The 72,089-nt window shown below is 33.4% G+C and overlaps 1 pseudogene; it reads right to left on the bottom strand.

Moving 5' to 3' along the window:
• Positions 1-48,807: 48,807 nt before the first annotated feature.
• On the bottom strand, positions 48,808-59,452 carry LOC130860885 (cytochrome c oxidase assembly protein COX20, mitochondrial-like; annotated as a pseudogene).
• Positions 59,453-72,089: the final 12,637 nt, after the last annotated feature.

Here is a 72,089-nt window from a genome sequence, read left to right as displayed (position 1 = left end):
CCTAGAGTCTGTCATACAGAGTGAAGTAAGCCAGAAGGAGAAAAACAAATGCTGTATGCTAACTCATGTATACGGAATTTAAAAAAAAAAATAAAAAGGTACTGATGAACGCAGTGACAGGGCAAGAATAAGGATGTAGATGCAGAGAATGGACTGGAGGACATGGGGTTTGGGGGGGGCGGGCAAAGGGGAAGCTGGGAGGAAGTGAGAGAGTAGCATATACATAGATACACTCCCAGCTGTAAAATAGATAGCTAGTGGGAAGTTTCTGTATAACGAAGGGAGATCAACTTGATGATGGGTGATGCCTTGGAGGACCAGGACAGGGAGAGCAGGAGGGAGTCACAGGATGGAGGGGACATGGGGATGTATGTATAAATATAGCTGATTCACTTTTGTGTACCTCAAAAGCTGGTACATGAGTGTAAAGCAATTATTTTCCAACAAAGAGCTTAAAAAAAAAGAAAGAAAAAAATAATAAATAAAGTAAATAAATAAATATTGTTTGTAGTCTAAATAATCTTACATTCAAAATTCTTTTTTAAATGCTGTGTTTTCTCTTCCTACTTTCCAAATGCTTCTCTAGTGGCCATTTAATTGACCAGTGCAGTGGTTTAGAAAAGCATAACCTTTTAGCTAATTCATATTATTATTTTCTTATGCAACCTGTTATTAGTTTAAAGGAGAGACTAATGTAATGTACTGATAACAACACTGAGGTCAAGAAGAATGAAAGGAGAGAAGAGATTTAGCCTTGGGATTGTGGCCAAAAGGAAAGGGTAAATGGTGTTGTTGTTTCAGTTGATTGGGCACCATATATATATATACATATATATATATATGAAATGTGTCAAGGAGAGACTATTAGAGGATGAAGTAAAAAGTAGGTATATGAAGCAAACTTTGAAGAACTAGGAATATACATAGTTATAATTTATATTCACCTACCAAAATTACAAGTGTAATATCTAAGCCGGGAAAAAAATTTAAAGCTACAAAAAGGATGTTTAAATAAGCAGCAAGATATTTTTGTGCTACATAAAATAACTTTATGTTTTTAAAAGTTATTTAAACTGTTTATGTAGAAAAAAATAGGTATACTGGTTTCAGAAGCCAAAAAAAAACATGAGGGAGCCTAGTGAAATTTTTTCAAAGTGTATTTTCCCCTTATAAAAACATATGCTCAATATTAAAATGAGATAAAAGAAGAAAAACATCCATATTTTCAACTATTGAAAAATGTAACATTTTAATTTATATAGCTATATTCCTTTCTGTTAAACTTGTATGAATTTTATTTAAAAATTTTAAACTTGGCAAGAGAGTTTAATGTAAATTTTCTAATTCATTGCTTCTCACCACCTCTTCTGTTATTGCCTAACACCTGCACACATATCCCTCTCTTTTCTTTCCTATTGATTGGATGCTCAGCCATATCTTCATTGTTGTACATCTTCAGTATTAGAAGAGATTCAGGACTTCCTTACTCCCAGGTATTCCCTTTGCTAATCCACCTGTCTTATAACCTCCAGCTCTGTTTTCTTACAATACCAACCATTCACATTGAAAAACACTCACCAGGGACTGTTTGAAAGCCTTAGAATAAGTGGTAATGAAAGAAAGCAGAGATTCACTTAGTGGATGTGTCTCCTTGCCTGTGTATTTTTATTGTCTAAGAAAGCACAACACATTGTATGCTATCTAAATATTGATGACAAGTATTTATTTATTATAACAACTAATGGTGCAACAAATTGTTTTAAACAAATAGAATTAGTGTAAGACCTAAACACAGAGCAGAGATAAATCTCTTAAGTTCCTTCCATAAGTGAAGATAGATATACAGGACAGAGAGTTGGTCAAATTATTTCCAAATCTTATAAGTAGGAAACAGCTGTATTAGTTTCTAGTCTATATCAAATCTCAGTATCAATAAGAAATTTGTAAACCTATTTCATGATACTGATGTCTTCTTTTGTAATTTCTATCTCTTATCCTCTGTCCAAAATAAAAATATTCTCTTTGCCAAGTTTTTTTTCATTTCTATTAAAAGTTTCCTTGACTTTCAAGCTATCAACTTATTTTTAATTTCAGAATATTTTATTAAATAAGTAATATAACTATAATATTAGAGAAGATTCCTAAGAAAAAGTAATCATCTCTAATTAATTTTATGACTAGTATACAGTTTTTATCTACTTGCCTTGATGCCTTTTTTTGCACAGATGCAATCCTTGTGCTACTATAGTTTTGCCTTTTGATTTTTGTAATTGATTTTGTTTCAAATATTTTAAAAAATTGACCTATTTCTTTGTTATCACATATTTGTGTTCAATAATATTTCATATATTTGATGTATCATGATATTTTTAACAATTCCAACTCCTCCATTTAGAAATAACCAACTTAAAAATTAAGTGCTAAAATAGAACAAATTGATAACTTGAGAACTGTGTATATTGCTAGCATTATAGAACTGAAATAGTTGATAATTCATGCTGAACATCACATATCTTCTCTAAGCACGTTGTGTACATCAGGACAGAAGGAGCTATATATCCCAGTAGTTACCTAATGGCTTTTGAATAAAAGGGATTTCTACACCAAGGGTTGACAAACTATGGTCCTTAGGAAAGATGAACAAAGTTTCATTGGAATACAGAAGGCCCATTCATTTACATAATTGTCCACAGCCACTTCCACACTATAATGACAGATTTGAATGGTTGGGACAGAAACAACATGGCCTACAAAGCATAAACTACGTACTATATGGTCAAAATTTCCCCACCAATATTAGGAGTAACCCCTAACACAGTGTTTTATGTTCATAGAATAATGACAAAAAGATACATTTTATCAAATTAGCTGTTGAATAGGAGAAAAGAGAGTGTTTGAATCAGTACAGTCCTTTCTGCTCCTCCCCTCCATAAAGCATTACCCTGACTATAGACTGACTATTGTAACATCGATGTAATAATGTCACTCCACTGCTGAAAAGCTAAATAGTTATACATAGCTTTCAGATAGAGCTTTAATTTCATAGCATGTTTACAAATGAAATGTGAAAAGATATTCTGATATCATCATAAAAGTTTCATTCACAGTAGACAAAAATTTCTATGACTGTCAATCAACAGTTGCATATTATTATTTGATGTTTTATTCATAGCTTCAGATATGTCTAGTTTTCCTTACATGACATATTTTTGTTAAGAATTTATTATTTTATATATGTTAATCCCCTAGTTGAACATTTGAATATTGTCAGTGCTTTATATTTGCATAGTCACAGGTATTACAATAAAAATTCATGAAAGCCTTTTTAAACAAAACCTCAATATAATTCTTCAAACATTGTATTAAACGGAAATATGCCTGCTTTGGGTAAAATCCAGAATCATAAAAACACTAGTCGGTAACATTACTTTGGCTTATATTCAGCTCTAAAATCAACTTTGTATTGAAGTACAGTTGCTTTAATAAAAACAAAAATTAAGTGCAATTTTGTGATTGATAGTCTTCAAAATGTGAATAATCCCCAAAATGCTGAAACCAGAATGTAGATTTAAGTGTTCCAAAATTCAAGCTGCTTAGAATTCTAATATATATATAACACAGGACATAAGTATTCTTTGTTTTCCCATTCCCACTCACAATGTCACGTACATCTCTGGAGCATCTGGCATATCCAAAGTGAACGAATTAATGCCAGACTTCTATGTATATGAGAAGGTTAGTCTTTGAGACTTCAGTTCTGCCTAAACAGTTCAGTGAAAAAGTATTGTCAACTTAGATATAAGTTCAGTTGAGTTAAAGTTAGTATACCTGGATCCTCTTTACATAATGAAAATGCAAGATGAACAGCCAATTTAACGTGTTTATCTTGAATGCTATCCAAAGTAGTTACCAGTAGAATCAAAAGTATCCTTATTATGCTATGATTCTAACCTATATCTATTACTACAGAAAAGACCTTTCATGGTGGCGCAGGGAAGCTTCAGTGCGGGCTCTAATTATTACCATACAATAATTAAATAATAATTTTCCCTGCTCAGGAAGTTGTAGAAAAACAAGCAGAATTGTCTGAGAATGATTCTTGGAGCTCTTTTGAATTGCCCAAACACACTTGCAGAGGAAGATGAATCTTTTCTTCTTAGCAGCAGGAAATTCTGTAACCAAACTCTATTGCCCTGAGACTTGGGGTCCCCATTCCCACTCACAAGCCTACCAAAGCAGATGGCACTGCAAAGCTCCATGGGCCCTAAGGTCTCTAGATGCTTGGTAGCTGAAATTTCTAGATAACTCTCACAGGCACCTGCCCTGTAAAATCCAGACTGACAACAAACTGTATTACATTATTGACAAATCTGCACTATCATGTTAGACCTACAACAAAAGAGCAAAGCAAAGAGCAAACTTCCTCTATTCAAATGCAGACCCAAACTTCTGGCCCAGCAATACTAGGTGCAGACCCCTGTTTTGTGAAATAATGGGAGAGTGTGGACCTGTGCTTTTTTTTTTTTTTTTTGGCACACGGGCTTAGTTGCTCCGTGACATGTGGGATCTTCCTGGAGCTGGGATCGAACCCGTGACCTCTGCATTGGCAGGCGGATTCTTAACCACTGCGCCACCTAGGAAGCCCGGACCTGTGCTTTTGAATCTCTTCATGTTCTCTGTGCCATTAAGGATTTTCTATTTCTCTAGTATGCCTATTTTTATGCTCTGAGACATTGTGAACTTCATCCTAAACCCAGAAGAGAAAACTCTTGGCATAAAAGCTAAGCAATAATTTACAAATAAATATTTTTGAATATCTATGAAATGATGAAACAGCTATCTAATAGTATAGGTGTGTAAAGAGGGCTATTTGAGTGTGTCTATGTGGGTGTGAATGATAAGTCTGAAAAAAAAATATGAACTTAATACCATGCTTTGAAGAAAAGGAACTAAGGCCTCCTCAAATCAGGAAAGATTAGTTATTCCAAAGACCTTGATCTGAATTATCAAGCCAACTGGCCTGAAAGTCTCAGCCACATAATAAAGTTAACTTGCAGGAAAATGAAGGTCATGGAGATTTCAAAATCTCAAGTGCCAAATGGCTTGGACGATACTGACCTATATTATTCCCCATAGAAACTGACCATCAAGTTCACTCTTATTTGAATTTGTATTATGTAAAGAGGCTTCAAGTGCATTAATTCAGTAGCATTGCTATTGCTTCACTTGCTAGAATGAGATAACTAATCAGGACATATTTTTTTGAAATAAGGATGAGACAAATGCAATGGCAAGAACAGAGCTAACCAAATAAAGTTCAGATATGAGACTATTATTTTCTTCGCGGGACAGTTTCCACCATGATGGACCATAAGCCTGGCTTTCCAATGAAGGTAGGGATTTCCTGCTTAGAAGAGTATACATGTCATACTGAGCTCCTAGGCAGTTTAAATTACAAACAAAACATGAGCAAGCATAGCTGAGAGCATATAATCAAGTCTATGTACAAAAGAATTGTTCTAGGCACAGATCCCATAGGGTAGTAGAGGAAGAGGAATTAGGAGGTAGGAAAGTAATGTTACAAAGATCAAAGGAAACCTGTGAGTCAGGGACAGCCAGTAAGTAAGGACACTGAACTGGTGGCATCAACTTAAAAACAAAACCAAGAAGAAAAACCATGAACCTTGAAGTTAACCTTTTTGATAAGGAAAAAGTCAATTTTAAGGTGTGGTCTTTAGATGAGGCAGGGAAATTATGCTATAATGAGAGTAAATTAATCTCTGTAGACAGCAGTCAAAGATTAGGGCAGCTCCTAAATTTACTTTACTCCCTAGAATACCAAGTAAAATGTATGATTACTCCTAAGGTGAAATTGCCCTTCTAATTGCTTTTTTGCAGAATGAGAGAGGCAATAGTGAGTGGATGTCCCAGAAGACACTGAGAACACTTCCTGGCAAATGCTGAAGCAAACTACATGTGTGAAATATAGTAGAGGAAGTCTCCTGGTTTTGTGCTTGAAACTAATATATCCCAAACTGAGTCAGTAGAAGAGTGGTGGATAATAAAATCATGGATCCTTGAGTAGAGGTTTAGAATCACCTGAAGTGTATCTCAGGGATATAGTTGTCCATAGAGTGAATACTCTATATGTAATTTTTTTCTGGAGTCAACATGATCTCAGAGGGGATTGTTTGTATGGGGCCATGATAAGAGCTTGAGGATATGCCCCTGCCTCCACAACCCTCCCCCCTCAAAATTTACTGGCTGTAACATTTATACAGTGTATCAGTTTTTCTTTATTTCTTTTAGTTTTCTATTTCTTCTCCCACTGAAATTTCTCTGGTCTGAAATTATGTTCTTGGTGTTGTTTAAAATATATTTTTCTCTCTAGGGAACTGATGATTAGTTCAGATTCCATGGAATTCCTACTGGTTTCTATGAACACTTGGAAATTATATGGGATATGTTTTATTTATATGCATGTACACATTTATTTTTTGGTTTTCTTAATTGTTTTTCTTCCCTTTTATTGAGATATCATTGACATACAGCACTGTATAAGCTTAAGGTGTACAGCATAATGATTTGACCTAAATACATCAAGAAATAACTATCACAATAAGTTCAGGAATATCCGTCATCTCCTATACACACAAAAATCAAAAATAGAAAAATATTTTCTTGTGAATAAATATCTTAGGATTTACTCTCCTAACAACTTTTACATACAACATACAGCAGGGTCAATTGTATTCATCATTTCCTAAACTACATCCCCAGTACTTAATTATCTTACAACTGGAAGTTTTCACCATTTGACTGCCTTCGTTCAATTTCCCCTCCTCCATCCCCTGCATGTGGTAACCACAAATCTGCTCTTTTCTATGATATTGTTTATTTGTTTTTGAAATATAATTGACCTTCAATACTAAGTTAATTCATGTCACAGAACATAGTGATTTGATAATTCTATATGTTTCAAAATGATCACTATGAGAAATCTAGCTAAATGTCACCATATGAAAATACTACAGTTATTGAGTATATCCCCTGGAGTATACATTTCATAACTGTGACTCATTTATTTTCCAGTGGAAAGTTTTTACCTTTTAATCTTTTCACCCCATCCACCACCTCTCAGGCAACCATGTTTCTTCTCTGTATCCATAGCTCTGTTTCTCTTATGTTATGTTTGTTCAATTGTTTTGTTTTTTAAATTCCACATTTAAACAAAATCATATGGTATTTATCTTTCTCTGTCTGACTTATTTCACTTAGCATAATACCCTCTAGTTCATCCAAGTTTTTGCAAATGGCAAGATTTTATTTTTTATATGTCTTAGCAATATTACACTACATGTATATACCATTTCTTCTTTATCTTTTCATCTACTGATGGGCACTTGATTTGTTTCCTTGGTTGCTTCCATATCTTAGCTACTGTAAATAAAGATGTAATGAACATAGGGGTGCCAATATCTTCTCTAATTAGTGTTTTTGTATTCTTTGGATTAATACCCAGGACTGGAACTGCTGGACCATATGGTAGTTCTATTTTTAATTTTTTGAGGAATCTCGATATACTGTTTTCCATAGCAGTGCACCAATTTACATTACCACCAACTGTGCACAAGAGTTTGCTTTTCTCCATATCCTCACCAACACTTGTTGTCTCTTGTCTTTTTGAAAATAGCCAGTCTAATAGGTGTGAAGTGACATGGCTTTGTGATTCTGATTTGCAGTTCCCTGATGATTAGTGACGCTGAGAATATTTCCATGTGCCTGTTGCCCATCTGTATATCTTCTTTGGGAAAATGTTTGTTCAGATCCTCTGCCTATTTTTTAATCTGGCTTTTTTTTTTTTTTTTTTTTTTTTTTTTTTTTGATGTGGAGTTGTATGAGTTTTTAAATTTTGGACATTAACCCTTATCAGATACAGCATTTGCAAATATTTTCTCTCATCCAGTAGGTGACCTTTTCTTTTTTTGATAGTTTCCTTTAGTATTTAAGAACTTTTTTAGTTTGATATAGTCATTTTTGTTTACTTTTGCTTTTGTTTCTTTGGCCTGAGGAGACATATCCCAAAAAAATATTACTAAGACCAATGTCTAAGAGCTTACTGCCTGTGTTTTCTTTTAGAATTTCTATGGTTTTGGGTCTATAAAGTAAAGAATTTACATTAAAGCCTTTAATTCATTTTTAATATATTTTGTTCATTGTGTAAGATAATAGTCCAGTTTCATTATCTTGCATGTAGCTGTCCAGTTTTCCCAACACCATTTATTGAAGAAGTTGTCTTTCCTTATTGTATCTATATGCCTCCCTTGTCATGGATTAATTGCCCATATAAGTGTGAGTTCATTTCTGGGCTCTCTATTCTGTTCTACTGGTATATATGTCTTTGTAATACCAGTACCATACTGTTTTGATGACTGTAGCTTTGTAGTAAAGTTTGAAATCAGGAGGCAAATGCCTTCAGCTTTATTCTTCTTTCTCAAGATTGCTTTGCCTATTCTGGGTATTTTGTGTTTCCATATAAAATTTAGAAGTCTTTTTTCAGGTTCTTTGAAAAGTGCCACTGGTGTTTTGATAGGAATTAGTAGATTGCCTCTGTATTATGATCATTTTAACAACATTAATTCTCCCTATGCTTGAACACATTATATCTTTCCATCTGTTTTTGTCATTTTCAATTATATTCATCAGTGTCTTATAATTTTCCAAGTACAGGACTATTACCTCTTTAGTTAGATTTATTCCTAGATATTTTACTGTTTTTGAAGTGATTGTAAATGGAGTTGTTTTCTTAAATTCTATTTCTTCTAGTTTGTTGTAAGTCTATAGAAATGCAATAGATTTCTCTATATTAATTTTGTATCCTGCAACTTTACCAAATTTATTGATGAGCTCTACTAATTTTTTGGTTGCATCTTGAGGATCTTCTATGTATAGTATCATGCCACCTGCAGAAAGTAATAGTTTAATTTTTTATTTCCAATTTGGATTTTTTTTTCTTGTCTGATAGTTGAAGCTAGGATTTCCAGTAATGTGTTGAATAAAAGTGATGAGAGTGGGCATCTTTTTCTTGTTTCTGATCTTGGAGGAAATACTTTCAGCTTTTCACTGTTTAGTAAGATGTTAGCTGTGGGTTTAACATATATGGTCTTTATTATGTTGAGGTATATTCCCTCTACTCCCACTTTCTGGAGTTTTTATCACAAATGGACATTGAATTTTGTCAAAAGCTTTTTCTTTAATGATTGAGATGATAATATGGTTTTTATTCTTCAGTTTGTTAATGTGGCCCATCACATTTTTTTGATTTACAGATATTGAACCATCCTTGCATCCTTGGGGTAAATCCCATTTGCTCATGGTGTATGATCATTTATATTGTTGAATTTGGTTTGCTAATATTTTGGTAAGGATTTTTGGATCCATGTTCATCAGTGATATTGACATGTAATTTTTTTTGGCATGTGATATTTTTGTCTGATTTTAGTATCAGGGTGACGCTGACCTCATAGAATGAGATTGGAAGCATTATGTCTCTGCAAACTTGGGGAATAGTCTGAGAAAAATAGGTGTTAACTCTTTTTTTAAATGTTTGGGAGAATTCACCTGTGAATGCATCTTGTTCTGGACTTTTGTTTTGAGGGAGTTATCTGTCATATCTACCATTATTGGTAACTTCTGTTTCTATTTTTTATTTCTTTCTGGTTCAGTTGGAAGAGTGTACATTTGTAGGAAGTTGTCCATTTCTTCTGAGTTGTCTGTTTTATTGGCATATAGTGTTCATAGCAATCTCTTATGATCCTTTGTAATTCTGTGGTGTTGGTTGTTACTTTTTCTTTTTCATTTCTGATTTTATAGTTTTAGGTCCTCTCTTTTTTTTGTGATGATTCTGTCTAAAGGCTTATTACTTTTGTTTATTTTTTCAGAGAACCAGATTAGTTTCACTGATCTTTTTCTATTGCTTTTTATGTCTCTATTTCATTTATGTCTGCCCTGATGTTTATGAACTCTTTCTTTCTACTAAATTTGGATTTTGTTTGTCCTTATTTTTCTAGTTCCCATATGTATTTAGTTTGTTTTTTGAGATTTTCATTTTTCCCTGAGGTAGGTTTATATTGTGATAAATCTCTCTCTTGTTACTTCCTTTCTGTGTCACTTAGATTTTTGGATTTGTGTTTTCATTTTCATTTGTTTCCAGGTATTTTTGATTTATTCTTTTGTTTTTTCAGTGATCTTTTGGTTGTTTGATAGCATATTGTTAATAAGTTGTTAAGGGATACACAAAACAATAAGACACAAAATTGAAATAAAAACAGTAAATGCAGGTGGAGGAAGTTAAATGCAGTTTTTAATATGCATTTGACTTTAAAAGATCAATAACTTAAGAAACACATATATGTATATATGGCTATAAATAAACCTCATGGTAAACAAAAACTAATAATTTATAGTTGATGCACACACAGAAAAAAGATAAGAATCCAGAAATAACTCTAAAGCTAGTCATCAAATTACAAGGAAAGAGAATAAAATAAGAAGAAAGGAAAAAAAAAATGAACTACGAAAACAACCCCCAAAGAATTAACAATATGGCAATAAGTACCAACCTATAAATAATTACTTTAAGTGTAAATGGACTAAATGCTACAATTAAAAGACAGAGTGGCTAAATGGATACAAATATTAGACACATATATATCCTATCTACAAGAGACCCACTTCAGATCTAAAAACACACTCAGATTGTAATTGAGGGGATGGAAAAAGGTACTCCATGGGAATGGGAATGAAAAGAAAACCAGGCTAGCAATGCTTATGTCACACAAAATGGACTGTAACACAAAGAACTGCAATAAGAAACAAAGAAAGACATTACAGTATGATAAAAAGATCAATCCAAGAAGATACATTTGTATACATAGATGCACCAAACATAGGAGCATCTAAATACAAAAAGCACACATTACCAGACACAAAGGAAGAAACTAACAGTAACACAATAATAGTAGGGGACTTTAACATTCTACTTACATCAATAGCCAAATTATCCAGGCAGAAAATTGATAAGGAAGCACTAGGCTTAATCAACACACTAGACCAAAACAACAGAATACATATTCTTCTCAAATAACATGGAACATTCTCCAGGATAGATAATGTGCTAGGCCATGGAACAAGTCTCTATAAATTTAAGAAAACTGAAATCACATCAAGCATCTTTTCTGATCACAATGCTATGAGAAAAGAAATCAACTATACTAAAAAGAACACAAACGCGTAGATGCATATACACATTGTTTTAAGCACTTTATTGGAATATAATTGCTTTACACTGCTGTGCCAGTTTCTGCTGTACAACAAAGTGAATCAGCTGTATTTACACATATATCCCCATATCTCCTCCCTCCCATGATCCCTCCCACCCTCCCTATTCCACCCCTCTTAGTCATCATCCATCATCGAGTTGATCTCCCTGTGTTATGCAGCAGCTTCCCACTAGCTATCTATTTTACATTTGGTAGTGTATATATGTCATTGCTACTCTCTCACTTCATCCCAGCTTCCCCTGAAAACCATAATCCGAAAAGAAACATGTACCACAATGTTCATTGCAGCACTATTTAAAATAACCAGGACATGGAAGCAATCTAAATGCCCATCAACAGATGAATGGATAAAGAAGATGTGACACATATATACAATGGAATATTACTCAGCCACAGAAAGGAATGAAATTGAGATATTTGTAGGGGTGAAGGGGAAGCATATACACATTTTTAAGCATTTCTAATATTTTAAAACATTTTCTCATTTAGGGCCTATTATACATTAAAAGTTATAAACCATCGTTCCAATTCTTAGGAATATAGATTGATGTTTTGGGATCTCTACTATGCTAAGATACTTTGGTTCAAACAACAGGAATACAAATCTTAGCTTGAGTGAAATAGAAAATTTATTGACTTGCATCCTAATTAAAGAGTCCAACACCTCAAGTATGGCTAAATCCAAAAGGTCAATGAAAATAGTCTTTTCCCTTTTCTTGGCTCAGATATCATCTCTCTTATCTTTATTCTTGAGTATATTTTCTCTCTGTGAATGCAAGACTACATTATCCTCCAAGTCATCAATCATTTAGAAAAGGAAACAATTTTTTTTTAAACTTTTTTTCTGATTGCTCCAGAAAATTTCTTGTGGAGGATGTTGGTTGACTCAGCTTTGGTCTATGTTCACTCCTGTGGAAGTTGGATCCAAGTCTATGTGACTGATAGTCTCATAAATGGAGGAGGGAAATCTAAAGGAAAGACAGAAAATGTTTACAAGAAAAAAGTATGACCACTATATTTCACCACAGAGCACATTCCATTCAAATTCTCAATATGATTTATCTTCTCCAAATTTAAAAAATTAGTTGGCTCAGAACCATCTAAACTGCTTTTGATTTCATTCAAATATACTGTAAGGTCACATGCTTGTCTTACTTGTCCATAGTCTCATGAATAGAAATCTCTATTCTTCTATCTGTTTTTAGACTGACCATAAATGCTTTAGTAAAATGAATTATTAAAACAATCAATAAGAGATCTTGCATATACAAAGTAGTTCAAGAGATCATCTAGATGAGTCCTTTGATTTTCAAATGATAAAATAACCATAGATCATGACCTATATTTTTGACCAGTCAGCTTTTGCTGGATGGATACTGAAAACAGATGATTTCAAGACAGTATAACAAACTATTGTTTAGAAAATTTTGGAAGTTTGCTGGGGGTTAGACAGTCAAAAATGTTGTTACAGATAGCAAATAGTAAGCATGTGTACCACCATTCCTTCCTCCCATATCTATGGCAAACATGTCTTTGATCCTGGATGGTTTCATAACTGTTACTATGTCTAAATCTACTATTGAAGAAATAGTACTGGCTATACAGTTAAATACTCATTGCCATTCTGTTTATAGATTGGAGTGAATTTAGCTGATTGCAATGAACTATCCTTATTATCATAGTTTCATAGACATGCTGAGGGTGTTCCATAATAAAATTTAACTATACTCCATCATTTATCAAAAGAATTCATGTACTCAAGATGAAAAGGAAGAAAAAAACATACTGAAAGAAATGAGCACACTGACTGGGAAATATATATATATATATATATATATATATATATATAACATACATATATCAAATCATGACCCTTCCATGAAGGATTTTATTATCAGTCAAGACAGAAAGACTGCTACTATTCAGATGTCACTTCTTAGCATACTGCCTTATATTATCATGACTTATTATACATTGTATCTTTACTACCAGAGCAGAGTTAAGGATCTCATGTGCCCATAAGGGAAAATAAAAGCCACTTAGGTCAGTGCTTGCCAGGCTACCTGTGATGAAATACCAGTTAGTTTGGTTGTTTCTCAATCTATTGCAGCCTGATACATTTGCAAAATACACATATTTTGTATAAAAGTATTGCCCTTAGAAAAACAAAATGCAAAAAGATGGATAAAATACAAGCTTTCAAATTTTCAAAGTATTATTATTAAAATAAATATACATTATACTCCTTCAACATGGACCAGGTAACAGTTCATGGACTTTTGTCACTTTTCACAGAACAAATTTGAGTTAGGTTGTGTAGGTAATTGAAGTATCTTATTATCTTACAAATATCTTATAAGTATTTTATCTTAGTATCTTATTTATCTTTTAAGTATCTATCTATGTATCATCTATCTATCATCTCTCTATCTATCTATAAATTTGAACATGCTCAATTGTATGAGCTTATTAACTAATCTTTACAAGGCCACTATCTTCAGACCTCATACTGGATTTTGAAGTCCACAGGGCAAGAAATAAGAAAGGTTAAAATTAATGTAAAGTGGGGAGAGTAAGAGCAAGCAGGAACCCATAAATATAAGCTGGAGCTCACAAAGATGAATGGGAACTTGTGTAAGGTATCACTGCCTCTGACCTTGGTGATACAGGTAGGTATCCTGCAGAAGCTGGGACCCTTTGTCACAAAGTTAAACACAGTCCTGACCCAGGATTTGGAGAAGTTAAAGAGGATGCAGCTGATTCACACCAAATGAGTCAACAAGTGAGCTACAAAATGGCCGTTGCTTCATTTCTGCTCTCTAAATCTCCCTCAGAAAAATCTCTCTTGTAGCCTGTCCTAACTGGAAAATATAGGGAAGAGAATTCTAGGAAGTAAAGCTCAACCTAGACAAGTTGAAACATTAAAGATACATTACAGATGCAGTTGCATTCCAATTATTCTTATAGGTAACAGTAACTATCCTCACAGATGAGAGTATGCACAAAATATCAGTGCACATTTGATAAATCAACAGTAACTTACAGTAAGCCTCAGTGTCTAGGATATTTTGATTTATCAAGAGAAGTCATAATTCTAAATTATTATGTGAAAATTGTCAACGGCTAATTTATGAAAAAAATCATAATGCATGTTTAAAAAACAAAGAAGACACTGTGAAGGTAAAACAAACAGGTTTGTGGGTTGTATTTAACTCACAAATGAACATTCAGAATTTCTGCACTAGAATTTAGGCAACTGGAGTGCCATATGTCAAACATTTATGAAGCTTCTGTAGTATTTTATACATATGTGTGTGTGTGTGTGTGTATATACACATACATACTTATACACATATTTTTAAGAGCAAAATGAACACCTATACTGCTTAATGAATAAATTGGAATCTTTAGAGTCTTAAATATTGGAACAATAGTCTAAATATGCCCAGAAAACATAATGCAGCCTTGCTATATTGATGATTCTCTGGTAAATGCCTTTTTTGTTAAAAGCAATTCAGAGGAATACCAGTACATTGATTGCTCTGACTCATAGTCAAAAAATTAAATGGAAATACACTAAATTCTTTAAATATTCATTCATTCATTCCTTAGAATGATGAAAGAAATTTTGAGGGAAAAGCAAATGATAAATCTAAAGTGGTTGGAATTCAGTTTTCAGGTCTTGGTAAGCAGGCATATTCTTTTATGAATTATTTATAAACTAATTAAAATAGCATAAATCACACATTTCTGCTGGATACAGATGGGACTCTGTATTGACAGTCCACCAGGAAGGACAGTTTTGATATGACCTTAAAGTGTTCAATAATTGCTATTTAGTAGAGCAGTTGAGAATTGTAATATTGCCTATTTTGTAGCCCAAATTGAACCAGCACCATGTCTATTAGCATATGTTAAAGCCTCCTCTTTTTTATTCTCTTGCTGGTGGAGCAGCTATGCTAAAGAACTGACTGGATCTTTGAAAAGCAGAATATCATAACAATAAAATTAAAGCAGGCATACTGTGAAAACTGTTTTTCCGAATGTTCGAGGGCATATATGTATATGTATATATATGTATAGTTTTGCTGGTTGGTTGTTTTTTAACAAACTACTCAGCCTGTAAAAGTCTGCATGCAGATTTGTTTTCATGCTTGGGCAGAGACAGAAAGCACAAGAGTTACCCAGTGCTAGTGCCAGCTCTTTGAGATAGAAAGCCCTGTGTGTGTTTAGCATGGGAGAGGAAAAAAGAAAGACAATTCATGCATAATCTTATTGTTGGAAGAGTAGTGGCAGAGCAAATAGTATAAGCAGGCCAGGAGGTCAAAGTGGAAAGGGGAATCAACCAAAAAGTTACAAAAAGTCATAACAAGTGACAATGGAAAGAATGCAAAGAACTAGGAGGTCTTTTAGGAACCAGATAATGACTAGTGAAAGCATTGTCTGATTTCAATGGGATTCAAAAATATTGTTGAGAATTTCTGCATGTAACAAACTACCTGATAAAATAAAATAGTGGTTAAACACTTTAAACTTCTCATGCATGTGTTTTTACCTCTACTATGATATATTAATTTTCTAGGGCTGCTGTAACTAATTACCAAAAACTTGGTGGCTTAACAGAACAGAAACTTATTCTCTCACAGTTCAGTAGACCAGAAATCCAAAATCAAGGTGTTGACAGGGTTGATTCTTCTGGAAGCTCTGAGAGAAAAACTGCCCATTGCCTTTCTCCTGAATTTTGATGATTGTGTCAATCCTTGGCCTCTCTTGGCCTGTAGACACTCTAAACCCTGTATCCATTGCCCTCTTCTCGACATCTGTGTTCTTTTATGCCTCTTATATGAGCATTTTCATTGGATTCAGGGTCCTGCCTAATTTAGTATGATTTCATTTCAATTCTTAGTTATATTTGCAAAGATCCTGTTTAAGTATGGTTACATTCTCAGATTTAGGGTAGGCATGAATTTTGGGGAAACACTATTTGACCCACTATTCTGATTTCTTTTAGAGTCTAGACACAGATTGGTTAGTTATTTCCTAAGATTTATTAAAGAAAAAAAATCTTTGTATAGATATTTAATAATCGAGTTATATAACATAAACTCAAATCATTATTTTTATCAAGTGATACATGAATGGTTATATAACTACCTGTAGTAATACTATAAAGTACTATTTGATGTGACCCAATTTAGATAAACTAAATATATTTACCTAATCTATTTTTGTTTTATTCTTAATGAAAGTGGTTACTGAAGCCTGTGTGTTGAGTTACTTTTCCTATGAGATAGAAGGGTATCAGTTAAAGTTGTTGGCTGTCTTTATGTTGATGCAATGTTTGAAGGCACTGCTTTCACAAGTTCTCCTGCCCATCCTGGTGCTCAGTAAAGTCTGAGAAGCACTGTGTTGGAGTAACAAGAGCTTTCACTTGCATTACCCATTTATTTCTTGAGACAAGTCAATCATTTAGGCATAATTACAAATCCAAAATAGAAGACTCCAGGTGAAATGACTTGTGTGAGACAATTCACTGACTTGATGGCAGAATTGAACCAAATATCTATTTGTGTCATTCAATGCAATATTTACTCAGTTTCATGAACTGAAATAAAGGTGGGGAGAATACAAAACTAAATAAAATGTAGTCCCCCAACTTCATCTACCTGCAGTATATTTCACTTACATTTTCTATTCCCTTTCTTTCCAGTCTGCATGCAGCAGGGAAAGCCAATATCCAGTCCCAGACACCAACGCTGTCAGCTGCGAAGGCATTCTGTCTCCCTTTATGTTCTTCTGCTTAACTGTGTGCTCCAGTGAACACAGGAACTTGGAGGACCTAGTATGCTGCAGCACTGGCCTGACCTCCAGAGTCAGATCACTTTCCATCCTACAGGGAAATTCTCCAAAGAAAGTGGCAGGGAAATTTAGAATTGAATATAGATTTATGGTGCTTGCCAGATATGTCTCTCCTATAAAAATGGGTGCTTTGCATTCACTGGTTAGCCACACATGGGGAAAGTTATTCTTATCCTAAATGTAGCAAACACACATCAAAACAGTCAACCTTTAAAATATTGCTTTTTGCTAATCAGGAGGAACTGTGAATTACAACTCATGGAATAAACAAAATCTTAATTGCTCCCTTTCTTCTTGCCTGCCAAGTTTTGTTTTTCATCTAGAAAATGTAAAAGGAAATAGTAAGTTGAAAATAATATGACTAATGTATGAATCAAAGTATATGGACAGAAAAAGAGACCATATAAGTATGTAAAAGAGACCACTCAGATCTCTTCCAGGTCCATTTTTAACATATGATGTTTTTACCAACTTGGTATCTTCAGTTCTGTTAATTTAAGGTAGTGTGATAAATGTTATTATCTTTCTTATATATCTATCAGAACCCATGAAATATATGTGAAATTTAAGCATGCTGTCAAAAATATTTGGCCAAATATTTTCATGTCCAGAAGAATTCTAAGTTTGTGCAATATGATAGATCTACAAATCACCATATTGTTAAAGGTCTGTTAAAGGCACTATTTCACTACCTTGTTTAGGGGAAGTAACCTAAAGAGAACTAACAATGCTTAAAATTGCATTGCCCCTAAGACCAACTACACAGGTATAAAAAGTTATGCAAAACCTCTGGACTATGAACAATAAGATCACTTAGAAAGTGTTGCAGGGGTGACTTTAACCACATTTAGATATCATCAATAGTTCAAAGAGGATTAGAGCACAGCCTTGATTTCTTTTTTTTTTATTTCTCATGGTTGGTCAGCCTCTTAGAGTATGTGAGATTGTAAAATGTGACATTACAGAAAAGAATGCCAGTAAAGCAGGTCCCAGTAAAAGTGTTTCTCACATTAACACTGAATGTTGCATACAGAAGGTCTCAGTACTTGCCCTGATCTAGGTAAAAATAACATCTTCAGATTACAAGGAATACTTTACCATCTTAAATAGAAAATACTTCTCTTTAACCTCAGTTTTCTTGCCTTTAAAAGAGAATATTAATAACAGCATCAGGATGTTACAAGGATTTTAAAATAAAATTTAAGGCCTTTGGAGTTTATCTCAGAATGCCTGTGCTATTCAAAATGTTAATCACTGGCTACATGTAGTATTTACATTAAATTAAAAGTAATATATTAAATAAAATTAAATTTTCATTTTCTGTTATTACAGTAAGCTCTATATGACAGTGCTTGTATAGGTTCTTTAAATTTGGAAAAAAATACTTGGTGTTAGGCATGGGGATGACCTCCAGTTTGCATTTTAGATTATTTGTTTAGAATGCAGTGCGAAGAATGGGTTCATTGGTGGACAGACAGACTCTAGAGACAGGAAGAGCCAGGTGGTTCCTGTACTGGATTTCTGACTCCCACTGCTGGAAGACTTCCTTCACTTCTCTAGTCTGAAATAGGTCCTCCTTTTCTATGTATCTGTGGATGATTGCATTTTCCAAATGCAATGCCCTTGTTGATGTTTTTTTGTTTGTTAGTTTTTGTTTTGTTTTAGAAAAGTTACAAATGTATGGTTTATTTTGAAAAGCATTTTCAGAATTTTTATAATTCCAAACACTCTGCTCTTGGTTACTTATTTTCTTTAATTTTTATTATAGTTGCTTTACAATGTTGCTTTAGTTTCTACCGTACAGCAAATTGAATTAGTTACATGTATACATATATCCACTCTTTGTTAGATTTCCTTCCCACTTAGTTCACCAAAGAACATTGAGTAGAGTTCCCTGTGCTATCCAGTAGGTTCTCATTAGTTACCCATTTTACATACAGCAGTATATATATGTCAATCCCAATCTCCCAGTTCATCCCACCCTCCCTTCCCCGCTTGGTAACCCTAAGTTTGTTTCCTACATCTGTGACTTTATTTCTGCTTGACAAATAAGTTCATCTGTACCATTTTTCTAGATTCTGCATATATTATATGATGTAACACTAACACTCACCCATTGTGAGGTGAGGTCTGTAATCCTGTATAACCAGGGAGATAATTATGGTGAAGTGACACTGGATGACTTCTGAGGCAGGGTCATAAAGGGTAATCAGTTATTACTTGGCTTTCATTGGTGACATGTATCTTAGGATTCCTGAACCTATACAAAAGAAGTGTGCCATTGCTTAAGTGGCCATGCTGGACATATTATGTACAGAGACCACACAGAGATAAAGAAAGATTACTGAGAACCCCCGACTGTTCCAGGCCCTGGCTGCTTGAGTGCTCCTGGACCAGACACCTGTATAATGCATCCAGCCACTATATAATTCTGAGTGGAGCCAGAGAGCTGTCATTAACAATCCCTGTCCAGATTGTACATTCATCAGCAAAATAATTGTTTTAGCCACTAAGTTTTGGAGTGGTTTGTTATGCAGCTCTAGTAACTGTAACAGCACTCATACTATATTGTGCTATTCAATTACTAATTAAGCTTCATTTGATTACTATAATCAGTCTTTACTATAATCATTTCCTGCATAGCCAACTCCCATACATTATTCTTGAAATCAGCAGTTAATTTTGTATCTCCCATGCCCTGATAAATGCCTAGTATTTAGTAAAGGATAATCACAGACCTCATTTAAGAGCATCCTTATATAGAGTCAATATGAGGCAGTTCTGCCTTGGCTATCATTATGTGGTCTCAGTAACTAAAGAAGAGCAAGCTATAACAATTTATCTTCTAAGGTGGGTGTATCCTTAAGGGAGATAAAAGAAACTTGTAACAGCAAAAGTTTGGAATTGTTATTCCTTTTTGTCTTCCGTAAGTCTCTTCCTATATTTAGGTTTCTGTATTTCTAATACATAGGATTTTATCTCTTACAACATGAACATAGAGGTGTCATGAATTTTGTCATTAAGAAGCATGTAGTAGAAGAAAATACTAATATATACCATGATTATTCAATAAATTAGATTAAATTGGATAAAAAGCAAGAAATAATGGACCTTTCATAGCTCTGAGTTTCATTTTGTAATTCAACTGTCTGATTATTTGGTGACTAAAACAACAAAACTAGCCCTCTAGTAACATTTCCTTTTTTTCTCTGATTCAAAACCTACTTTCTTCTAACTAAGGTCTCAGTCATATTGAAAATCAGCAAGACAATGCTGCCTTTGGTTCTTGCACAATTGCAGGAGTGGGCCTTTAGGAATTAAGGAAAGCAATTCTTACTTGACTCTAAATATGATTTAGTGCTGGTGTCCTCTGAATGTGTTAGATGTTTGAATGCTTGCCCTTTTACCCATTGCCTGCTTTAGGGTTTCCTGAGAGATCTCTCTCACCTGAAGAATGTCAAGCCCACTCCATGTCCCATCCTTTGTCCAGTCAGTATCAGCATCCAGCAGTAAACCTTTATCTCTGCTTACTGAGTGTGCTTGTTAATTTTATGTGTCAGCTTGACTGGGCTGTGGGGTGACTAGCTCTTTGGTCACACATTATTCTGAATGTTTTTGTGAGGGTGATTTTGATTGAGACTAACGTTTGATTCAGTAAACTGAATAAAGCAGATTACCCTCCCTGGTGTGGGTGGGCCACTTCCAGTCACTTCAAGGCTTCAGTATCACAAAAGGGCTGACTTTTCCCCAAGCAAGAGATAATTATTCCTGCATAATGGTTTTTGAACTAGGATTTTGACTTTGTCCCACCTTCAAACTGGAACTAAAACATTGACACTTCTTGGGTCTTGAATCTGTCAGCTTTTAGACTGGAACTACACCATCAACTCTTCTGAGTCACAGGTCTTTGGACATAGATTTTCAGATTGGTACTGCAGCATTGGGTCCCCTGGGTCTCTAGATTATTGATGCACCTCACTCAGCAAATACTGGAACTTGCTCAGCCTCCATATTCATAAGAACCAATGCCTTATAACCAGTCACATTATCTATCTATCTATCTATCTATCTATCTATCTATCTATCTATCTATCATCTATCTATCTATCTATCTATCATCTATCTATCTACCCATCTCTATATCTATCTACCTATCTGTATCTATATATAGATATATATCTCCTATCAGTTATGTTTTAGTGGGATACACTGAGGATGTCTCTCTTCTTAAAGGAAGATCTCTTGAGTGAGGTCCTTTTGAAGACCACTTGAACCTGGCTATCTTCTTTCTGAAATCTCACTTGATTCAGGAGAAAGAATTCATCTTCGTCTGTCAACAGTGCTAAATAGAACTTCTTTCTGTTGTAGCCCTCTCCATTCATCCTTCCATCAGAGCGGATGCAGTCAGCCTCTCTCCTCCATATCTCTTTAGTCTGGAGTTAGGATTAAGTGCTCAGAAGCCAAAAAATGCAAGGTATATATGTAAGGTTCTCTCAATAGTTCTTTGTGTATAATTCTAGTCACTTAGCACCAGAACTAACAAAATTCTTCAAACATAAAACTAGGAGTGAGACCTGGCAAGGATCTCCCTGCACTTTATGATTCTCACCACTTTAGTTAGAGGAGACATTATGAATAAATGCTTAAGAACTCTCAAGAAAATTTACCACTTCCAAGTTCTCTGATCATATTCTTGAGATTAGTGATGGGCAAAAAGGAGACAGACAAATTTGGTAGTCACCTCATAGAAATTTATGCATAGGTATGCATAAATTATGCATAGATGATCTAGTATTTCTATTTGATTTCAACTATAGAGTCTTTGCTAAGCCTGGATAATAGAAAGGCTTCAACTTTAACATCACCTTACACATACAAAGAAATAAAATTAAAGATACAACCCAGGAATTGCTCTCTGAGGCAGAGATAAAAGGCTGTGAGAATTCAGAGGAAAGAAAGATAACTCACATGTTAGAGAAAATTGGGGAAATGTGCAGGCTTTTAAGCTGGAATAAAAATAACAAGTGAAAATTTCACACATAGAATTGAGACATAGTTATTTCATGACATAGGACAGGGTGATTGAGACCACAGTTAGAGAAGAGTAAGGGTATTAGGAGAATGGCTAGCCATTCTTTTAACTGGGAGTACATGAAAAGGGGTACAAAATGTAAAAATGGAAAACCATTAGATCAATCATTATTATAGATCACCTTATTAATCAAGGTAAGTAGCTGGATGTTTTGTGTGTGAGGGGTGTGTGTGTGTGTGTGTGCATGTGTGTATAGAATAGAATCTGATTAAGGTTTGGGAGGCTGAACAATACAATAATTAGAATTAATTTAAGGAGACTAATCTGACAACAAATGCAAAATTGAGTGCCTGAAAGACTGGCTTGTATTAGTGTTCACTCAACTGTTCATAATACATTATTTAGTCTATTATAAAGAGTTACATAGTAATTAAAAAGACAATTTCAGTATTACCAAAAGAACATTTTCTAAACGGTAATTCATAAATTAGCTATTTGTAAATTAGTTTTTCTTATATGTTAACATTGTATTAATGAATGAGAGAAGCCCAAAAATGCCTCTTCCTTCTCATGTCCACCCCCAACAATGAAAAAAGAAATCCTATTCAACAGGGATGACCAGGTGCATCATTCTAATGATGTCCAAGAGTGAGTCTGTTGAAGTGACTCATGTCTCTTCTTTATCACTATACCTGTCCATCACTTAGGAAAGTGTCTGCTTGACACAGCAGAATAAATTTCCCAGATATGTTTTATGTGTGTATCAGTGAGTAAGGAAAATTTAAATCCCATAGATATTTTGAGTAAGAAGAGACTTAATATGGGTAAAAAGAAACTTAAATAATCAATGGGAAGGCTGAGAGAACGAAGGAGGACAAAGAAGTTTTCTGGAAGTTGATAATGTGGAAAGTCAGGGATTCTCAACCACCACAAGGATTCCACATGTCTGAAGTTCAAAAGAGCTGATTTTCAAATTGTTTTGGGGCTGCTAAAATTCAGCAATGATTTCAGCTACCTGCCTAGAGTAGCTTCCAGTAAATATTGTTTTCTCCAGTTCTCCAGTTCTGCCTGTCTTAGTCTGCTTGGACTGTTATAACAAAATTCTATAGATTGGGTGCCTTAAACAATAGACATTTATTTCTAGTAGTTCTTGGGGCTGTGAAGTTCAGGATAAAGGTGCTGATCATTTCAGTTCCTCCTGAGACCCCTCTTCTGGCTTGCCTTGTCTATGTGTCCTCACATTCAGAGAGAGAGAGAGAAAGAAAGAAATCTCTCTTCACCTTCTTATATATCCACCAATCCCATAATGAGGGCTATACCCTCATGACCTTAGCAACCCTAATTATCTCAGAAGGTTCCCATCTCCACATTTGGGCTTAGGGCCTTATTATACGAAGTTTCAGAGGATACAAATCAATAACACTGCCTTTCCAGTTTTGTATAATGTCCCTCACCAGTGAAATCTAACCAGATTTTCTACTGATTAGAAAGCCTGGAAAATCCTTTTATCTAGCTTTTTACTCCTGAGGTATCAAGAAAAGCTTAGAATTTCTGAGATGGTCCCAAGTTTCAACTAATGATACCTGATACCATCTACTGATTTGGATACTTCAAATTCATGTGTTTTATTTTATTCATATATAAATATCTCCCAAAAAAGGACCAATAAAAATAACCATAGGAGGAGGTCTGCTTCTAACATATTTATCTCATGCTGGTTTTACGACATGTATTCTACATTGTTCTGGAGGTCTTTGCCATTTTAATAAGGCAAGATACAAATAACGGTTGTGCAGAGTGCAAAAAATAAAGTAATTATTTCTATTTCAGACAGCATGCTCATCTGAGAAGAAAATCTTCAGGAACATACAAAGCCATTTCTCTAATTAATACATGAATATAGTAAGGTCACAGGATACATGTTAATATAAAAATATTAATTGTATTTTGCAGAGTCACAGTAAGCAATAGGAGAAAGAATTAAAAAAACCTTTGAAACAAAATAACTTTGTAAAATGAATAAAATATTTATAAACAAATTTAACAAACCACATGCCAAATCTTCTTACTAAAAACTGCAGAATGTTGCTGAGAGAAATTTAAAAATACTTAAATAAATGGAGATATATACTTTGTTTATGGAATAGAAGAACTTAGTATTATAAAGATGTCACTGATTTTCAAATTGATATGGAAATTCAATGCAATCTCGGACAAAATTTCAGTGTGTATTTTTCTTAAATACTACCTGACAAGTTGATTCTAAATTTATATGGAAATGTATATGGTCAAGAATATCCAAAGTGACCTGTAAAAGAAGAACATAGTTGGAACACTTAACCTACCTGATTTGATTAAATATTTTAAAATTCAAACAATCAAGAGAGTGTGGTAAGGGCAAAAATATTCATCACTGAAACACAATAGAGAACCCAGATGTGGATTCTCACATATTAGTCAATCATGTTTTTTTTTTTTTTATTGGAATATAACTGCATTACACTTGTACCAGTATTTGAGGTACACCAAGGTCAGTCAACTGTATTTATACATATATCCCCATATTCCCTCCCTCCCTCGACTCCCCCCCACCCTCTCCATCCCAGTCCTCTAAGGCATCATCCATCACCAAGTTGAACTCCTTTTGTTATACAGCAAATTCCCACTGGCTATCTATTTTACAGTTGGTAGTATATATATGTCTATGCTACTCTTTCACTTTGTCTCAGCTTCCCCTTCACCCCCCGCCCCCCCCAAACCTCTAGTTCTCCAGTCCATTCTCTGCATCTGCGTCCTTATTCTTGTACTGTCACTGAGTACATCAGTACCATTTTTAGATTCCGTATATATGAGTTAGCATACAATATTTGTCTTTATCTTTCTGACGTACTTCACTCTATATGACAGACTCTAGGTCTATCCACCTCATTACATATGGCTCCATCTCATTCCTTTTTATAGCTGAGTAATATTCCATTGTATATAAATGCCACATCTTCTTTATCCATTCATTTGTTGATGGGCATTTACATTGCTTCCATGTCCCGGCTATGGTAAATAGTGTTGCAATGAACATTACAGTACATGTTTCTTTTGGGATTATGGTTTTCTCTGAGTATATGCCCAGTAGTGGGATTACTGGATCATATGGTAGTTCTATTTGTAGTTTTTTAAGGAACCTCCAAACTGTTTTCCATAGTGACTGTACCAACTTACATTCCCACCAACAGTGCAGGAGAGTTCCCTTTTCTCCACACCCTCTCCAACATTTGTTGTTTCCAGATTTTGTGATGATGGACATTCTGACCGGTGTGAGGTGGTACATCATTGTGGCTTTGACTTGCACTTCTCTGATAATTAGTGATGTTGAACATCTTTTCATGTGTTCGTTGGCCATCTGTATGTTTTCTTTGGAGAAATGTCTATTTAGGTCTTCTGCTCATTTTTGGATTGGGTTATTTGCTTGGTATTAAGCTGCATGAGCTGCTTGTATATTTTGGAGGTTAATCTTTTGTCTATTGCTTCATTGGAAAGGATTTTCTCCCATTCTGAGGGTTGCCTTCATGTCTTGTTTATGGTTTCTTTCACTGTGCAAAAACTTTTAAATTTCATTAGGTCCCATTTGTTTATTCTTGATTTTATTTCCATGATTCTAGGAGGTGGGTCAAAAAGGATCTTGCTTTGATGGATGTCATAGAGTGTTCTGCCTATGTTTTCCTCTAGGAGTTTTATAGTGTCTGGTCTTCCATTTAGGTCTTTAATCCATTTGGAGTTTATTTTTGTGTATGGTGTTAGGAAGTGTTCTAATTTAATTCTTTTACATGTAGCTGTCCAATTTTCCCAGCACCACTTATTGAAGAGGCTGTCTTTTTTTCCATTGTATATTCGTGCCTCCTTTGTCAAAGATAAGGTGCCCTTATGTGTTTGGGTTTACCTCCGAGTTCTCTATTCTATTCCATTGATCTTCCTTTCTATGTTTGTGCCAGTACCATACTGTCTTGATCACTATGGCCTTGTAGTATAGTCTGAAGTCAGGAAGCCTGATTCCACCAACTCCATTTTTCCTTCTCAAGATTGCTTTGGCTATTTAGGGTCTTTTGCCTTTCCATACAAATTGTAAGATTTCTTGTTCTAGTTCTGTGAAAAATGCCATTAGAAATTTGATCGGGATTGCATTGAATTTGTAAATTGCTTTGGGTAGTACAGTCATTTTCACGATGTTGATTCTTCCAATCCAAGAACATGGTATGTCCATCCATCTGTTTGTGTCATCTTTGATTTCTTTCATCAGTGTCTTAAAGTTTTCTGCATACAGATCTTTTGCCTCCTTAGGCAGGTTTATTCCTAGGTATTTTATTCTTTTTGTTGCAGTGGTGAATGGGAGAGTTTCCTTAATTTCTCTTTCTGGTCTTCCATTGTTATTGTATACAAATGCAAGAGATTTCTGTACATTAATTTTGTATTCTGCTACTTTACTAAACTCATCAATTAGTGCTAGCAGTTTTCTGGTAGAGTCTTTAGGGTTTTCTATGTATAATATCATGTCATCTGCAAAGAGTGACAATTTTACTTCTTCTTTTCCAATTTGGGTTCCTTTTATTTCATTTTCTTCTCTGATGGCTGTGGCTAAAACTTCCAAAACTATGTTGAATAATAATGGTGAGAGTGGGCACCCTTGTCTTGTTCCTGTTCTAAGAGGGAATTCTTTCATTTTTTCCCCATTTAGAATGATGTTGGCTTTATGGTTTCTCATATGTCTTTTATTATGTTGAGGTCATTTCCTTCTATGCCCATTTTCTGGAGAGCTTTTATCATCAATGGATGTTGAATTTTGTCAAATGCTTTTTCTGCATCTATTGAGATTATCATATGCTTTTTATCCTTCAATTTGTTGATATGAGGTATGATGTTGATTGATTTGCATATATTGAAGAATCCTTGCATCCCAGGGATAAACCCCACTTGATCATGGTATATGTTTTTTTTTTAATGTGCTGTTGGATTCTGTTAGCTAGTATTTTCTTGAGGATGTTTGCATCTGTATTCATCAGTGATATTGGTCTGTAAGTTTCTATTTTTGTGACATCTTTGCCTGGTTTTGTTATCAGGGTGATGGTTGCCTCATAGAATGAGTTTGGGAGTGTTCCCCCTTCTGCTATATTTTGGAGGAGTTTGAGAAGGATGGGTGTTAGCTCTTCTCTAAATGTTTGATAGAATTTGCCTGTGAATCCATCTGGTCTTGGGCTTTTCTTTGTTGGGAAATTTTTAATCACTGCCTCAATTTCCGTACTTGTGGTTTGTCTGTTCATAGTTTCTATTTCTTCCTGGTTGAGTCTTGGAAGACTGTACTTTTCTAAGAATTTATCCATTTCTTCCAGGTTATCCAATTTACTGGCATATAGTTGCTTGTAGTAGTCTCTCAGGATCTTTTGTATTTCTGTGGTGTCTGTTATTGCTTCTCCTTTTTCATTTCTAATTCTGTTGATATGCATCTTCTCCCTTTTTTTCTTGATGAGTCTGACTAATGGTTTATCAATTTTGTTAATCTTCTCAAAGAACAAGCTTTTAGTTTTATTAATTTTTGCTATAGCTTCCTTCCTTTTTTTTTTTTTTTCATTTATTTCTTCTCTGATCTTTATGATTTTTTTCCTTCTGCTCACTTTGGGGTTTCTTTGTTCTTCCTTTCCTAATTGTTTTAGGTGTAAGATTAGGTTGTTTATTCGATATTTTTCTTGTTTCTTAAGGTAGGACTGTATTGCTATAAACTTCCTTCTTAGAACTTCTTTTGCTGCATCCCATAGGTTTTGGGTTGTTGTGTTTTCATTGTCATTTGTGTCTAGGTATTTTTTGATTTCCTCTTTGATTTCTTTAATGATTTTTTGGTTGTCTAATAGTGAATTGTTTAGCCTCCATGTGTTTGTATTTTTTGCAGTTTTTTTTCCTGTAATTGATATCTAGTCTCATGGTGTTGTGGTCAGAGAAGATGCTTGATATGATTTCAAATTTCTTGAATTTGCCGAGGTTTGATTTGTGACCCAAGATGTGATCTATTCTGGAAAATATTCCATGTGCACTTGAGGAGAAAGTGTATTCTGTAGTTTTGGGATGGAATGTCCTATAAATATCAATTAAGTTGAGATGGTCTAATGTGTCATTTAAAGCTTGTGTGTCTTTATTTATTTTCTGTTTGGGTGATCTGTCCATTGATGTAAGTGGGGTGTTCAAGTCTCCTACTATTATTGTGTTACTGTTGATGTCCCCTTTAATGGCTGTTAGCATTTGCCTTATGTATTGAGATGCTCCTATGTTGGGGGCATAGATATTTACCACTGTGAATTGGTCTTCTTGGATGGATCCCTTGATCATTATGTAGTGTCCTTCCTTGTCTCTTTTAATAGTCTTTACTTTCAAGTCTAATGTGTCTGATATGAGTATTGCTACTCCAGCTTTCTTTTGACTTCCATTTGCATGGAATATCTTTTTCTATCCCTTTCCTTTCAGTCTATATGTATCCCTTGGTCTGAAGTGGGTTTCTTGTAGGCAGCATATAGAAGGGTCTTGTTTTTGGATCCATTCAGCCAGTCTGTGTCTTTTGGTTGGAGCATTTAATTCATTTACATTTAAGGTGATTATTGACATGTGTGTTCCAATTACCATTTTCTTCATTGTTTTGGGTTTGTATTTGTAGGTGTTTTCCTTTTCTTGTGTGTCCTACTTAGAGAAGTTCCTTTAGCACTTGTTGTAAGGCTGGTTTGGTGGTGCTGAATTCTTTTAACTTTTGCTTGTCTGTAAAGCTGTTGATTTCTCCATTGAATCTGAATGAGTTTCTTTCTGGGTAGAGCATTCTTGGCTGTAGGTTTTTCTCTCTCAGGACTTTCAGGATATCCTGCCATTCCCTTCTGGCCTGCAGAATTTCTGTAGAAAGGTCAGCTGTTATGCTTGTGGGTTTTCCCTTATATGTTATTTGTTGCTTTTCTCTTGCTGCTTTTAATATTTTTTCTGTGTGTTTAATTGTTGTTAGTTTGATTAATATGTGCCTTGGTGTATTTCTCCTTGGGTTTATTCTGTATGGGACTTTCTGTGCTTCTTGGACTTGGTTAATTATTTCCTTTCCCATGTTGGGAAAGTTTTCCACTATAACCTCTTCAAATATTTTCTCAGACCCTTTCTTGTTTTCTTCTTCTCCTGGGATGCCTATGATTGGAATGTTGGTACAATTAATGTTATCACTGAGGTCTCTGAAACTGTCTTCTATTCTTTTTATGCTTTTTTCTTTTTCCTGCTCTCTGGTAGTTGTTTCTCCAATTCTATCTTCCAACTCACTTATTCATTCTTCTGCCTCAGTCATTCTGCTGGTTATAGTATCTAGAGTATTTTTAATTTCAGTTATTTTGTTATCCATTGCTGTTTCTTTGTTCTTTAGTTCTGAGTTCTTAAGAACTGTTTCTTGTACTTTATTTTGTTATCAAGGTTTTGTATCATCTTTACTATCATTACTCTGAATTCTTTTTCAGGCTTTTTTTTCTTTTTCCTCTTATTTGTTCTTGTGGGATTTTTTTCCTGCTCCTTTGACTGCATGGTGTTTCTTTGTTTCCTCATGGTAGTCCAAACTTCTGGGGTTGCTTGTCCTGGTGATAGAGGGGTTTATAGAAGACTGTCCAAGCCCCAGACTAATGTTCGAGTATTGGGTTAAACAAATGCTAAGTCTAGGAAACACATATATGTATAAGACACACAATTACTGAATCCATTAGGACATAAGGCTATGGAAAGACCTGACAGAAGAACCCCAGTATGCTATCAGATATTCAAAGAGAAAACCAACAGAAATTGAAAATCAAAACAGAACAAAACAGAAACAAAAGCAAAAACAAACAAACAAGCAAATAACACCTTACACCATACAAACACTAATCCAGGAAGATATTGTAAGCTAGGATCAAATATAAAAAAGAGCTAGAGTACCACCAGACAGAATGGAGATTCTCAGAATGAAATTAGACAATTGTACTAAGAACTAAGATAAAGAGAAAAACCTAATATTAAATACCAAGGCAGTTTGTCATCTGGAGAATAGAGCAGGGAGTCTGAGCAGATTCATAGTGTTGCTTATAAGTATGCTAAGATAAAATAAACTAAAAATGGATGGAAGACAGGAACAGAGGAGTATAGTGTGACTGGAAATATGCAGATAAAAAGAAGGGAATAGAAATGTATAAAAGACAGAGATGAAAGGAAGGTAGGAGAGATATATAGTTTGTATTACCAAAAACTTAGCTAAAAATAGAAGCATATAAAAAGGCTAAAAATAAAAATTGAATAAAAAATAGAATAAAAAAATGTGTTATAAAACTTGTAGATCCCTTATGACTAAGATCATAATTAATAAAGAAAAGAAAAAAAAATAAACTAGAACTGATCCCAGCAGGGACCAGTTCAATAGAATTGATACCAATATTTCTGTTTCCTTAGAGTCTCAACTGTAAGTGTCCTTCTACTCACCTTGGGTTTTTTTGTATTATTCTGTGACCAGCAGAGCTTCCTTTTTTGTTCGTCTGTAAGCATTAGTGTGTGGGGACAGAGAGGGTACAATAGTGTCTCCTTCCCCTGGGAGTGAGTGAGCAGTGGCGCACTGTTGTTTCAGTCAGGCTTGGAGGTGCCTGTTGCAGAGGGATGCCAGTGGCTCAGGTGCAAACTGAATGTTTCAGAGTTGGGCCTTTCTCTGTTTTTTTTTTTTTTTTTTTTTTTTTTTTCTTGGCAGCCTTCTTGCTGCCAGCATTCCAAGCCTGCTCTCTGCTGCCTGCTGGGTCTTTAAGCTAGCCCCACCTGAGGGCCTGAGGGTCTTTGTTATCCCTGAGTGCCTTACGTGGCCCACAGGGGTTACTCCACTGCCCATTGCAGGCTCTGAAAGAGAGAGAGGCTATGCCTGTGGCTCCTCCCCCCCGCCTGTGAGCCTGCAGCATCCAGCTGCCACCATGGCTGGGCAGCTCTCAGGGGCAGGAACTCCTCACTATGGACCTCTTCCCTCCTGTCCTCTCGGTCCGTCACCTTACTGGCAACAATTTTTCTCACCCTGAACCAGCTCTCTGGTTCCCACGCTCCTGCTCCTGGACCCTCTGTTCAGCTGTGCATCGACGTCTCAGTACAGGAATGCTGAGCTGTGGTGCAGACCCTCCATGTGTTTCTCACTCCCTCCCATCTGTCACAGCTCAGCTGCTTCACCCTCTTTCAGCTATCGTAGATGCCTCCTTACCAGTTATGTCAGGATCCTTGTGGTCCTTTCCAGTGTCCAAGGTCATCTGCTGGTGTTCAGTTGATTCTCTGTGGGAATTATTGTGTCTTTTGGTACATTCCCAATGCATCTGTGGAGAGGGATGCATTCCACATCCCTCTACTTCACTGCCATCTTTTCTCTCCTCAATTATGTTTTTAACAAAGATTTCAAAGCAATTCAATGAGGAAAGGAAGTTTTTTCTACAAGTTAGCTAGAAACGTTAGAAACCATATGAAAATAGACATGAAGATCCAACTATACTTCACACCATATACAAAATATAATTCAAAATATATCAACCTAAAGGTCAAAGATAAAACTATTAACCATCTAAAGGAAAACAGAAAACATTTCAGCAGTCTTGAAATAGGCACTAAGCATTAAAAAAAATTGGTAAAATTAGACTTCAAGAAAGTTAAAGTCCTTTGTTTTCAAAGACACCTTTAAGGAAACAGAGAAGCCACAGAAAGGAAGAAAATGTTCACAATATACATGTGTGACAGAGAACTAATATCTTGAATATATAAAGAACACTATCAGTCCATAATAAGAACAAAAATACCCTGATACCAAAATGGGCACAGGATTTGAATAAATACTTCATCACAATAGATACAGAAATGGTTAATAGCATATGAAAAAAATGAGTGTCACTAGAAAAATAGGGATTGGAATCATAAAAGCACAATGAGATATGATTTCACATGCATTAAAATAACAAAATAGAAGAAGAAAAAGAAAAGAAATGAGGAAGAGAAGAGACAAAAAAATACAAAAAGAAAACCTGAATGCTCCAATTGATGATTACATGGAATAACGAGAACACACATTCAGTACTTGTGGGGATGTAAAATGAGACAATCACTTTGGAAAACTGGCTGACAGATTATGCAGAAATTTAACATAAATCTACCATATAAAAGAGACATTTTACTCCTGGGTACTGAACAAGAGAAATAAAAACAAATGTCTTTATAAAGAATCATATGAATATATTGATAGCTTTATTCACAGTAGCTGAAAAATGGCAACCAACCTAAATGTCTATCAACAGGTCAATAGATAAACAAATTGTATTCTATCCAGACAATGGAATGCTACTTAGAAATAAAAACTACAAACTACCCATATTGTAACATGGATAAATCTAAAAACTATGTTGAGTAAAAGAAACTAGACACACAAATTACATGTTAAATGGTTATGTATATAAGATTCTAGAAAATGCAAACTAAAGTGTACCAACCAAAAGCCTACCAATGGTTGTCTCCAGATGTGGGCAGAAGGAAAGATGGATTGCAAATGGGCATCAAAATTACTTTTGTTGTGATTAAACTTTAAAAAAAAATATTTGTTAGTGGGTATATGATTATAGCTTCATGGGTGTATACAACCGCCAAATTGGATCAAATTGTACACTTTAAATGGATACAAGTGGTTTTATATATATTAGTCCTTAAGGTTCATTTCCAGAAAAAGCAACATTATATCTTTGCCTAACATAATGCTACGAACCTTTGAAAAAGTGAATATACTTGCATTTCTTCCCATAAAGCGGAACTCCAATGGTCCATAAGTCAATGCATATTTCTTAGGGATATTCATTTCTTGAATAGATTACTCACAATTACACTTGAGATCCTTTAATTAAAAACCAAATTACAGGAGTTAATCAACAATAGAACTTCTTCTATTAACTAGTAAGGATAGAAGATGAGAGAGGAATTAGTTGACATATTTAAATATAGACAACAAATCAAGGAAAAAAAATTACACAGCTATTGAAGCAGTCACACCTGCATGTGGATAAAGGGCTGTAGTTAAAACCTTTCTGTTACTACACAACCCAATATACCCTTTGCTCTCTGCCAGCTCTTCTGCTATTTGGGGTACTTTTCCTAGTGGAGTGTCCCTTTCATTCTGAAAAGATCTCAGGGTCTGAGCCATTACTAATCCTGTCTTATTAATTTGCTATAGGATATCTTTATATCTTACCCTGGAATAGTTTTAAGACAGGTGCTCTGAGGATTTTCTAAGCCTAGGCTGAATCCTCTTTGTTCCATAGGTTAACCATCAATTCTATTTTCCCCTCATAATCAGGTTCAATCCCTCCAGTCAATAAAGTAACACTCTTCTTTGCATACTTGTTAAATGATAAGATAAACCCAAAGAAGTTAGGTGGTATCATTAGCTTAGAGTCCTTGGGACCATTTTTCTACTAGGAACTAATACTTATTAACTAGAACATCTACATAGTATGATAAGTCAAGAAAAGGAAAAAGTGAAGAAAACATAGAGTAATTAAAATAATTCAAAAATTTAACCAAAAAAGTAGGAAATAACTAAGGACTTTAAGAAGGAATATAGTAGAAAGGGCCAAAACTAGGAGTATTTAGCATTACAAAAGCCAATGGATAAATGTATTTCAAGAAGGAACAAGAATCTAATTTGTGGAACAGTGCTCAGAGATTTGCTCAAATAAAAAGAATGGAAAACTGGTGATTTGACATGTGGAAAGTAAAGTAGGCTGAAAGTGGAAGGAAGCTATGGATGTGGAGAGAGCAAGTGGTGATTCTCTTAGGAAGTAAGGTTGTGAAAGGGATCAGGGAAATACCTGGAGAGCTTGGAAGAAAGGGATTTTAAAATAGTCAATAAATGTATACAGCTGATTATCATACACTAGAGAGAAAGAAACAAATGATTAGGACAGAATGGAAATAAAAATCTTGCCAAATTAAACTGGACTCTGTAACTCTCTCTATATTATATCTGCAAACATATAGGGCATTTAACTTCAGTCATCATTTGAGCAGTCTCCTTCCTCCTTCCCATTCCTGTGATCAATGATAATCAGATTAAGCAGCTAAAAATCATTTGTTTTGGTCCTCCTGATCCCTTCAATTCCACCTCCTCTTTTGCCTCCATGTGGTAATTGAGGCATCAAATTTTTGGTGGTGCTGGGAACCTTAAAGTCCTAGAGTTCTGGACTTCTCTGGTGATGCAGTGGTTAAGAATCCACACACCAGTGCAGGGGACATGGGTTCAATCCCTGGTCTGGGAAGATCCCACATGCCGCAGAGCAACTAAGCCCACAAGCCACAACTACTGAGCCCACGTGTTGCAATTACTGAAGCCCACATGCTTAGAGCCTGTGCTCTGCAACAAGAGATATGCCCCTGCAATAAGAAGCCTGCACACTGCAATGAAGAGTAGCCCCTCCTTGCCACAACTAGAGAAAAGCCCATGTGCAGCAACGAAGACCCAAACACATCCAAGAATTTAAAAATAAAATAAAATACTATATAAAAGTCCTAGAGTCCTATCCCTACCTCCCTCTCCTGAAATATTTTATCTTTACTCCATAAGAATATTTTTTAATCTGATATAAATTACTCTTTAAAAATTTTTTTATAGTCATTTTGTTCTCTGTTTCTCAAAATCAATTTTCCTAGGCTTTTGGGTACAAATCAAATCATAATCTCCTCAATGACTTTAAACATTTGTAAACAAAAGCCAGAAGGACAAGTGCCTACAGGCACCTCTGCTTTATGCCAAGATATAAATCTTCCCTAAGGCACAAAAATGACACTTGCCTAAATATGGAAGAAAGAAACTGAAAAATATTTGGGTGGAAACAAAGCAAAACAACTCTTTCACATCTCACAGTGTGTTCTAATAAAAATAGTTATAGATACAGATATAGATATAGATATATAGATATAGATATATAGATATACCTTCAGAACCACAAGCCAGGTCAGCTTCAAGATCTGCCCTTGAAGCTATAAACCTAATAGTCTTCTGCCATCTACTAATATTTCTCCTTCACTTCTATTGTGTCTCTATAACTCCAAATTATATTCACAATAGCTCCTTTATTAACATGTGAGAAAACCCCAGAACTAGGAATAGTACAGTTTGAATGGTTCAATTGGGTCTTTTTGTTGAAGACTATAATGAAAAACCTTTAAAATTAAATGGTATTTTCTAGCAAATGATCAGACATAAACTAAAGAAAAAACATTTTAAAGAAAATAATACAAAAGTATTTCATCATTTATTCATTTGATTTTTAAGTGCCTATACTGTACAGGAAATGCAGTGTGCTAGAAGCATAGTCATTTCTGAATTAAATTACTATTAAAAAGCCCAGTTACTGGCTGTTCCACTTCATGCCAGAACCCCTAGTGGTGCAAACTTCTACATTCATTTTGTGGAGCTCTGCTTGGCTAACTTACCCTCAAACATTTAAAGCAGACTTTACTAAACACAGGTCATTTAGTTAAATTAAAATAAAACATTTAATTAAATGCCATTAATCCATACTTGCACTCTGTGGTGATTTTTTTTACAAAGCAAACATTATTCTAAGTACAAAAGTTAGTAAATATATAAGTAATATAAATAAAAGACAGACCTATCCCCCTTGGAATTTGTGCTGAGCATTTGGCTATAATCTATGCCAATGTATAGCTTCAAGTCTAGATCTTTCCCCTTAAAGATAAACTAAAATTCTGGCACTTCAATTTTGCCTGTGTAGTTTAAGTTTACAATAGTACAGAGCAAGATGGAGGGTAACACAAGAACAGTGGTAAATCCTTCAGTCACTGGTCAACTTTTCTTCCTTTTTTATATTATGTTGGAATTTATCCTTAGGTTTCCTCTTCACCAATCCTTATGAAAAAGGACATGTACTTTTTTTTCATATCCACACTTTTGCAGTAAAGCATCTAGCACAGAAGAACAAAGCATCTTTTATAAGTATTACTAACAATTTCTGGTTTCTTACTCTGAATGCATCTCTATGACAGAAGGTTTGGATACACACACACGTACACACATTCAGAAAGAGGTACACACATTAGATTGGGGTTTTTTTTTCACCAGAAGAAAAATGATTAAAGAAATTAAAAATACATTTGCATGGGGAATTCCCTGGTTGTGCAGTGGTTAAGAATCCACCTGCCAGTGCAGGGGACCAGGGTTTGAGCCCTGGTCTGGGAAAATCCCACGTGCTGCAGAGCAACTAAGCCCATGTGCCACAGCTACTGAAGCCTGCATGAGTAGAGCACATGCTCCACAGAAAGATAAGCCACTGCAATGAGAAGCCTGTGTACCACAACAAAGAGTAACCCCATACTCTGCAACTAGAAAAAGCCTGTGCACAGCAACAAAGACCCAGAGCATCCAAGAAAGAAAGAAAGAAAGAAAGAAAGAAAGAAAGAAAGAAAGAAAGAAAGAAAGAAAGAAAGAAAGAAAGAGGGGGAGAGAGAGAGAGAGAGAGAGAGAGAGAGAGAGAGAGAGAGAAAGAGAGAGAGAGAGAGAGAGAGAGAGAAAGAAAGAAAGAAAGAAAGAAAGAAAGAAAGAAAGAAAGAAAGAAAAGAAAAACATTAAAAAATAAATTTTCATGAAAGTATTTTTATGTTACTTTTGTTTTAATCATGAAAATAATTTTGACTAACAAATAGTCCAGGTAGAAGGATCAATAGCCACTTGTGTCAAACTGCCTTTTTAAATACAGAATACGATGTATGTTCACTATCTAAGCAAAAACAGCAGTAGCTGCACTGCTTTATAATCATCATTAAAGACAAACCTTTGACCTATATTCTGTCACATAAATACCCTGCTCCTCATAAATGATTTGACTAACTGGAATCAAAGACAAAGAGGTCCAATGTCAATGCTTGATCAACTGCATTTCCAATGACAGACTTTCACTTTTTTATAGTAAGTTACAAAGTTACCTGTACAATGTATCTTACAGTGTCCTTGTGCTCACTGACCACCCCCACCCCAGACACTGCACCAAGTGTTTTCTGCTCTACAATGCATTTCATAATAATATTTTAAAGGAAGAGGTGAAAGCAAGGATATTTTGAACAGCATATTTTCTTAATATCAATTACAGGCTATTTGGATTTTCTTAATGCAATCATAGTTGTCATAATTGAATCTCCTATGCATCATCTTGATATCTCAATGATATCTTAATTCTAATCAAAAATACAGGAGAATGTGAGCTTCACAAAAAAAGATATAACTTTCTAATTACAATGGGGCTTTACCTGGATTATCAGTTCCCCATGATCGCAGACACTGGCTTAATTTAAAGATTTAAAAAATGTTGGATTGAATAACAAAAATTAAGCTAATTCCATTCAATTTCATGAGGGAAGAGTTAGAAAAGCAGGGAAAAGAGTGATGAAGGAAACTTAAATAACTGATAACCTTCCAAACTGTAAATATATGTTGCATCTCAATTAAAAAAACTATCCTATAAACTGTTTTTCATATGAAATTTTAACATAATTTGTAGCAGACACTGTTAGTGCCCTGTCTCATATCCTCTAGTCCTTACCACTTCAATGCAACTTAACTCTGAACTTCTAGCTCTAGAATTTGTTTGTCTGATTACTTTAAATTGAAGTATAGTTGATTTACAATACTGTGCTGTTTCAAGTGTACAGTAAAGTGATTCAGTTATGCATATATATATAAATATACATGTATATTATTTTTAAGATTCTTTTTTAAGTTATTACAAGATATTGAACATAGTTCCATATGCTATACAGTAGGTCCTTATTGATTATCTATTTTATATATAGTATTGTGTGTCCATTAATCCCAATCTCCTAATTTATCCCTCCACCCCTTTCCCATTTGGTAACCATAAGCTTGGTTTCTATGTCTATGAATCTGTTTCTGTTTTGTAAATAAGTTCATTTGTGTTAATTTTTAGATTCAACATGTAGGTGATATCACAATATTTGTCTTTCTCTGTCTGTCTTTCTTCACTCAGTATGATAGTATCTAGGTCCATCCATGTTGCTGCAAATCACAATATTTTATATCTTTCTATGATAGAGTAAAATTCCATTGTGTGTGTGTATATATATACCACATATTCTTTTCTTATTTATCCATTATCTGTTGATGGACACTTAGGTTGCTTCCATGTCTTGGCTATTGTAACAGTGCTGCAATGAACATTGGGGTGCATGTATCTTTTTGGATTATATTTTTCATCTCTTCCATATATATGTCCAGGAGTGGGATTGCTGGATCATATGGTAATTCTATTTTTAGATTTTTTTAAGGAAACTCTACACAGTTCTCTGCAGTGGCTGCACCAATTACATTCCTACCAATGGTGCCAGAGGGCTACCTTTTCTCCACACCCTCTCCAACATTTATTATTTGTAGACTTTTTGATGATGGCAAATCTGACTGGTGTGAGGTAATACCTCATTGTGGTTTTGATTTGCATTTCTCTAATAATTAGTAATGTTGAGCAATTTTTCATGTGCCTGTTGGCCATCTGTATGACAAAGACTACTTTCTCTTGATGCTGGACTCTGCTTTGACACATGCTCAAGATACCAATCATAATCTCTCTAATGGTTTTAAGCTTTGGTAAAAAAAAAAAAAAAAAAAAAAAAAAAAAAAATTCATAAAGGCAATTGTCTGCAAGAACCTCTTCCTTCTGCAGAACAAATCTCTAAGGAAAGAAGGCTGGCAAACTCCAGCCAATGATGGATGAAAGTTGGTTTATAAACTTCACAGTTCTCTCTTGTTTCAGGTGTGATAAATTCAGCCAAGTATTCTATGCTTTGCTCCTGGAGGTTTCCCAGTGAGATTAAGCTCCTGGTGCCCAAAGTGGTAGGTGACTTGGTAACAAACAGTTTTATTGGCTGCCTTTCCTTGTTTCAGTTTCTACTCCCCTATCAGAGTTTTCCTTCATCTCCCAAAAAAACCCTTCACTTGAATCTTTCTTCTGAAGATGCCCAAACAAAAACATTGTTTTTTCATCTTATAACTTATTTTCTCATAGTTTTTGCACCAACACTAAATAAGGGCACATTTAAGGAGAATTACTCTACCTCTTTCCACAAAAACAGAAGGAAAGAGAGCAGATAGTTGAAGACCAAAAACAAAAAAAAAATTTTTTTCTTAGCCCAAAGAAATCACCACAGCTGTCAAATACAGGCAAATGATGAGTCAGAACAAAACATTCTACTAAGATGATTTATTTTGTATGACTTGGAGTATTTTAATTCCTCACTGTGTTGTTGTTGTTCGTTTGTTTTAATGACTTATGGACTGATAACTAAGAACCTAAACTTTCAGTCCACGATGTCAGAGAATTTACCAGGAGACTGTTCTTTCTTCCATCTCACTATGAAATCTCTATATCTGTTAGTTTTTGTGTTTTAGCCTTCATGTCTTGAGATAGAGTCTTAGTATTATATGTAACTTTCTTAGGGCCACTGTAGCCATATGTGGTTATTATTTATTTTTTATCAAAAATCATTGTTTTTTTTTTGGTTATCAGCCTTGGCTATTTAACCTAGGCACTAGGCTAGCCTATGTTTGTTAATTACAGCTTAAAAATGACTAAAATCCTCCTGCTTTGTATATATGCACATGCACATTGTACACAAATCTACACAAAAATATGTTAGTTATTATAAACAGACTAAGCTAATAGTGATCCTTGTCATGTGCAGCAAAAGACTATGGTATTGCATTTCTACCTGTAAAGTCATCCCACAAGGCCATGCTGGACTGAGTTTTATACCACATTCAATCAGAAACAGTAAGCAACAGGGGTAAGAGCTCAAGTTCAATCTTATGACAAATTTACCTGTGCTTGGTATTAGCTGTGTAACTTGGGCAAATTATGTACCATATTTTTTCTTCACTTCCTTCATCAATAAAACAAAGGTATTAAATTTTGTACAAAAAGAATTGAATTAAATACTACAATGAAATAGCACAGTGGCCAGGATTAGCATTGTCCAATAGGGTAAGTTATCAGCACCACTACTGAAACTAATAATAATAGAATGACAATTATAAGCATTTACTTGTTAACAACTAAAGCATATGCAATGACCAAATGTACGTGCTTTGCCACTAGAATCCCACATAGCAAGCACATACTTTTCCAAATTCTTCATTGAGTGTTGAGATACTCAATGGATTGCAGGGGAAATAAAATCTCATTTTTAAGCAGTTTAGTTTCCCTGGCCTCATCTATATGAAAATATCGTGTGTAATTAATTCAGCCAAACTTTCAATTAACTTCTATGAAGATCCCAAATCATTTTTTCTCAAGTTTGAATGACATTACATATGTTTGCTAATTTAAGTCTGGGTGGCAAATGTTCAAAACAATGGAGTCTTTGCCATTATTTTGATAACAGATACAAAGAGCCTTACTACAAAAGCCTTCCTTTCCTTCTTCTTCTACAAGCATCAACTCAGGAAAACATTTTTTATACATCAATTTGATGCTTTCTAGACACGGTGAAGGTAGAAAATGAAAATCCTTTTAATTATTTCCACCCTCAATGCCCAAACACAATAAAAATGTGGTGGCAGAGGGAATCAAGCACCAGAAAAATGATTACCTGAAGATAACATCGACTTTTATTTGTTTATTCCCAAATCGTCTGTATTGAGCAAAAAACTCAATAGCATAAAGCATTCACTGGAACCTTTCATAAAAGACTCACGTGCATAGGGGATTGTTGGCCTCATTAACAAGTGACAATCAGACATACTTTTATGTTGTAGCTACCTTTCTGAGAATTACCTTGCTCTCAGGATATGTGTGTTGAATTACTTATAAGGATTTAATCACACATCAAGGAATGCAACATGGGGTCCACTAGATTTGTAGTAAACTGCTGAAGGTGATTTCTTCAACATTTGTCAGCATTTAAAAAAATTGAGCCCCTTTTAATATTTTGTTTTTCAATAATATGTGAATTGCAGCATCTCTTACTTCTTCCACCCTTGTAATGAGAGGAAATTACAGGTTCATTTGGGTGTACTGTTATGAACCAGGAGCCACAGTGTGGAATTATGAGTTATACAAGTGATGAATTGGGTTGAATGATTGTTTGTTTGATGTTTCAGTGACTAGAAACAATGTATATTTTTAGTTTATTTGAATAAGCTTCTTCACCATTTAAAAATAGAATAAAAAGCCATCACTTCACTTTGCTTTCTGCTCTGCATATTACGTTACTTAAAGTTTTTCTTCATGATAAAATTTGTGGAAAAAGAATCCACATTTATTGTTTCAGCTTTTCCATAATCTTGCTCCTCAGTCTTCAGCTTTCTCTTTTTTACTGGTATTTCACTAATACTGTTTGTGATAAGATTACCAACCCTTGATGGATTGTAAATCTGTTAGAAACATTTCAGACCTTGTGTTATTTGACCTCTATGCAGAATTAACCCTACTATTTTCTCCTTGATCTCTTTCCCTATTCTTCATGATTTTATTTTCTTGATATTCTTTTTGACCTTTATATCACACCTGCTTATTTGTTCTTTTCTTCTATTGCCCAATTAAATCAATGGATCTCAAGTTTTATTATCCATTATATCACTTATAATGTTTATTTAAAAAATTTTTAAAAGTACATTCTTGAGGCCCATCATCAAAGTAAATCTGAGGAATATTTCAGGAGCTGAAATATTCAGAAATATAAAGCAAATGCCTCTGGCTCATTGCTTTCATTGTTAAGGTCACCTAGCCTTCATTCATCAGTGTTCTTATTTAACTTTATTGTATTGGCTCATTTTATTTGCTCTCAGTCACCATGTTTTCTATTGTATTTAAAATTTCAGACTGATATTTCCAACAGTTAACAGACACCTTTATATGACTATTCCATAGGTACTGCAAACAAATATGTCCAAAGTATGTATATCTTTTTTTTTTACTCTTCAGATCATGTTGGATTTATTTTTGTTGACTCATCATTCACCATTTGAGCAAAATATCTTAAGGATAATCCCAGTTTCTTCATTCTTTTCCTAAACCCCACACTTCATCCAATATCACTCCCCTCACCAATTCCCTAGTTATTTATAAATCTTTACTCAGGGAAAGCAGGGAAAATTAAAATAGAATTAAAAAGTAGTACATATTGTCTCAACTTGGGGTCAAAATTCTGAATTTCTTTTTATTAAAAGACCCAGTCTGTAGGAATTTTTGTCCAATTAATTCAATGATCAGGGTATTGTATTTTCTATTCTTAAGCCAAGTCAATATTTTCTTTACTAAAATAATTTTTAAACACTTAAATAAGATATATGTCTCAATATTCTTCATTTATGTGAAATAAGGTCCATAGAAGGCTTAACTGTGTCTCTCACTCTTGGGATGGAGTAGAAATTATCTTGGGCATCATGTTACTTTATTAGAGAGAAAATATTTTAAATAACTGATTTTTTATCCGTGAAAATAATTATTTGTCAAAGAAACTGATTTTCCTATAATTTATTGTACAATTGTCTTTCATAATTTGCACAAATGTAATTTTTCTGTGCTCATATCTTGATTTTGATAATGAAATTTATTATGTAATTTAAAGAAAATATATGAAATATTTTGCCTTCAGAGACTCTATTACATGATTTGGTACAAAAAAAAAAAAACTAGTTATTTTTTCAATAAGTCTTTAACAACCAAAGAAATGAAATAACAAATATTTTTATGTCTTTACACTTGAATTGCAATGGAGTAGAAAAGTTCAGCATAGAAATAACTACATATATCATATTTAATTTCATAACAAATTTTAATTTAATTTAATAATTTTCCTCATTGATACCATAAAATTGCCTTCTATTCTGGTAAGCATTAATCATTTCCTGATGCTGAGTTAAACAATCATTTGCAGTGAAGATTATTTATTCAGAACTAGGTTCTTTTTCAAAAAAATTCTTTATAGAGAACACTTTTTTTTTTCTTCATTTGAAAAATGTAGAAACATGATCAAGGGCAATTCGTATTTCCTATAGCCGACTTTATCTCTTATACCATGATTAAGTGTATAATTTATGAAAATGTTTTCCAGTGTTTATCAAAATTACCTTATACATTATAAGTGCCAGAAAAAATAAAATGATAAGGGGATCATTTTAGTGTTACTGGGGTAGCCACTATGCCATCAGCTGCCCCTGTCTGACATGAATATAATACATGTGCTGCCCTCTCGAGTCCCAACACTGCGTCCATTCTCCTGTCAGAAAAAAAGAAGTAATTCATGTATAGCTTTTTTTTTCACAACGTCAGTCAATTTTGTTAACCTTCACTATTTAATTTTCCAAAATATTCATCTTAGTCTGATTTAGGGATGAAATGAATATAAATATTTATATGTCTTTTGTCAATGCCACTTTAAAATGCTAAAGAGTTAATTCATTATTTTGCCTCGATTAAAAGATATTTAAGGCCAGGGTCTTAAATCTACAATTATTAAGTTAGGTCATTTCAGCCAGTATTTGTTCCTATGTTCTCTTTTCTGTTATGACATCTGCTTTTTTTTTTATTATTATTATAAGTGTAGCTTTCATTTTTGGCACTGATGCTCATGACCTCATGTTAGCCTAAACCAGTATTTTGCTTAATGGATTGAGTCTTCAGTTTACACCATGTTTATTTGGTTGTATAGCATTGGTTTCTGATATTCGTTTTTCTGTATATCTCACAGAGAGATCCATAGATAAATTCTTCAGGACTAATGAATTGTTAGTGTGAATATGTGTATGAGTGTGTGTATAATTTTGTATTTTTTAGTGAAAATTTTTAAAAAATTGAGTGTATTCTCTTTCCATGACCAGTGCTATAACAAAGTATAGGTATGAGATTTTAGTGCCAACATTTGCCTTTGTGTCTGTAATTATAACATCATCAGATGAAACCAAAGGCTGTCTAGCATAATATGTCAGTAGATGATTAACAGTAATTTGAGTGTAGGAAAAGAATGGTAGAATTGAATGATAACATGATATATTGTAATATATTTAAATTGAATTCAAAAGACTGTGCAAGGTATCAAGGTCCAAATATGATCCATTATGCCTAGATAAAAATAACCATGTAAAAATAAGAAATTATAAAAACACACAAATTCCTATTTCTAATACATCTGATATTTATGATATATTTTCCATAAAACAGTGTTGTTTGTCAAAATATTAATTTGTTAACTTGAATTTTATTGTCTTTTTTACCTTTTGAAGTTTTATTCATTGATTAAAAGAATATACATCTAATGTAAACCATATCACATCACTCATCAGGTTAAACATTCTGTTAGTTGCCTTAGTTTCTATCAGGGATTATTTTATCTGATCACATTTATAAGATAAAACCTCACCATATCTAGCATTTACACACACTACCAGTGGACTCACATAACTGATATACATATAAAATCCATATGATGTGCTGACCAAAGACAAAAGAGGACACATCTATCAAAAGGTCTTTTTAATGTAAGATAGTACAGCCATTTGTAAAACACATATAATTTTTTTTCTTAAGTAGAATCACATCTAGAAATCTGTTGTATAAATTGCGTCTCCAAAACTCACAACAGAGCAGTCAGGTCTCAGCTCTCCTGGGCAATTACATTGGTTACTTACTTCATTATTGCAGACTGTCCTTTCACATTAAATGTATGACAACACTAGCACTTAAAACAGGGCTCAGATAGGTGTCACAGAAACTACATCTACACCATGATTGTCCTGAAACATTAATTCTCTCTGATAGTAACAACGTTTTGAAACACACTTCATGGAATGTTCTTCATGTATCATAGCAGCTCACACGTATGATAGAACAAGCTTTCAGTTTTTCCTTTCTTTCTTTTACATTTCAGTATGCACAGAGAAATGGGTGCATTTTGTTTTTTTCTTTCTTTTCCTTTTTTCCTTCTTCAGGGTTCTCAGATTGCTGACTGAACCACAGCATAACTGAGTACCACAAGTCAACATCTACCTTAAACATTGCAATCTAGCAGTATATGGCTAATAAGAGTGAGATATTCCCTGCCACCATATGGGCACTTCTTTATTTCAGTCTATTTTTTGGCAGCTGAGAAATGCATTGACAAAAAAGAAAAAGAAAAAAATTCACTATCTTGTTACTAGAGATTATGTGTTCACAGTCTGTAATTTGATTTTCTTTTAAGAAGTTTTACCATGGAATGTAAGTTCTTTCTTCCTCCACTATTTCAACTCTAAAAAGTAACTTCAATGTATAATGTAATTAATTAATAAACTTATATGGCATCATTTTTATTTTAATTTTTCTTCTTCCAGATTTATTGATATATAATTAACATACAACACTGCATAACATTAAGGTGTATTATAGCATAATTATCTGACTTAAGACATCATGAAATGATTATCACAGTAAGTTAAGTGAACATTTATCATTTCACTTAGATACAGTAGACAGATACAGAATTAAAGAAATAGAAAAACATTTCCTTGTTATGAGAACTCTTAGGATTTACTTTCTTAACAGCTTTCATACATAACAAACAACAGTGCTAATTATATTTTCATGTTGTTAATTACATCCCTAATATTTATTTGCCTTATAACTGGAAGTATATACCATTTTCCAAAAGACTACATGGAAGTTTTAGACAGATAAATGACAATTTCCCACTGCAGTGAGTAAAGACATATTTTCTTAACAAGAATCACTAAAGGGACAAGAAGTAGAAGATGGGGAATTGACTACCTTCAAAGTGCCTAAAATCTGGTTGACCTCCAAAGAAAGAAAGTTCATATTTAATTGATCATTTGCTATTTTAGATGAAAAATGTTAAAATGAGAAAATGAAAGAAGCTGGATAGAGTAGTAAAAGTTATTTATTTCTTATTTACAGATTCAGAAACAAGTTATACTACAATATATGTCCAGAAAAGAAAATGTACAGACATCAGAGTCCATCCACTACTCTTAAGCCAAACTCAAAACTCGAGAAAACCACATCTTCATTTAGAGGAAAAATGAAGAGTTAATGTCCAGCAATCTCCAAGCATTACTGTCCACAGATATCCAACGTAAGGTCCTTATCCCACAATTCATCCCTGAAATGATTTAACTGCTTTATCAGAATGGTCTGTGGATTACAATAAAAATCTATTTGCCCACAGTAACAAAATAAGAACAAATGCAAAAATTATTATTATCAAGAAATTTAATTAATACATTAAAAAGTAAAGGAAAGTTTAGTGGATTAGGAACTGAAATATCTTATTTCACTGTTAACCAGAAACATTCCTAAAGGAGATTAAAATAAAACATTTAATAAAAGATTAAATACAACAAATATAAATGATAATGACAAGAAAGGATGATCTTTAATACAAAAAATAAAAAATAAAAGAAACCCTTATATGTGCAAATGGACTGTGGGACAATATTTCATTTCTAGCTTACATGTTATTGAAGTCTGAGAAATAGAGGTGAGAGAATGTGGCAGATAGAATAGTAGAAAAATTATAGCTCTTTTTTTTTTTTTTTCTGTCTTGCATATAAGGAGCTTAGACATCACCACTCCACCCTAAAAAGTGAAAAGGTAAATCAACTGAAAATGAGCAATTCTTCTTAGATCTGGCAGACAAATGATTTTTCAGGGAAAACTACCAACCCCCAAACTGGCAGAGAAATGAAGGAGGATACAGATAATCATAACTTATGATAGTTGAGAAGCAGGGAGCAGAGGAAACTTCTTTGGGAACTAGTGCCAGAGTTGGGAAACCTAATCTGTAACTAGCAAATGACAAAAGAGAAAGGACACAAATTACTAATATCAGAAATGACAAAAGGGGACATCACTACAGATGCTACATACTTAAAAAGATAGTAAGGAAATAATATGAGCAACTTTATTCCTATAAATTTAATATCTTAGAAAAAATAGACCAATTCCTTAAAAGACAAAATCTGCCAAAACTCACTCAAGAAGAAAGAGACATGGGCCTATATCTCAAAAATTTGAATCAATAATTAATAATCTGTTAGGGTATGTATTATAGGCAGAATATATCTGTATTATTTACATATTTTACTAATTTTTTAGTTAAATATCCATACTTTCACAGTAAAGTTAATAAGATTTATTTAATTTCTCTACTCTTCAGGAATCACTATCAATAGCCAAAAGAAGTTCAAAATGTCACAAATATTAAAATATTGACATGTGTATAGATTGCAAAATACAAGTAAAAATATATTTATTTCCCCAAACTGCATTATGTTAACTGAAACCTATCCATTCTGGCACATTGGTTTATCTGAATACATATTCTTCATATGAGTAAATTGACCTAATCTGTTGAGCACTTCATTCTATTGTACCACTTCTTTTATTTAGTCATTTGCAATGCCAGAAGTTGTAGCAATATAAAGTAATATCCAGAAGTAACAAACAGCAAAAACAACAAAAAAATTAATAATCTTCCAAAACAGAAAGCATCAGGCCTAGATGGGCTCATTGGCGATTTCTACTAAGTATTTAAGGAACTAATTATACCAATTCTCTACAAACTCAGAAAACAAAATCAGAGAGAATACTTCCTGACACACTCTATGAGGCCAACAGTACCCTAATACAAAAAGCAGATGAAAACATTACAAGAAAGGAAAACTACAGACCAAGAGCTCTCATGAACATAGATGCAAAAGTCTTCAACAAAATATTAGCAAAATCCAACAGTGATAAAAAGAATTATACAAACCAACTGGAATTTACCCCAGGTATGCAAAGTTCATTCAACATTCAAAAATTAATTAATGTAGGACTTCCTAGGTAGTGCAGTGGTTAAGGATCTGCCTGCCAGTGCAGGGGACATGGTTTCAATCCCTGCCCCAGTAAGATACCACATACTGCAGAGCAACTAAGCCCATGTGCCACAACTATTGAGCCTGCACTCTAGAGCCCGTGAGCCACAACTATTGAGCCCATGTGCTGCAACTACTGTAGCCTATGAGCCTAGAGCCCATGCTCAAGAGAAACCATAATGAGGAGCCTGCACACCACAATGAAGAGTAGCCCCCACTCGCCACAAATAGAGAAAGCCCATGTGCAGCAAGGAAGACCCAACACAGCCAATAAATAAATAAATAAATATATAAAAATTAATTAATGTAATCCCTCACCTCAACTAAAGAAAAAAGAAAGACTTGATTATATCAATAGATGAAGAAAAAGCATTTGACAAATCAAACATTTGTTTATGATAAAAACTGAGTAAATTAGGAATAGGGGAGACATTTCACAGTTGATAAAGAACAACATAAAATCTACAGCAAATATTCCTTTTTCTTTTTTTACAACTTATACATGCTTTATTTACTTGATTGAAAGCTGCCTTACAGTACATACAATGTTTTCCATAGTTATCTCAGCTTTGTTCACATTGAAGGTTAGTTGTATCTGGGTTTCCTATGCTCAGGACTGCTCAATTGCTGCTGCTGTTACCATTGGTTTGTTTTCTTTCAGGATCAAGGTGGGTACTTTCATATAAAATCTTGCTTTTTAATTCCTTCTCTGGTAAGTCTTTCCAGGATTCTTAGCTTTGTATAATTATACCTACAATGGAACCAGCATCCTAAAGTCAGCAAGATAAATCCTCCTACTCCAACATCACACGATCTTCTAATTCTAGTAATTAACAAAAAAATCCAAGGCCAGCCACAGCAGAACCTAATGAACCATATTATATTGAATCTTGAGCACAGGGAATGTTTTCAACATCTAAAATTCCTAAGAGCTTAAAGGGCTTCCCCTTCCCTGGCTCCCTGGGTTCTGGCACAGCGGCCTACAGTAAATATTCTTAATGGTTAGATATTCAAAGCTGTCTTTCTAAGGCCAGGAACAGAGCAAAAATGTTCCCTCTTACCACTGTTTTTCAACATTGTGCTCAACTCCTAGTTAATACAGTAAGAAAAGAAAAAGAAATAAAAACTGTACAGATTGAAAAGAGAGAAATAGGTTATGGTGGGGAAGCAGGGGAAGGGATAAATTAGGAGGTTGGGACTGACCTATACACACTACTATATATAAAATAGATAACTAATAAGAACCTATTGAAGAGCACAGGGAACTCTTCTCAATACTCTGTAATAACCTATATGGGAAAATAATTGAAAAAAGAGTAGATATATGTATATGTATAACTGATTCACTTTGCTGTTGTGTTAGAAACTAATGCAACATTCTAAATGAACTATACTTCAATAAAAAGTATAAAAAAAAGAAAGGGGAAACAATACCAAAATGGAAGAAAGAAAAGAAAGAAAGAGAGAGAAAGGAAACTGTTTTTGCAGATGACATGATTGTCTATGTAAAACGTCCAAAAAATTTGACAAAGAAGCTCCTGGAATTAATAGGTGATTATATCAAGTATGTAGTATACAAGGTTAACATACAAAAGTCTATCAATTTCTTATACATTAACAGTGAACAAGAGCAACCTGATATTTAAAACACATTCCTGTTTACATTAGAATTCCCAGAAATGAGATAGTAGGTTTAATGTAACATAATGTATGAGATGTACATGAAGAAAACTGTAAAACTTTGATGAAGGATATCAAAGAAGAACCAAATAAATGGAGAGACATTGAATGCAGTAGGTAGGAAGAATTAACATTACTAAGGTGTCAGTTCTTCTCAAGTTGGTTATAAGTTCAATACAATCCCAATTAAAATCTGAGCAAGTTATTTTGTGGATGTTGACAAACTAACTCTGAAATTTTTATGGAAAAGTAAAAGACAGAATTGCCAATCAATATCGAAGAATAACAAAGTTAGAAGATGATATACCCAATTTATTTCAGCACTTACTATAGAACTACAGTTAATAAAGACAGCGTGGTATTCATAAAATAATAGACAAATAGATCAATGGAACAAAATAGAGAGTACAGAAATAGACCCACTTAAATATAGTCAAATAATTTTTGTAAAGGGGCAAAGGCAATACAAGGGAGCAAAGATAATCTTTTCAATTATAAATAGTACTGGGACAAGAGGGCATTTACATACCAAAAAATATATAGACACAGACCTTACAGTATTCTCAAAATTAACTCAAAATAGTTCATAAACCTACATGTAAAAAACAAAACTACAAAATTCCTAGAAGATAACACAGGAGAAAATCTAGCTTACCTTGGGTATGGTGATGTCTTTTCAGATATGGTACAAAAGGCACAGTCTGTGAAAGAAAGAACCAATAACCTGGACTTCATTAAAATTTAAAATTTACACTCTGAAAGATGTCAAGAGAATGAGAAGAAAAGCCACAGCCTGGGAGAAAATATTTGAGAAAGAGATAGCTGAGAAAGAACTGCTATCCAAAATACATGAAGAACACTTAAAACACAACAATAAGCAAGAAACAACCAAAAAAATGGACAAAAGATCTGAATAGAAACTTCAACACAGAAGGTATCCAGATGGCAAGTGAGCATAGGAAAAAAAAATTAACATCATATGTCATTAGAGAGTTGCAAATTAAAATAAGACCACTACACAACTATTAGAATGGATGAAATCTAAAACACTTGAGAACACCAAATACTGGTCATGATAAGTAGTAAAAACTCTCATTCACTGTTGGTGGGAAGACAGTTTAACAATTTCTTTTAAAACTAAACATACTCTTATCATATGATCGAGCATTTTACTTCTTGGTATTTACCCTGATGATTTGAAAATTAATGTCTACACAAACATTTGCATATGGATGTTTATAGCTGCTTTATTCATAATTGCCAAAACATGGAAGCAGCTAATATGTTCTTCAGTTGTTGAAAGGATAAATAAACTGTGGTACATCTAGACAATGGAATATTATTCAAAGCTAGAAAGAAATAAGCTACCTAGCCATAAATAGATATGGAAGAAACTTAAATGATTATCGCTATGTAAAAGAAGCCAATCTGAAAAAGCTACATATTGTATTATTCCAACTATATGACATTCTAGAAAAGGCAAAACAATGGAGACAATAAAAAGATCAATGGTTCCTGTGGTTGGGGGCAGGAAGGGATGGATAAGCAGAGTACAGAAGTTTTAGGGCAGTGAAACTATTTTACATGATGTGAAAATCATGAATACATGTAGCTATGTATTTGTCAATATCCATAAAATATACATCACCAAGAGTGAACCCTAAATATAAATTATAGATTTGGGGTGATAACACTTTGTCAATATACATTTACTGATTGTAACAAATGTACCATGGCAGTTGAGGATTTGATAGTGGGGAAGATGTTTGGGGAGAATATGTGTAAGGGAACTCTGTAATTTCTGCCCAATTTTACTGTGAACCTAAAACCACTCTAAAAATATAATGCTTATTAATTAAAAAATATAAGCCAATATTTTTTCATAATATGATAAATATCAATTAAAGCCCTATAAATTTAGTCAACCCTGAGTAGGATAAAGACAAAATAAACAACACCCATATAAATCTATTTTTATAAGAACGTTTATTGAGATACAATTGACATACAATAAACTGCATATATTTAAAGTGTACAATTTGCTATTTTTTTTCTTATTAGTAATGTATATATGGCAATCCCAATCTCCCAATTCATCCCATCCCAACCCCCCCCCCCACCACTTTTCCCACTTGGAAAAACTTATGTAAATCTTAACCAAACTGTTAAAAACCAAGAATAAAAAAGAAATTCTTAAAAATAGTGCAGGTGGGGACACTATACACTGAGAAGAAAGAATGGAGGCCAGAATGTTTTTTATCAAACAAAAGAAAAATTATTAAAAATTAAAAAAATAATTTGACATTTAGAGATACACAAATGCTGATAGAATTGATCACTGGCAAACTTGCACTTTAGAAATACTAAAGAAAGTGCATTGGGCTGAGGGGAAATAATTCTAAATGGACACTGGACTCTGCAAGAATGAAGAACACTGAAAATGGTAAATAAGGTAAATACAGAAATCTATTTGGTTACATTTCTAAACTTAGTTAAAAGGCATGTTAGTTACTAAAGCAAAATTTTTTAAAGAGCATTTGGTTTATAATATATGTAGCAATAAAATATATAACAAAATAGTGCAATGGATAAAGTGAAAATGGAAGTATACTGTCACTCACTATACATGACACAATATGATTGTATTTCAAAGCAAACTGTATTAAGTTAAAAGTGATATGTAAATCCTTGGAGATAATTCCAATAAATTTTTTAAAGAGGCATATGTGGTATGTCAATAATAATGGTAAAATCAAAAACCAAAAAAAAAAAAGCTTTTAAAGGAAAAGAAATATTATTTTATAAAAGGCAGTAAAATGACCAAAAAAGATAAGAAAATATAAACTAATAAAACCATAGATTTAAATTCAAACACATCAATACCTCCCTTCCTTCCTTCTTCCCATGCTCCTTCCTCCCTCCCTCCCTCTCTTTATAGATGCCCTTCTTCCCTTTTTAGCATTCTAGCTCTCTATCTTGCCTTCTTCCTAACTAGCTTTTGTAATTGCTTTATTTTCTTCCTTTACCTTTTCTTTTTCTAATTTCATTGGACATTCATGGAAGGAGCATTTGTGATTACTCTTCCCTTTCCTATTTTTATCTGGAATAAAAATACACATTTAATGTTTATTCAGTATGTGTCTTCACTATGCTCTGTCATGCAAGGTGCTGGAGATATAACAGGTAAATAGAGTGTAGAATTAATAGTGTATGGAATCTGGCCCTTATCATAACTAATCATTAACTTTTCAAGAATTTTGCAAGCCACATCTATAGCCTTGATGAAATCAGATTCATCAATGAAATCTGAGAAATGCTACATTTCTTAGTTTTTTGCTTTCCAGAGAGCCAGTTTTTAAACATTTACCAGCACACTACTAAGTAGATTTACTTGAAAATGACTGGGGACATTACAGTGGTAAAAATACACTTTTAAAATGAACAAATAAGCAGAAGACCTAGCTAAATCTTAGAGAATCATGAAAACATTTCAGGGGTACTAATAAGATAACTTGAAAAGTAAGAATTAGAGGGTAGAGGATGCTGGCAGCTCAGGCTAGGAGTGGTAAATAAACACCTGAATTTGCAGAGCTTTGTAAGCCCTACAAAGAGATTTCAAATGAAACCTGAGACATTCTTAGTAAGGTACAATTGAGAGGGCATTGTGATTGATTTGATTTGGGAAGAGAGTCTCCAGTCTCTTGGGTTCAGACATATAACAACTGAATGAAGCCTAATATCATTCCTGCAGCTAAAAGACAAGAGAAAAAGAACAAGATAAGGAAGTAAAGATGAGTTCTGTTACTGATTGTTGAGTTTCAGTGCCTATGGAACAATCTAGCAGAGAAGTGTATAGACTACTGTATGTATGTAACTCTGAAGCGCAAAATGGCTATGTATGCTAATGACCAATTTGGGATGTTTTAACATATGGAGGATCATAGTGGATAAGATCACCTCAGAGTGTTTCTACACATTTGTACTCACAGGTTCTTCAAAGAAGCTGATGTCTCTTTCCAAAATATGTATAATGTTTGCCTATATTTTCTGGGAATTTGGGAATATTCTAGAAGTTGTCTCTATTCTTTAGTCTATGAACTACTGATGTATTCTGAGAAAAATTAAGTGATATTGGAAATTGGCCAAAGAAAGAAAATACCAAAACATTTGGAAATAATCTATATCTTAATTTTAGGTATGGTGAAAATCAATAACTGTTGTTTTTTTATTATAATGAGAAATAATAGTTGAATTATAATCTATGTGTAGAAGAGATCGGGATTTTGGAAGGTCACTTTCCTAAGTTTACTTAACCAACTTTATAACTTTTTTGGGATTACTGGCTCTTTCTTCTTTAAATAATTTTGAACATTCTTAGATATATAAAAAAAAAAAAACACAATCAACCACAATATAATTTAGAAAGATGAAGTGATTTTGATTTATGTATTTCTAACTATGGAGTATCTTGATTGCTGATGAATAAAGTAAACATTAATTTATGTTGGCATTTTAGTTACAAAATAAATCACATTCACAATTTTGATCCCAGTGTCAGTGAGAGAACTGTGTATTATGCATTTCTCGTGTAATATTAAGTGAATAATTATATTACTGTCTGGATTTCTAAACTGTTCTATAATCTTGCTTGAAAATAAATCCAATAGAAAAAATTTATAAAATATAGTATGTAGCATTCAGTTCAAGAAATGTATTCAACTTTTTGTCAGAGTAGTAGTAAACTAGACCCTGTGGGATTCTAAAGAAAGCCTATTTCAAAGCTTACAGAAAATTAAAACGTCCTTTCATAAAACTTTTAAAAAAGAGTATGTTCATAGTCTAGTTTAAAATAGGTTTGCAATAACTACATATGGATTTACTCAAATCAATTTCATGTTTATTGATAACCTGCTAAATATTGTACCAGAATCTGGACAGGAGTTGGCAAACTCTGTTTCCTGTAAAAGGCTAAGTAGTAAATATATTAGGATTTGTGATCTATAAAGCTTCTATCTCAACTATTCACCTCTGCCATTGTAGTGCTGCTAAAAGTGAAGCAAAAATATATAAACCAATGATTTTCCAATAATACTAACAGGTGGCTAATTGAATTCAACCCAAGAGGCCTGCTCTAGGAGATACAAAAATGGACTAGAGAGGGTGACTTTCCTAAAAAACAATTACTTAAAAGTTAAGCTCAGTATATTTATTTTCATATATTTGATTTGTCACTTTAAAATAATAGTAATATTTTACAAAAAAGATTCATGCACGTGACATATAAAGAGAAACAGCTACAAATCACCTAAAATCCCAAGATCTTGGCATAAATTCATGATGTTTGCTGAACATGAATCCAGATATGTCTCTATGTTTATATGTATTTGGATAAATGGATTGATAGATACTAATATTCAGAAAAAATGTAGGGATAAGATATGCATATTATTTTGAAATTAGCAGTGTAACATTTTTTTTTGAAATTTAAAAAGGAAAAGAATTAAAGCTAAAGAATTATACATTTAAAATAAATGTTTCTTTATACAAGGAAGAAAAACATGGGAAAAGTAAACAAAAATTATTAACATGTAAGTCATGATGCTTTTAATATGTATTTTACTTTTAGACAGAATCAATTCAATTTTTGTTTTTGAAGATTATGTGAAAAGGAAGATCATATTCTTTTAGGTGATACTATGTACAAAAATTATAATAATCCAAAAAAATAAATAAAAACAGTATTATAGAAATATAAGTATCATTGGGAAAACATAAAAATTTGAGATTTTTTTTGAATTGATAAATCAATGAAGGCTTTTAAAGGGAATTTTAGTTAAACCTTTAGTTAAACCTTAAAGAATGGATGATAATAATGGTAATAATTAAATTACATTTTATAGTTAAAAATTACTTTTACACAAATTATCTAATTTTCACTTAGAAAAATATTGGCAAGCAGTGTGTTTGAGATCAGTTGATCAATTTGAACAAAAGTAAGAGATCAAGAATTTACGACCCATGTGCGGGCATAAGTGAATCCCCTGACTTGTAACTACAGGGCTAAGTATTTTGGCTGAAATAAAAATGAATAGAGTCAGAACTAGGAAATGTACAGAATTTACATATTAGCATTTAGACAGCCTGGAGTCATTATTCTTGCTTGAGTATTATACTTATGAATCAGAGCTGTGCATACAGGAATATTCATACAGCAACTTCTATTTGATAGATTGTAACCAGTATACAATGGAGGTAGGATAATAAAATATAATTGCTGAACATTATTTATGAGAAGGATTAAATTCCTAAACTAGGAAAGTGGAAGAGAAAATGGAAAAACAAAAGTATTTGTGGCAACATACACTGGGAGCATAATAAACTGACACAGCCATTGTTCTTGATTTGACCTTTTCTAAGTAAAGAGGAACTTATTTCCTTTGATGTGAGTTCCATCTTGACCCATGTGATTCTGGGGAGTAAATAATCTAAATTCTTCCTTTATACCAATGCTTTTTCTTTCTCCTTAGTGTTCTACCTTGGCCTTACCTAGTGATAGTCTTTCCCTCCAAAAAGGCCAAATTGGGGTTGATGGGGGAAGACCCCCCCTTATTCTTGTATGGATGTAATGATAGTGATACAAATAACAACAAATGAAGATAATATTTTTAATTGAATACTTACCATGTGTGAGACACTCCATGTGATTTATAAACATGAACTCATTTGGACTTAAGCTGTTAGTGGAAATGAAAGGAAATGAGACACAGTTGGAGAAGCAGATGCCTGGTGATATTAAGACCACAATTTTAGTTTATTTGGCAGCTTTCTCTTTTGATTCTATGAGTTCCCCCAAATTCTTCTCAGCTGTGAGCCAGTAATCCCATTTTCCTTAAGCTACTTTCAGGTAGTTTCCTAATGTTAGAAATAAAGGTGTAGCAACAAATATAGTTTTTGATTTATTAAATATAAAAGCACAGGAAAAAAGAGGAATAAATATAAGATGATTCTACAGTTTGGAATCTTATTGACTGAAAAAGGGATTCATAGAGGAAAGAATAATAGGCATTTATAGTAGGAGGTGGCAATATCAGTTTTAAGGGGTCAGTAATAGATCTCTAATATACAGGGAGTTACTTAATGGATGGAAAGAAAGCCCAGAGAGACCACCAGTGCCAATTCCATGAATGTGACACCTATGCATTCCCTCAGGGTACCTTGCTCAAGACTACATTCTTGATTTAATGCTGTGCTTTCACTCTCTTGAAATTCTTAATAATTTTATCTTTGAACTTGTAATTTTCCAGTGGGACAATAAAACATATATGTGAGCAGAGAAACTGTGTGTCTGTGTACCTTTGCCATTCCTTGCTGTCCCATTTGCATGGAACATTCACTGTGTCACATGAGCACAGAATTTCAGTGGTCCCATAATGCCCAGGAGTTCAGTGAGTCTCAAAGTAAGGACTGTTTGGGAGGGATAATTTTTTCCCTACCCTTCTAGGTTCTTCTGGCTGGTCTAAGAATTAAATTGGCATGAGACAGGAGAAAAGGAGAAAAAAATAATTATGAAGATGTGGGTTCATTAAGAATATGAGGCCCAAAGTAATGACCAAAGTAGACAGCTTTTATAGCTTTTAGACAAAGAAACACATTTGTGAGGAGTTGACAAGACAAAGAAACTTAGGTATGGGTATTGGTTAGTGAGGAAACTAAGCAAAGTTTGTATACATAGACTTCTCAGCCCTTAATTCCCTATCTCTGGCAATAAGGATGGCTCTCTACCTACTGCTGCTGAGTGTACCTTTCATATGGGAGATTTATTTCCCACTTTCACGGGGACAGAGAGGAGGATCAGAATGTCCTTCTTATATCAGTTATTCCTTAAGTCAGTTGTCACCAGCATTTTTGGCACCAGGGAGCGGTTTTATAGAATACAATTTTTCTGTGGATGGGGGGGAGGGTTTCAGGTGGTAATGTGAGCAATGGGGAGCAGCAGATGAAGCTTGCCTCACCTCCGGCTGTGTGGCCCAGTTCCTAACATGCCATGGACTGGTACCACGGACCTGGGGGTTGGGGACCCCTGCCTTAAATAACTTTAATTCAAAATAATCAATGTGCCAAAGTGGAATATTTTGGGATGGTCTGCCCTGAACCCCATCAGTACAAAGTAAGTGTGTTATAACAATGACTGCTTAAACAGAAACACTAACAACCCCAACAGACCACAGTTCTATTTGAAGCAGAACTTACTTTGAATGCAGAAAAAAGACAATTACAAGGGTGAGTCAAAAATTATCCACAATCTGGTTATATTAAAACTTCTTTTGGTCATACTGTCTTATCAGTGCTTTTTGTTCAAGTTTACTGTCTCCTCAGTCACTGCTGTGCAAGTGTGAATGTGTTACATCAGTTCATTTGTAACTGCGGTGTGAGCAAAAATGGATGCCCCACTTGTGATTTGCATGAAAGAACAGTGTGCAGTGATTCATTTTTTGTGGTGTGAGGGTTTACCTGGTGCCGTTATTTATCAGACTTTGTGCATAGTATGGGGAAGGTGTTTTGTAGTGAAGAAGTGTGTATGCATGGATAGAGAAGTTCAAGGAAGGTCACATTAGTGTTAGCCATCAAGAAGGAGTTGGATTCACTTCTGATGAAGTGAAGACAGTGGTGCATTTGTGGTTCCCAGTTGAGCCTAAAACATTTTTTTTTATTGAGGGTATATGAAAGCTTGTTGACAGATGGACAAGAGTATTGAAAAGCAAGGAGATTATGTCAAAAAATGATGTAATTATCTTTTCTAAAAGTTAATTAGAATAAATTCTACAGCCAGAGTGCGGATAATTTTTGACTCATCCTCATACATTCTAAGAAACATAAATGACCTAGGAACCCTCTCCTATTTTTTCTTACTCATGTTACGTACCTGTATTAGCCAACTACTTACACTGAAAATGCTTTCACAGAAGGAAAGGGAAAGGATAAAGCAATACATGGTTCCTTTTCTTTTTATTTCTTCTTTAGTCATTAATAAGCCAAAGGTTGAGAGTGTCGGTAGAACACGTGTGTATCAAGTAAAACACTTGAATTAGTTTCCTGCAACACTTCCATTATTCCAGTAAGAACAAAATACATATGCATATGTAAACTACAAAATATGAATTGTCATTAGGTGATTCCATGAATTAGTTGAACACTCTTACATTTGCACTTAAAACTGGAATTGCTTAATATAGACATAAATGGTAAACTATATTAATAATTTAGGAATTTAATTTCTCTTTATGTAGAACAATATTAAATACAAATTAAAAAGAGCATGTCAAGTAGATAGAGAGGGACAATGAAAGGAAGAAAAAGCTTTATGTTTTAGTAATCTTAATGGAACTTCCTGTTTTTTGAACAAAGGTCCTTGCATTTCATTTTGCACTGGGCTTTGCAAATTGTGTAGCTGACTTTGAAGTCCACACTAAAAATTATAAGACACATATGTGTATGCCCCTTCCATTTGTTGGGGGCACTTACCTGCCCAGGCCTAGGTGAATTTGAAGGCATCAAGGCTAGGGAATGAGGTGGCACTAACAACATGATGGTGAACAATGAAAAGGTGAGAGAATCAGTTAAAGGGAACCAATGGAATATCACCCAGAAGGGTACATGGCAGAGTTTTAGAGTAAACTTATTCTCATTCCTTACCTTTTCATGAAGGCATTTCTATGCCCAGAAGGACCTAACTTTGGAGTAACATTTCTGCTCTTTATTTCATGTTATACATTATCCCTCCATGACAGGAATGATTTATCTGATGCTGAGAAGTAACAAAGGTACTCAATGTTGCTATTATCATCTCTTTATCTTTCATTTCTCTGCACTGTTGTCTGCACATAGCAACCAAGCTCCTCTCTTCTGAGTATGGTAAGATTACCAGAGTAGGCTCTTTTCCTGACATTGAGAAATCCACAAATATGGTCACCTAAATTCACAACATGGATCCACGATCAGGTTCAAGTTTGTTCCTCAGCCTAACATTACTGATGATTTTTAAAAAAGGCTGATACTTTAATCCATTTTAAAGACTTTTGTTTATTTTTGAGTGGTTTAAAGTCATAGATGATAGTTGGGATCAATCATTACCTATGGGAAAATTATGCCCTTAAATTCTTTAAACACAGATGTCAGAAGGTAAAGCATATGTCAAATGGTTGTAAAAATGAGACAGGGTTTTGGGGAAAATATACAAGAGTTGCCACCTGTGCTGGGTTTTATGTGCTCACAATGACTTTTTAAATGGTAAGAGAAATAATAGATTTCAGAAAACTTTAGGACTCCTGAGAAGTTGCTTTTCTTAGTGAAGCCTTTTAAAAATTTAAAATATATCTAAAGTTTATATTTTCATCTAACTGTAAATGGAATCATTCAATCTAACACCAGTTATGGGAAATGGGAAGAACAGAAAAATAGGAAGCCAGTGGAAACACCCCCTCCCTATCCCAACACTGCCTAAGTACAGCATTACTAAATTAGTTTCTAGCAGTTTGAAAAAGAGAAATGAAAGGTAAGCGAGATACCCAATACCATCATCCATCAATTATCATGTCTCTTCACCAAGATAGGAGGCAGTTTTAGAAAAGTATCAGGGCAAACTCAGAAGAAACAAGTAAAGTTTGGGGGCAGCAACAATCTTTGAATCAGTTACCCACTATTATCATTCACATTATTCCCCACACCTTAGTCATTTGTGCCTGGTTTCTTATACCATACAGGTGCAAACAATATAAACTACATGATTATATGTCCTTGGGATTTTAAAGATTAATAAAAAAGGCAATACAATATGAGGGTAATAATTGATTCTGAACATATAGATACTTGAAGCTAGAGATAATTCTTTTAAGGACATCCTGTAAGAGCTAAGCTGTTTCCCAAATGAACTGGTTTTTTTTTTTTTTTTTTTTTTTTTGTGGGTTTTTTTTTTTTTTTTTGGTTTGTTTGTTTGTTTGTTTTATGAAACTATTTTCCTAGATCTGAATTGTAGGGAACATGCCAAATGCAATCACATAAAATAAAAGCCTCATAGCATGAAATACCATTTTTCTGAGGCCTAAGATTGCAATTTCTAAGCAGACACATTTTATGTCTATGAAAAAATAAGAGTAAGGCTACTTAAGGAAGATTGTGTGATTATTACTTGCAAATATAGAAAAGGTCTTACAGGTACACTTTTTTTTCAGACACAAATTGAGAATGATGGAGTCTAATTTTGGTATGGATGGTTATTTTAAGAATAAATAATTTTTTAATCTAACCCATTCCAATCTCCTGACAGATAATTTCTGAAGCAAATCCAAATCTGTCAAAAATAATATTTATCTACATTTATGTCAGCTCTGGCAAGTATAAATTGTCTAAACATTGAGGCATAGCATTCATGAGCTTGAATCTTTTCTTAGCCTCAAACCATTAATGTAATGAATACAGAGTAAGGTGAATTGTTAATTCTTTGTGCATTTATCATGCCGTTGTGAACATCTAAAAAGTATTTTAAGAGACATTATTTCTTATATTGAGTTGGAAAACCTGCCAAAGTCTTTTGTTTTTTTTTTAAGTTGGGAAGCTTTGTGTGGGGAGAAGTAGAATTTTAAAGTAATATATCAAAAACAAACAAACCAAAAACCCCTAGGTCTACTGAGGGTTTATTGCCAGAGTGTTTTATAAGCAACTTGCCTTATATGTTGTAGTTAAAAGCCTGTTAAGATATTGAAATTCCTTTTACAATATGTGTGCTCATTCATGGTATATGCTAGTTACAGTTGCTTATTGTTAAAATAGTTTTAATCTGAATGGTTTAGGAATTCCTTGGCTGAAAGACAAGCAAATCACAAGATAAACAGAACTAATTGTCAAGCTTGAGAAAACAACTTAAGACACAAGCACTAATGTATCACACCCTTTGTGTGTACAAGGTAAACCAATCCTGAGTCAATACATCCTTATAGGCCCAATAACCACTGGAGGACAATTTTATATCTTATTTCATATTCTTGAGATAGAGAAATCTCATAAGTCTTTGATCATGCAGTTGGGATCAGACTTCTGTCTTTAAACATATGCCTATGTCTCATTTGTGCTTGATGTGAGTATATCATTTGGTCCAAACTCGATTTGGGCTCTTAGGGAGGATACACTCAGCAAAGACACCCCACAATACCTACTCTATTGAAAGCTTGAAATGAACATGGTCATGTTACAAAAGCAGTGAGAGGTGTAATGAAATTAATTAGAAGTGAATGAAACCTGTATTTATGCCAGGAACTACAGTGTCATTAACTATATTTATTTGAACATTTTTTCTTATGTTATAATAAAAACAATAAATATTCATCCATGTTTCCTATACTTACCTTTGTTCAGAAAATTCCAGTTTATGACTCTGTACTGACATGATCATGAGAAGCACCCTTTATCACTCTTGAAAGGATCCTGATTTGACAATAAATTATACGGTTACTTGGACTATTTTTGTACACAGTTCTATATGCCTTACAAATATTATCTCATTTAATCCTTATTGTAATATTTTAAGGTAAGTGCTATTATTACTCCTAGTTTAAAGATTAAAAAAGTCTAAAGTGAAGAAGTATGAATGACAAAGGTAGATTTGAATCAAATAGGGTTACACTATATAATCCTAGCTCCCAACTATTTACATACTTTTGGATCTTTAGAACCAAAATTTTTAGTAGTTGAAACATGATCTTTCCTGCAAGTTTAAGGAAATTAAAATATGGAAAATTTTTACCTTTTGTTTGTAGAAATAAGATAGCCCTAGTATAGTGTATAGGTTGAAAGCCAAAAGCAGAAGGAAACCAAGAATATGGAAACCAAGAATATGCCAAGCAATGTAATCAGATCTTTGATGTTGACAATATTTTCCTTAGTCTCATGTGTTAGTTAATGTTGACATAACAAAGCACAACAGTCTGAGCAGCTTAAAAGAAAGTTATTTTCTCATAATTCTGGAGGCTAGAACTCTGAGATCAGGGTGGTGGCATGGTTGATTTCTTCTAAGACCTTTCTCCTGGTTGTGTATATACACATTGTGGTATATGATCTGTTTCCATTTTTCTCTTTTTTCAGTATCCTTTGATTGAATTTAGTATTGTGATTATACTTTATAAGTACTATTGTCTTATTAGCTCTACATTTTTATTAGTATTTCTTTACAAATTATACCATACATGTTTACTTTAAAAGCCAACATTTAAATACTATACAACTTTAGTTATAATGTAAAAATCCTGCAAGTATATATGTAAAATTTCTCATTTCCATCCTTTGTACTATTGTTATACAATTTTCATACACACACACATATATTTAAAAACTCAAAAGACATTACTACATTTGTGTTAAAAATGAGAAAATGCTCTATATTCACTTATGCTTTTGCCCTGTTCGTCACTCTTTATTCTTTTGTGTAAACCCAAATATCTATCTTTCATCTGTTATATTTTTCATCTGCTTGATAATCTTCCTGGAAGTTTGAAGTGTTTTTGTTTTGTATTGCTTTAGTTTATGTCTGTCTACAGGCAATGGATTTTCTCAGTTTTTGTTGCTCTTAAAATGTGCTCAATTCTTGTAAGCTAAATTTCATAAGATAATTTAGCTGTGTACAGAATTCTGAGTTGAATTTTTTGCTTTCTCTCAGTATTTTAAGGATGTCAATCCATTACCTTCTGACTTACATTGTTTTTAGCAAGTAAGCTGTTACAGTTCTCATATTTGTTCTTCTTTTGGTAAACTGTTCTTTTTCTGTGGCTGCTAATAAGTAAGATGATTAAGTAGACAGTAATTTAGAGTAATTTACAACAATAGTAATTAATACCTAGTATTTTAATTTATATAAAGTAACTGACAGCTCACTTAATATAATCATAGTGACATTTGACATATTTTGACTTTGTTCAATTAATTTACTATTTCTTCATTAGTATAACATTTCAGAATTTCTCTTCCAAAAATATTTCAAAGATACTCAAAATGAGAAATCCCTTGCTATTTGACTGTCTTGGAACCCCATATTTCTTAGTTGATAAGTCAGTATTTATAAAACCAAATATAATGGAGGTTTGCTGAAGAATGTCTAGGTGTAAAATAGTTGGTGTCATTTCCAACACACAATGTACTTTCATGCCTTCTTGATTTTTCTCCTATTTCCTCCTGAATTTGAAATGTCCTTTCCATAATTGGCTGACTGAAAAATTCTTACCAATTCTTCAGGATGATTCTTTAAATTGATTCTTCACAGGCATACTATCCATATGCACGGAACTTCCCCTAAGTTTTCTCAATGCTCTTGTCCCACCCACTAGTGGAGTTAATTATTGCTTTCTTGTGCTCAGTAGCATTATGTACACCTTTATTTTATATAACAATATAAATAATTGTTACTAGTAACTCAGCCTTACATGCAGTATGTTCTCCAGGGTTAAAAGAGTGTTACATACAATCTTATTTCTCTATTACCTACAGCAGAATCAGAAATTAGTAGATGATGAAGTGTTTTTTTTTTTTTTTTTCAGCATGGATTATAGTTAACCTATTCTAACCTATTACAGTTAACCTATTATAGTTAACCTATTTTTTCTTTACTTCATGCAGAAAAGCTAATTTTATTTCAAAAAAGTTTCCTCCTCCATCAGTGTCTCTCACATGCTCAGATACAAGACATATTCTGTGGAGGCAAACAGAGAGAAAAAAGTTGATTTTGTTAATAATAATATTTCTCTTTGTTTTCATATAGCAAAATGTCATTTGCTTATAAGCTAAAGATATATTCATTATAGTTATATAATTTTTAAACATACATCATCAAGAATACATTTCATACATAAGCACCTAAAATCTGGGGAACTGAGACAGAAACTATTTCCATGTTATTGATAAGAATACTAAAGCTTTCAAATTAAATTGAGTCAAAACATTTACAGATATTTGCATGAATCTTGCTCAACAACTCCAGTAATTTTACTAATTATTATTAGTATTACCTTCTCTATATATAACAACTTAAACCAATATAAACAATGAGTTTATATGCAAATATCAATCTAAAGGCAATTTGTCACTTTTGCTTACCATTCACAAATTTTCCATTGAGATTATAATTCTCATTTAATACTAACAAATATAAGCAATTTTACTATTTGATGATTCAGTATGGTGAAAAATATTTGACAGTACTAGAGAAACATTTTATTCACATATGCACATTCTATGCAAAACTAAAGCTATTAGTAAAATCTTGAAAGTCTGGAATTTGGTACAAAATAGTATCTACTTTAAATTTTAAAGTTAAGACTTTATGATTAGATAACCTATTTGAAGGACAATTAGTTAACTCATTTATCCATCCCACCATCAACTCTTTTGTCCTTTCATTTAGAATGAGTCAGTTTCTCAGTAATTACTGTGTATCTGACACTTGCAGAGATGTAGAAAATTTAGAAATGGGAGACAAGAGTACAGCCCTCAAATAAGTTACAACTGTAATACAAGCTACAGTGCAATAAGGACCTTAACTGAGAACTGAGTTCTGAAGCAAAAGAATTCTTTCAGTCCAGAAGGATCATATCCATTGAGAATATAGCATTTGAGCTGAGCCTTGATAGGATATGCGGGAGCCACAAATTTTAATGTGCAAACAGAAGACTAAAACTAAGTGAATGCAGCTTATGTCTCAGAAAACACAGGACCTAAAATGAGAGTGACTGGTATAATGAAAAAAGATTTAATTTAGGAAACGTGTGCATCCAGATTCCATAATCTGGAACAAATTACTTCATTTTTGATTATCAATGCTTGTATGTGATAAACACATTTTAATTACAAGGATTAAACATGACAATTTGTATGAATCACATGTTGTTTAATAGGTGCTTAATAAAATATAGTTCCTTAAAGAGTGTGTTCATAAAGGCAGTAGCACTCTTCTTCCATAAAAAGAGAGAACCAGCTATAGTGTGTATTCTGTTCCTCTCTCCTTACATACTTTCCTCCTCCTTTCTCTACAACTGTGTGGATCCTCATCCTCCTCTTCTCTGTTTTCATTTTATGTTTTTCAAATCAAAGGCTCAAACCTAATCCTTCTTGATTCTCTCAACTGAGTTATTATTTAGAAATTATTTTTGTCACATCAATAAATAGGAGGGAACTTCTGATCCCTCACCAAATGTGTTTTTGAGCAGCAATACACACACTGGTATTTGTTGATAGTACATGGCATTGCTTTAAAAGGAAAAGAAACATCACATATTCATCTTTTCTCTGTCTAAATAAGAAAAACAGTATGTCACACACTTCTTATCCAACAAACTAGTCAGTGCCTTTCTCTTTTCCTGGATACTTTAATTTTCTTTTCAGGAGATTTTGTTTGAAAACAACCTTCAGTGTAATAAAAAGAAAGGAAGATTTTCAATCTGACTTTGCAGCATACTGAGGGATTGAATTAAACAGAAAAGCTTCATGAAGCATTTCACATATATATATAAATAGATAGCCTTTTAAATTAAAGAGAAACATTTTTGTCCTTGAATATTCTTGAGGACTTCAAGTTTGAACAAAAGTTTACAAGAAAACCAATTTTTGCCTTCCCAAAATAGATTTATGACACAGGCTGAAAGTTAACATTTTACAGGAGTCCAATTTTAACATTTGTATATTTTGCTTTAGAGTAGTAATCACCATGACACTAATTCATTGCATTCTAATTTAGATGTTTATGTACTGGTGAACTGCAAGTGAGGCCTGAGAAATTTGTACCTGATAACTTGAGTATAATTTATTTAATTCTGTAGTCCAATCTTCTCTTGTTCTATAGTCTTTATGTTGTTTGAACCTACAAAATATATTGAATAAATTTGACTAATATATAATTTTAGAAGTTAAATAATGCTCATGCAGCTGACCATTGGTGAAATTTATTTTAAAGAATGTTGGTATACTTTGAATAATCAAGTTCTTTGTGTTTTTACATAATAAGTGCCATTTAAGGAAAAAGTGAAGCAGAATGATTTTGGTTGAACAGAGATTAGATCAATAATTCATGAGCATCTGCATTGAGTGATAGCTAAACTATTTACATGTCATGAAAACATTAAAATGAAACCATAATAAGAAATTATGTTAATTATACCATGTTACAAGATTTTACCAAGCTAAAAATGCCTTAACCTGCCTTTATTTAAAATTTACACTTAGCCACTAATCTAAAAGTCATTTTTTCTCCAACATCTGGTATTTTATTTGAAATAAACATAAGGTATATACATAACATTTGTCAAGATAATTGTTGCATCAAAATAGAGTAAAAATAAATTATTAAGGGATAATCATTAATGTGCAAGGACTTTATACTACATAGTATACTATGTATACTACTAACTAGAATAATTAAATCATAATGATTTTAAACAAATATTTTCAACTTAGGTTAATGTAACACCGCATGATGATTTTGCCCCCTATTATCCTTTGAACCTTGGCACATTGCTCTCTGTGTTTCATTTTCCTCAACTGTAACATGAGGAAAATAACATCTACCATGTGAGACTGTTGTATGGATTTGTTAGAAAATGTTTCTAAATTTCCTTGCACAGGGTCTGGTAATACAGGACACGTTAGTTTTTGCTTAATAGGAAATGCAAATTTAAAAAAAAAAAGCCTTGAACATTCAAAATTTTATAGGGATAAATGTTTAGGAAGTTTTTTTCTTATATTAGTAAATAATATATGAATGTGAAATGCAGCAAATAACACTACAAATGTTAGGACCCATTCTTTAAGTAGTTTTAATAGAGTATACTTTTGATTTATGACATTGGTGTGATATGGTTGCCAAAAATTCTCATCAAGCTATAGGATTAGTCTTCTAAAAGCCAAAAATTATTCTCTCTGCAAAGTGCCTAGTTGTTTTAGTATTATCTTATGACACTTCATAATATCAAAATGAGTAATTTTCTCTTTCACACTCAATTATATTAGATATTTATAAATATTTTATTTGAAATTAAATCTGTAAAGAACTGAGAGGAAAGATATATGGAAGTGTATCCGTAGGAAGGACAATTATGTGGTAGCCTTGACTAAGCAGAGAGAGTTCTTCACAAGGCACAGATGTGTTCTACAGCTTGTTAGTTACTCATCTGATCACTTTCTACATCATTCACGTCAAGGAGAATTTGGGATAGAGGTTATTCTAACAATTTCAGATATTGTATGAAGTCAGCTCTACATTTTAAGGACAACACTCTTATTTTAGTTGGATTTCTTTGGAAACTCTAGGGTCTAGTTAGAACAATATGTCTAAGGAGAACAGGCCTGACTAAGTACTTTACTTTTCTTTTTCATCTATTTCCTAATTATTGGTAAAGCCCAAGGGTACCCAGAACCAGAAGATTTGGAATTTCTTTATCTGTCTTCAGCCTTTCCTTTAGCGAAAAAAAAATATTAAAAGATCTGGATACCCTGAAGAATGACTTACTTGTTCTTCAGAGATTAGTAAGCAAGTGTAATACTATTTTTTAAATGGTTCTCTATCATTAGCTTCCATGGTGGATCCTCTACTTATTAGTAGAATTCAACCAATGGGGAAGAATTTCACAATGCTGTCATAAAAGAATTAGTCTTATTTTTGTTTAGTCTGATATTTTATATTTCTCAGCCACTCTCACAAATAATATCTGGCCTAGATTCTTTTAGTTTAGGAACTGGAAACTGTGGACAAGTGTTAACCAAATGCACCATCTCAAGTGTGTACCGATTTATATGGAGGCAATCTTCCTCCATCCTAGATGAATTTACCTACAGTGCCTACAGATTTGTATATTTTTAGGGACCAGTTAAGTATGCTTTAATTTAGGTTGGCTGAGGGCAATTTACAACATGCAAAATGAAAAAATTACAGCTTATTTTTGTGAACAGAGTTAAGCTGAATAGCAATACTAAGGTTTATACATTTTTTTAAAATCTAGTAAATTTTCCTAAATGTTCCTTCACAATTATTGTTTTCTTTCCATGGATAGTCAAGGATTCAAAATTAAAATTGCATAATGCTGGCCTCAGATGAGCTCCACAACTCATATGATATAAATTTCCTTTAGTCATAATTCAATTCCCTAGCAAGATGAAAGTTACTTGTTAAAGCTACATATGCTTGTGAAGGTACAGGCCATCCAGATAGATATTTTTGTACACCTGTATGCCAAGTTGACTATGCCAATAAATTTTACTAGAAAATGCAGTCATTAATCTAGTGAGAAATACATGTGCTACTCTGACTAGGAAATCATAGATAAAACTGTAAAACTGTTTGTTGTTCAATGATGTATTTTACTAATATCATTACACTGAGTCAATATAAGGGATTGCTTTGAGCAGATAATCTAGGCTTTTTGGATTTTTAGCAGACCTTTGAATTTAGGCAAGTTATTTAACTCTCTCTGCCTACTTTCATCATCTATAAAATGAATATAATAATTACACATACCTCATAAGGCTATCTTAAAAATTAAAAGGATTAATCACATGTAAAGTACTTAAAACAATGCTTGGCACATGATATTCTAGATTTTTCTTAGGTGTTTTATTACTAGTCTTAGGTGTTTTTATTACTAGGAAGACCATGTCAGTTTACACTCATAGTTAGGAATTAATTCCCTCTGTATTTAATTTTTGGCATTGTTGTCCTGGAATCTATCATCTTTCATTATTGGAGTGATGAAAAATAGAAAACTAAAAGTAATAAGATAGACTCAGGGATAATAAAGCTCTTTTTCTGACATTTTGCTCCAAACCCTCCTCATGACATTTAAAAATTGCCACAGATACTTCATAGAGTTTCTACTCTTACCTTATTTAGATGGATTACTGATAATTAAATATCAATTTCATCTGCCATTATTATATTGTTAAGGTGGAAAAGATTAAGCTTTTTGAATGTCAATTAGATCAGACACACTCAAACTCATTTACCAAATGCAGTGTATAGGCAATCCATACCAAAACCTGTCCTTATTACTAAATCTTATGAGTAAATAGCCAAAGAGTAACATACCTACATTTATTTGTTTGCTTTTTTGTTATATTGTGATTGGAGTGGCCTGTTCTGATATTGATTTGCATTATGGCTCACTCACGTGGACAGGATTTCTGTGGGCTTTGCAGTTTTCAACCTCCAAATACTATGTCTGATTTGTTTCTGTTACAGTGATCAGAATATTTTCTGAAGTAAGGAAAGTATTCAAATTTATGAGGTTATCTTTCTTAACTTTCACAGATTTTTGTGAGGAAGTTTTAAAAAAGGAACCCTCTTAAACTGCTCATAATGTAAATTAGTTAGACCTGCCTTGAAATCATTCTGTCACAACAATAAAAACATTTTATATTCTTCACTCTTAATAAAGTAATGTTACACCTAGAAATTTATGCTAATAAAATGCTTGGAGAGTTTGACAAGTATCATGTATACAATTTGTATACTAAAATTATTTATTAAATTGTAGTAATAGAAAATAAAAATAAGTAATGATATAACATTGTCAGGGATGTTATATTAAATTAAAAAATGATTTCACATAAATTTATACCAATTGTATGTAAATTAGTATGCAAATTCATTAGGTATGGCAAGTGAAGTTTAAATATAGTTAGCTGTAAATTTGTTTGATTAAATATATATTATGTATATATTTATATTACATATAATATATTGTATATTTGTATTATATATAATATATATGATGTTTATACCATATATATTATATTATATATTTATATTATACATATTTTTATAAGCTCTCCTCTATTTAAATTAATCTTCATCTTGGAAACTCATAAAAGGGAGGAATAAATGTGTTGGAATAAAATGTTGGAATAAAATGTGTTTAATCTTGGCTTTCAATCTAAATAATAGATTATAAAAATTGCATATTAAGGAAAGTTCCTGTACTCATTCCCTTTCTTTTTTCATCTTAGGTAAATAAAAATACCTGGGCTAGAGCAATGGGAAAGAACAAAATAATTAGAAATCCAGTAGATAATGGAATCTGAGATCAGATAGACTCTGCTTAGTTTGCAGAATAACATGTGGGAAATTCATAACTGTTACAAGAATTCTACCAATAACACCATCCCATCTAAGCATGACCTGAAAGCAGTAGATTGTAAGTCTTGTATAGAATTTTAGGCATATAGTCTCATACAGGCTAGTATACCACTTCTGTGCAGTTAATAATGCCAGAAATGTTGTGTTAGTAGTTTCCAGGTTTAGAGAGTGCTTGAAATTGTGATTATTAGCAAATACCTTCATGTACCAAAGATCAGAAAGAAAATAGGAATTGTAATTACTTTCCAGTTGACTGAGAAAACCCTAAATTAATTGAATTTACTACAAATAATGAGGATTAGATTTTTGACCATCAGAGAATGGGTATTCAATACTTCAGACAATACTACAAAGCAACAGTAATCAAAACAGTAAGGTACTGGCACAAAAATAGAGTTATAGATCAAAGGAACAGGATGGAAAGCCCAGAAATAAGCTCACACACTTGTGCTAAATAAATCTACAACAAAGGAAGGAAGAATATGCAATGGAGAAAAGACAGTATCTTCAATAAGTCGTGCTGGGAAAACTGGAAAGCTACTTATAAAAGAATGAAATTTGTCTAACACCATATACAAAAGTAAACTCAAAATGGTTTAAAGACCCAAGTATAAGACCAGATACTATAAAACCCCTAGAGGAAAACATAGGCAGAACACACTTTGACATAAATTGCTGCAATACATCTTTATTGGAGTATAACTGCTTTACAAAGTTGTGCTAGTTGCTGCTGTATACAACAAAGTGATTCAGCTATATGTATACATATATCCTCATATCTCCTCCCTCTTGAACCTCTCTCCTACCCTCCCTACCCCACCCCTCTAGGTCATCCCAAAGGACCAAACTTATCTCCCTGTGTATGCAGCTTCTCACTAGCTATATATTTTACCTTTGGTACTGTATATATGTCAATGCTACTCTCTCAGTATGTCCCAGTTTCCGCTTCCCCCACTGTGTCCTCTAGTCCATTCTGTACATCTGCACCTTTATTCAGGCTCTGCCACTATGTTCATCAATACTATTTTTCTAGCTTCCATATACATGTGTTAGCATACATTA

Source organism: Hippopotamus amphibius, chromosome 9 (assembly GCF_030028045.1).
Source record: "Hippopotamus amphibius kiboko isolate mHipAmp2 chromosome 9, mHipAmp2.hap2, whole genome shotgun sequence".
NCBI lineage: Eukaryota > Metazoa > Chordata > Mammalia > Artiodactyla > Hippopotamidae > Hippopotamus > Hippopotamus amphibius.
This window is presented reverse-complemented; position numbering and strand designations above follow the sequence as displayed.